Here is a 70,097-nt window from a genome sequence, read left to right as displayed (position 1 = left end):
CAGATTATATTAGTCTGCTGGAAATTACATGCAAGAAATTACTCACGGCTGATAGTCGCAAAGGTTAGATTGGGGATGACTGGTGAGAAGTTCCAGCGCAAAGCAAATTTAGCAGTTTGACTGTGAAATTGATCAGACTGGAAGAACCAGCAGCGGCTGAAAGGTTTTACTGGGTTCATTTAATGGATGGACATGAAAAGTGTCGCAAACAGAAACTAGTTCCAAGCAGTCTTTTAGAGATGTCGTTAGCTGGCCTAGAAGAGTCAGGTGTGCAGCGCAGGTGTCAAGCTTTCCAGAACTGGACCCAGCGCGGGTCTTTAGGCAGGTGAGTAAATTTAAACTGGTCAGAAAACGCTTTTAATAAAGTAATGTTTTACTTCACGTTTCCAGATAATCTCCTGTACGGCTCACCGGGTTTATAATAATTATAATCTGTGTGGCTAACATAATATTTAATCAACTATAACAGTTTTTGGTATTTTTACCAAATAGTTACACAGTCGTGACGCGTAATAGTTCATCCCGTCCTAAAACTCTCCGTGAAATCGTCCTCCTGCAGACACTCTGTGTTTATTTATATTTAAAACTGAGTTTTGTGTCGGCTGCTGCTGTTTAATGGACTATCATGTCTTTTTTTGTGCTTATCATGGTTCTTATTCGACCCTGTAGATTTGAAATTTAAACCCTGTTAAAACAGCGTTTAGAGTGATGAAGTTTGTCGTTGCTTAAATTGTCATCATCTCACTAAAAAGTATAATAAAATAACCTTTAAGGAACGGTTATAGACTCTCAGCAGCGCGCTCAGGTTAACAGATGCTGATGGAGGCTCGAAGCATGTCAGGTTTGGGATTTGATTTCCAGCTTTTTCTGAAGAGTCCACAGAATCTCCTTTAAAACAGTCCAACCCAGCATTTCCATCCAGCTTCAGGGTGACGCTCCTCTGGGCAACACCATGGATTAAATCCGCATAGACTTAATTAAAAAGAGCTTGTTTGTGTTGATAGTACATCTATAATTGTTGTTCTCACATTTTCACTCTGGATTTGAACTTTGTTCTCTGTGTGAGTCTATCGGTCTGTCTCATCACTGCCGAGCAGTTTTGGTCCACTCTCGGTAACAGCGTTGCTTCAGTTCATCGAGGTTTGCACCATTCGTTCATGCACAGCTCTCTGGACTCTGCACCACTGCAGCAGCTTGATTCTTTTCTTTTTCAGCCATGCATCTTCATGGAGCTCTTGGGTTTGAGCTCAGGGTGAATTTGCTGGTATGTCTGCTCCTGGGGAGATTGTGGCATTGAGTGTGTTAACATATACACCTGTATATAGAAGTGGTCCCTCGGGTCATTAATCGGTTAATGAAGGGCATTTGATTGGCTGATACTTACCCTCCGCTTCACGTGGAAGCAGTGAGAGAGGACTGTCTTTTTCACACGTATGGACTTTGAGGAATAAACGCTCTAACAGTCTTTAAAAGGCAGAGTTTAAAACTGTGAAACTAATAATTCTAGTTTTAGTATTTTAAGCTTCTAGTACAGACTAAAAACTTACTGAGAAACTTGCACAGATGAGCTTCACTAAGAGTTTCTAAGAGGTTCGTACTCTTCATACTAGATTAAAAGTTGAAACCACTGAACGATGTTTCAAACAGGCTGAGGATGCTCAGAAAGCTCTGGAATACATATATGTATGCAGAAAAAATGTAAAAATGGTTGAAATAGTTGCATTTAGTAAAACCCAAGATTGTAACTTGTTGGTAATCTTGTATATTCAGGTATGTTGCAGTGCATTGTGGGTCGCTCACTCCGAGGTTGAAACTGAATCTGCAGCTGAATGTGACACCATGCTGACGTTCTCCTCTGAGATCACCAGCTTGACTGAAGGAAACGGGGACATCCACAGCAGATCTCTGTCTCCGTGGAACTGGACGTGAGTAAACTCATGAATGAATTTGTGAATAAATGACTGAATGAGTAAAAACAGAAGCAACTCTGATAAATGTCTAATTTCACTTGTTGCTGTGTTTGTTGACTCAGGCCAAACACGGACAGAAACCGAATCCCCAGGACGCTCTGGGAGGCCGAGTGCAGTACCAGCTTTTGTTCCAGTCCCATCCCAGGACAGAAGGACCAACACAACCTGAACTCAGTCCCCGTCTACCAGGACATTCTGGTCCTGACCTCACACAATGGACGGCGCTGCTACAAAGCATCGTTCCGCTCTGTGGCGGTCGGCTGCACCTGTGTTCGAGCCGAGACCGATCAGAAGTGAAGCCCAGGAAACAGAAATGTTTCGAAATAAAAGGAGCTAAAAAATAAGTTAATTGAAACCTGGTCATTTCATTCTTGCTGTTGTATTTATTTAAAAACTGCACAGTGCGTGTTAACATCAGATGTGCCAGATTTGAATCAGCTCTTCATTTTTATCTATAATCTCTGTGCAGGTAACATAAAAAACACACAAACAAATAAAAACTACGTGGAGTAAAAAATGATGACAAGTCTGGTTTGCTTGAGATCAGCTTTCATTGTATGTGCAGCGTCGATCTGAGAAGTGCCAAAATAGTTACTCCCCTTTACTGACCTCACATTTTACTCACATTTGGTTCGCCTATCAGGCCCCTCGCTGTCTACTCTAGCAGCAGCTCTAACACCAATCCCCCTAATAAATCAACTGAAAGTATTGGGGAAAGTCTATATAAAACTTTATACATAAAACTGCCATGTTTTTTAAATGATCGAAGCTTAAGAGATTGCCTTTATCGATTTTTTTCCCGGAAATGGCCTGATGTGCTTAGATTTGTGTAAATTAAATTTTAAATTGTTGTTGAAATTTTCAGTCATACTGTTACACCCGAGCCCAAAGTGAGTCAAAGTTAACTGAACTTGTTTACAGCGTCATTAGTTGTTTCATAAACATCACACTGTAACGTCGGGTTGTGTTTAGTGGTTGAGAGGAAGGGGCAAAACACTTAGCAGGATAGTCGAAAGAATACACACTCACGCTGGCTTTGGGAATTCCACAGCATGTTCTTTAATACACGTTCCCTTCGTCAACCATATAAGCCCGGTTGAACGGCTGCAGCTTAACAAACAGAGTAGTGGCGCATACGGATGACAACATTAACCCTCGACTTGGGTTGTCTTAAAGAGACACCACACCATTGTGACTGTTACAACACGGATGATCTGATATCGTCGTGTTGGTGTTGTTCCCAGATCATCATGAAAATGTTGTTCCAGGTTCAACACTGCAAGTGACCAATCACATTGTTGTGACGTTATTCTTTTGCGCGCCAAGCCATACGTGCATTTATGAAATTCCAATGTTGCAAGGACAATATCAGTTCTGCTTACCGTTTATTAAAGGGTTAGGGTTAGTGTTAGGGTCAGGGTCCGTTGATCGGCGGACAGAGGCGGTTTCTCGCAGCTTAAGTACAGTTTTTTGTTTTTTTCCCGAAGTCGCAAAAGTATGACATCACAACATTCTGATTGGTCACTTGCAATGTTGATCCTGGAACAACATTTAGTATGATGATCTGGGAACAACACCAACACGACGATATCAGATCGTGCGTTACAACACACTGTTCAATAATTAGTCAAATTAATGATTTTGAAGTCACTCTTGAACCTGAGTCAGTGCCTCTGTAAGACATAAGAATGTGTGATTTTGAGCGTGTCATTGTGTGAAGACTACTGCATCATCTGCGTACATTGGAATATTAATATTTAGATACATGTTAATATGAAGTGCAAAGAAAAGTAGTCCGAGCAAAGAGCCTTGTGGAATCCCTGCAGAGTGAATATATGCACATTGCGTTCTCTGTGATAGAGAAATCCACAGAACAGCTTCAGTTCAGATAAAACTCGGTGTTTGATTGTGTGAAATGCTGTTTTCAAGTCTGGGTTTGGATGATTACTCGTTTTTGTTCAAGCACAAAATAACATTTTAATGTATTTTGTACAGTGAAAGACATGACTTCATTTGACAGTAACATTACAGGAACAGTCTTGATCTCTGAATGATGGCGTGTGAATATAACCAAACAAATCAAACACAAAACAAATTAAACATGTAGTTGTGGACTTGCAGTTCTCTCACCATCCACCAGTGGGCGTAGCAGAACTGCTTTTCTCCTCTTTTTAAAACATAATTCTTCTACAAAGCTTGTTACCTTTTACAGTTTTGTTTTGGCCAACATTCTTAAATATTTTATCATCTTACATTTTTATTATTTTAGAAGAGAATAAAATAGAATAGAATAGTTTTCATTTAGAATTTGGAAATATACCGGTAACTAAAATAACAAGAGAAAAACAAAACTTGAAGTTTACAGTTTTGCTTTGCTTTGTCTCTTTATTTTTTTTTTGTTGAATTAGTCTCCAAATTTACCATCATGTGCACTGGACGAATTAGAAAAGTTCCTAATCTTTCCTTTTATTAATCTGACGTATTTAGAGAATAAATGTGACGTTACTGTGTAGAGGATTTGGTGGTGTATTGGCATGCACGCTGCAGCGAAGTGTGCATTACTGCTGAGTCTCATGATGTCTGAAATCCTCTGCAGAGAAAAACTTGTTCAGACTGAAATCAGCTCTAATTAGCTGAAAACAAGAACACATTGTGGAGTGTGTGTGTGTGTGTGTGTGTGTGTGTGTGTGTGTGTGTGTGTGTGTGTGTGTGTGTGTGTGTGTGTGTGTGTGTATGTATGTGTGTGTGTGTGTGTGTGTGTGATTTGAACACTGACAGCAGGCCCAAAGACCCGAACAGAAAACAATAGAGGTGAGTAGAAAATAAGTTGTGGAGCGTAGCAGCGAGCAGCTCACATCCAGGAGACGCTCAGGTAGGTTTGATTTCCTTCTTGTCCTTCAGATTCTGTGACCTCTGACCTTTGTACAGAGATGATTGAAGCTTAAGTGTTTCCAAAGAAAAAAGGCATTTGAAGCATCTTTAAGCCAAAGTTTGTTGAAGCTGAACAAGCTTCAATCAAAGCTGTTGGACTGCTTTTAACTCAATCTATTTGCCACCTATCTGTACATTTATTTCCCTCTCATGCACAGCGGGGTAAAATAAGTACTGAATACCAATACCAATACCAATTCTCAAAGTAAATAAATTTTTAAGCTGCTATTGATGTGAAACAATGCAGTACACAGATGCAAAGAATTCAAACTTTCTAATGGTGTATTAATTAGAAAAACATAGGGAAAAAGTATTGAACACGTTTACTGAAATGTATTTAATACTTCGTGCAAAAGCCTGTATTGGTGATGACAGCTTCAAAACAACTCCTGCACAGAGAAACTAGTCTCACGCATTGCTCAGGTGTGATTTTGGTCCATTGTTCCACACAAACAGTCTTCAAATCCTGAAGGTTCTGTCGACCCCGTTATGAACTTTAGATCTCTCCATAGGTTTTCATTTGGATTCAGGTCAGCTGATTGGCTGGTTCATTCTAACAGGTTTATTTTCTTTCTCTGAAAGCAGCTGAGAGAATCCTTGGCTGTGGGATCATCCTGGCAGATGGCAGCAGATTTTTATCCTGAATGTCTCTGTACATCTTTCCATTCATCCTTCCTTCATTTATATGAAGTACCGTATTTACTGCACTATAAGGCGCACTTAAAATCCTTCAATTTTCTCAAAAATCAACAGTGCACCTTATAATCCGGTGCACCTTATGTATGAACTGGTTGTGCTTATTGACCTCAAACTGATTTTATGTGCTACACGGCGCTCAAAAATCTGTCAAAAAATGATTTAGTGCGACTTTGTTAAGCTACGAAGCTGCTAAGCTTAATGGATTGTTGGAGCATTACGGTACTGTAGTCAGGAGCCTCGCGGAGTAATCGGGGTCCAAAACTCCGTCCACTTCAGGTACCAAAGTCAAACGAACACTGAGAGTTAAAAACGGTCTAAATTCTTTCTTCTTTAATAAAATGATCAGTGTTGCTGCTTTACCAGGTGTAACAATTAAGTTTAACATCCAGGCATCCATAAAAACAGGATTTATTAAATGTAACGGAGTTAGTTAGGAGTTAGCAGGAAGTTAGCTCGCTAGCTTCCACCTAAACTTGATATAGCATGTTCTGACTGAGAGATTTCTGAAACAATTCAAACGTACAGCTCTGCTATCACTTCCAACATAAATGAAAACAGAAAACTAAACAGCAGTGATGTTTGTAGGGTTACTGAAGTTGGGCTAGCTGGTATATAATGATGTGCTACATGATTGCTAGCGACACAGCTATGTTAGCATAACATAAACGCAGTGAAGCTGGAGGATGAACGCTAATTTTTTTCCACCTGATAAAAATTAACGTGAGGGTTCCCGATGGTTAGGGACAAATGCCAAACTTCAGTCAGGAGAACAACTGAGATAATCCATCCACAATACGAGGTTAGTCATTAATATACTGCAACAACATGGGAATAGAGCAGCTGTGAGAGAATTCAACATTAATGAATCAATGTTACGGAAGTGGAGGAAGCAAGAAGAATGAGTTGAGTAAAGTTTGACTTAGTTTTGTTTGGATTAATGTGCTTTGTGCTCCAAAAAATATATTATGCTGAAAAACAGCCCTGCGCCACAATGTTTCCACTTCCAGACTTGACTGTTGGTGTTTTTGGGGTGATATGCTGTGCTTATTGTTCTCCAAACATGGTGTTTTGATGTATTTTGGCATCCAAAGAGTTCCATTTCGGTCTCAGCTAATCAGACTATATTCTCCCTCTGTTTCACAGGCTTGTCTAAATGTTGTTCAGCAACCCTTAAACGCTCTTCAACACGCTTTTTCTTTAGCAATGGACTCTTGCATGGTGAACGTCCATACAGGCCATGGTAGTTAAGTGCATAACTTGTTTTCTTTGAAACAACTGAACTTGTTGATTCCAGGTCTTTCTGTAGCTCTCCACAAGTGCCAAGTATCCAATGCCATCAGTATGTTTTACAAAAATACGGTTGTGAAAGTGTTGAGAGAGCTCACTGGTTTTATCCATCACGAGATGTTTACTTGTGTGACACCTAGGTGATGAGACACCATTTTTATAGGCCATCAGTTGGGACTGAACCAGCTGATATTAATTTGCAGTAATTACTGATTTTCTGAAGCTGATGCCATTTCCATGCCTTTTTGAACCTCCTTTTCTTCATGTGTTCAATACTTTTTCCCTGGGCGATCGTGGCTCAAGAGTTGGGAGTTCGCCTTGTAATCGGAAGGTTGCCGGTTCGAGCCCCGGCTTGGACAGTCTCGGTCGTTGTGTCCTTGGGCACTTCACCCGTTGCCTACTGGTGGCGCCAGTGTCCGGCAGCCTTGCCTCTGTCAGTGCGCCCCAGGGCGGCTGTGGCTACAATGTAGCTGCCATCACCAATGGGTGGACGACTGGATATGTAAAGCGCTTTGGGGTCCTTAGGGACTAGTAAAGCGCTTTACAAATACAGGCCATTTTGCATTATTACACATAAATTAGTTTATGGACATCTGTGGTTTGATTTATTTGTATGTGTGCATTGGATGGGTTGTTACCTACATCTGGTGTGAATTTCATGTTAACATCACCTTTAGAAATGTATTTATTTAGAAAATTAGAGTTTTAAAATAAATTACTTCAGAGCATTTTACTGGTATATTCATGGTAGAAATTTGTTTGATAAAGTACAAATATTTGACATTTTAATAACAAATATCTCTGCTGAATTACAGTCATTTCCCAGCATTAAACTTTTATTTTACATTTTATAATCTGGAATTCCCAACAGATAAAAGCATAACAAGGATATAAGCTTTACAGCTAATACTCTCAGCTTTTTGGCTTCCAAATAAATTTATAATTTAATTTACTGAAGTGTGATTTTCATTTTGTAGGGGTAATCAAATCAAACAGAACAGAATCTTCTTATCATTTCCTCCTCATCCAGCTGGGTCATCTCCCATCATGCCTCAGGTGTCGTTTGCCCATCCCTCGCTCTGTCTTAACTTCCTCCCTCTACTGCACCGCCTCCTCCCATCCAACCCCCCTACCGTCCGAGACGTGGATGTTCCCCCTCTGTTTCGGGAGCGCTTCATCCTGACGGGGTACCGTCCCACGGGCATGTCGTGGCGGTGTTACGCCCTCAGCCTGTTCCAGATCCACAATGAGACGCTGAATGTGTGGAGCCACCTGCTGGCTGCCGCCTTCGTGGTGCTCAGGTTCATGGTGTTCGCCATCATGCGAGGAGGGGTAGGATATTTACAGATGCTCTGATCTTCTGCTGCATGATGACATTCTGTTTGACTTCCTGTTGTCTGACCTTTGACCTATTAAGGGAATCCTGGGTTTCCGACTGCAGGGTCCTGAAGGTGAAGGTTTTTCTGTGGATGCCTCCTCTCTACCTCTGGTCCTCTATGTTCTTTCTGCAGTCACATACCTCAGCTGCAGGTGAGTGATTCATTCTTTAGTCACCAACGATAACAAAGTCTTCCTATATATTTGATTTGGGAATGATGTTTGAAGTTTAATGTAAACATTTTAAATATTGCAGCTTTAACTAACATCGTGTTACCTCCTGCAGTGCTGCCGCTCACCTGCTGCAGTCCCACTCAGAGCAGGCGCATTACTCACTATTCTTCCTGGACTATGTGGGCGTGGCCGTCTATCAGTATGGCTGCGCTCTGGCTCTCTGCCTGTACAGCTCCAACACTGCCTGGAGACAAAGCATGCTGGGACAGGTTTGTTTACAGATATTGAACTATGGTAATATTTGATGGCTGATTGTTGGACGTCTGCAATGTTGGTTGATTTTTTGGACGGCCTGGTAGTTTTCTGGTAAGGTAGTGGAAATTTAGTCTTGACTGACTGACTGGATGGAGGCAGGAGGTTGGACAGTTGGATGTTACATGTTGGATAGTCTGACAGTGTTATGTTTGGGTATTTTCACTGAATGATAGATGGCTGGATTCTGTGATGGTTGGGTGGTTGCGTGAGTGTCTGCTGTTTTGATGTGTTTCTCCATGCTGGCTCTGGTTCTCCAGTATCTGCCCATGAGGGCAGAGGCTCATTTCCACATGCATCATCCAGCAGTGATCCATCAGTGGCAATCAGCAGGCTGGCATTTAAGACCAGCTCACCCTTTGTCTCATTGCCAGTCCGTCAGCTACGGCTGTAACTTGGCTCTTCCATCTCTTGTTATTTGCCTCGTTGAATTCTAACTGCTGTTTCCTTGTGTGTCCAGTTTGTTTTTGCCGTTCCTGGAACTAAACTCCGCTGCAGCTTTCTTTACTTGTCACTTTCTTCAACCGTTAACAAGACAATTGGAAGATTTTTGCACAACTTTCGGAGCCAACTGGAAACTTTCATGGACTGAATATACTTATAACTCACTTCTCTCTTCTGCTATAGGTCTCTTGCCTTTTGAAGCCTCTCTAGGGTACCAACCCCCTCTTTTTCTACAGATGGAGCCTGATCTTGCGGTGCCCTCAGTTTGCTCCAGTCCACTGTGCCCGTCTGCTAGTAACTGCTAGTCTATTGTCCCTTGAGTCTGCTTTCATGTCCACTTCCACATATCAGCCTTTCACCCCCTGACAGTTAGATGACTGTATTGTATATGGATAGTTGGATGGTTTGATAGTATAACCATTGGATGTTTGGATACTGTGATTGTTGGACAGTTGGATTGTTGTATTTTGGATAGATGGATTGTAGGACAGTGTAATACCTTAATGGTCTGAAAGCTGGATGTTTGGATATTGATATGGTTGTATTTTTGGGGAGCAGGCTGACTGGCTAGTTGGATACATGGACTGCAAGATGGTGTGATGGTCAAACAGTTAGACGAGTTGATACTAGGTAGTTGGATGTTGAATACTGGTATGTTTGTATGGTTGGAGAACTTGATGGTTGGATAGTTGGGTAGTTAGAATTTTAATAGTGTGAAAGTTGCACAGTTTAGTGATTCGATGTTGGATGACTGGATGGTTGGATAGTTTAATAAATGGAGTCCTGGACGGTTTAATGGTTGGGAATTTGGTTCATTTGATTGTTGGATGTTGCATTATTGAATCACTGGATATTGTTATGGCTGTATATCCAGTGATGCAACTGGATATACCTCCCAACTGGAGCTAGGAGGTTGAATAGTTTGACTCATGGACTGTTAAATAGTGTGATGAGTGGACAGTTTAGTGACTGGGTGTTGGATGACTGGATGGTTTGTAAATGATATTGGTAAACAATTTGATAATTGGATATTGGATTGTTGGACGGGTATAGCTGTATGGTTGGAGATCTGGGTGGTTGGACAGTTTAATGATTGGATGTTGGACAGCTGAATACTGTGACTGTTGGATATTGGAAAGTGGGGTGATTAGATGACTGAATAGTGTGAATGTTGGACTGATGAACCCAGTGCAGGCTGGACAGGTTTGTTCATGGATGGACAATTTGGATGTTTTGTAGTTGGCTTATTTAATGGTTTGATGATTACTTTGTGGACAGTTGGATTTCTTATTGCAATGATGCCTGGATGTTCAGATGGAAGGGAAAACATGGTTAGAAAGGTTTGTGTTTGAGTCTTCCGTCCCATCGGTATGTTCAGATGTCCTGATCAGGTTTTTGGATTTCAGGTCTTCCTCCCAGCAGCTGCCCTCCTTGCGTGGCTCTCGTGCACCGCCTGCTGCTATGCAAAACTTCGTTTCCGCCGTCCATACCCCCTTCACAGGAAGCTCTGCCAGCTGATCCCAATGGGTGTGGCCTACCTAGTGGACATCAGCCCTGTTGCCCACCGTCTTGCCACCCACAGCTGGACAGGCAGCCCTGCACTACCATTGCACTTCTTGCAGGTAGTTCCTTTTACTTATTTCTTTAGTCATGGATTTATTAGACCTAACAGTTATATTTATTACTAGTTAGTAATTTTGGGTAAAAATATTGCACAAATTGTTCTTATTTGTATATTTTTGTGCTACTGTCAAAAAGCTTTCTGTCATTTTTCCACCAGGTGGTGCTGTTTATGCTGTCCGCCTTCTTCTTCTCTTGCCCCGTTCCTGAGCGCTTCTACCCCGGCCGCTTTGACATCGTCGGCCACGGACACCAGCTCTTCCACATCTTGCTGTCACTCTGCACACTGGCCCAGCAGGAAGCGCTGTTCCACGACTTCCTATGGCGGCGGCCGGCGATGGTCAGAGAGTTTGGAGAGGAGCGCCTCCTGCTGGCTTGCGCCTCCTTTCCCTGCCTGACGTTGTGTTGCGCCTTGACAGCCCTCGCCATGAGGAGGCAGGCTCAGGCACAGCTGATGAAAGAGCAACAATAGAAGAGGAAAAAGTTTGTGTACAGGAAGTCTCTTCTTCTTCTGAGGGACTGACTCTGCAGTGGAAGCATTTCTTTACTTTTGTTGGTTTGGGTTGTTTGTTAGCATCAGATGATAGTGATGCAGACCATCATATTCCTACACCGAACTTCTGGTTCTTCTGGTTTCTCTTTTTTACATTTTACTAAACAACGACTAAAATCAAGTGACCATTTAACATTATGGGACCAGTTTTTAATTTCTGTTTGCATATTCAATAAAGTAATATTGTCTATAGTTTGTACGTTTATCTGTTAGCTGAACACTGTTGCCTCACTGAGCTCCAGGTTGGGGCCTTGATTGAAAATAAATCTAAAACCTGTATTTAATAAGATAAGATAACCTTTATTAGTCCCACATGTGGGAAATTTGTTTTGTTACAGCAGAAAGTAATAATAATAATGGATTGCATTTATGTAGCGCTTTTCGGGACCCCTCAAAGCGCTTTACAATTCCACTATTCATTCACTCTCACACACTAGTGGAAGCTATAGTTGTAGCCACAGCTGCCCTGGGGCAGACTGACAGAGGCGAGGCTGCCATATCGCGCCATCGGCCCCTCTGGCCATCACCAGTAGGCGGTAGGGAAGTGTGTTGCCCGAGGACACAACGACCGAGGCTGAGCCGGGGCTCGAACCGGCAACCTTCCGATTACAAGACGAACTCCCAAATCTTGAGCCACGATCGCCCTTCAAAGTGGACAGTGCAAAGTTATATAGCAAAAATTAGAAACACTGGAATAGAATAAGAATAAGATACTATATACAATAGATTAAAATAATAAGATAATAAAATACTAAGATAACCGTTGACTGTTCTTCCTTTAACAACAGTCTGTAAGCATTTGGGAACCAAGGGTTTACATTTCTGTAGTTTTGTTGTAGTTTTTGCCAAAGGATTCTCATTCTTGCTTGTTTTAGGACTTGAGCCACATGTTTTTAGTGGTTGATGGTCTGGAGAACTTTCAGTTTAGCAGGCAGATTTTTTTTTCCTGCATACCCGTGCAGTTTGTGTCGGCGTAAAGGACGGTGATAGGTTTGTAGCATAAACCTATTTGCTGGAACGTTAAGGACAATTTAATTACACAGCAAAGCAAGACACGAGTAGGCAAAGTTCTTTATGGTTCTCATGCACGGGAGAGAACTGGACAAACGCCGTTCCTTCGCTTGACCCCAGGTGCTCTCATCCGCTCCCCCGTAACACTGCTCTTTTATTGAGGTTACATGAATATACATAGGTTCATTAACATATGACGTCTACATACACACAAAGAGTACCTTACCTGTGCGTTGTGTAAGTGTGTGTGTGGTCAGAGTGTGACCCCATAAATGACTTCCCTAACCCTGCTGGTTTGGAAGTCCAACAGTTCGTCTAAACAAAAGGCACTTAGCCTAAAACAGATATAGACATGTTTATCCTTCCATAAAACAATAAGAGAAGGTACGACCTCTCCCATGCTCCCAGGATGTGGGTGTGAATGCCAGAACACTCTGGAATGCACACCAAGCCTTTGCAGACTATTAAGGATCACACATCCTATCACTACACAATCGATTATGCACCTCTAAGCATATATAGTTAAAAATTTCTAAGCATAAATGACAATAAACAATACAAATCTTAACAGACGGTTTCTGTAGTACCTCTAAAATTTACAGCCTGTCGATTTGTATGAACAATCATTGAACAACCTACAACCAACTTGTAGGTTGGTTTTTAATATATCTGTTATTAAAAACCAACCTACCAACACCCCATATTTTACTAAAGCTGATTCTCCCTTTATCTATCAAAATGAAATTTTAGCTGACATTTTACAGTAACTACAGGGTTTCTATGGACTTTAACACCACAATGCACGTATGACAACATCCAGACAGGAAGCTGAATGCAGACTGCGATAGAGAAAAAATAATGTGAATTCACTTTATGTGTCCTTTAACAGCAAGGCTGCTGTTATCTGCCTCTCACAGTCCTCAAAGGGCCTCACTCTGCCAGTCAAGCAGAAAGTGTCAGTTGCACAGTTCGGGTGGAGCTGCTCTTGGTGCTCCAGTTTCAGTTTGATCTCGGCTTTATGGAGCTTATCAGTCGCAGCTGCCTGTGGTTAGAAAGACGCCATAAAATGTAAAACACACCCCCCGTTCAGCTATCAGGAGAGAATATCATTCTCGGTTTGAACACTAAAATTATGAAACAAAGCCACTTCTGAAAGCATTTGTGGCTGTATTATTGACAGCACAGAGTAAATGTTCAACACAGTGATTATAACAGATGTGTGAGGAACCACATGGACAGGTGAGGAACATCCTGTTCACATACACTTGTACCGTAGAGCAGGTCAAAGTTCATCAGTAAATCAGCAGTGAAACAGCAAATACGCAGAGGGTGTTAAAAATAAAAAAGCAGAGATATGAAAACATTAAAGCAGAAAAAGAGGCAGCAAGTGAGCTGCTAGCCTGTAGCTCTGTGAAAATAGAGGTTTCAAACAGGTTGATTTGCTTTACAGCAAATCTTTAACAAGACAGTCTGTGATGCCACGTTCCAGTTTTAGTTACTCACAGTGATCTCTGATGGGTCTAAAATGTGTCAGAGCCTCATTATTAATGTGGACTAATGTTTTTGACATAAATCCCCATGACTGTCAGCACTCTGCCTAAAATTAATATACACACAGTAGGTTTAGTGCCCATTAAACTATGATCATGCTGAAGCCTCTGTTGGATATTAGAGGAACTGCAGTCTTTCTGCACATTTCTGAATAATTACCGATTTTTGTTAGCATTAATAATCACACATTTTTAGATTTAAGCAAAGACTGCAACATTTTGAATATGTGCACATGCAGTCTTTGTGCTTAGCTAAGCTAAGCAGGTCTCAGTTCCTGTGGGGGAATCCGGAGTCCTGTGCAGTGTTTGTGCAGTGTGTCTTTAAGCAGCTCTCACAGCAGAGTGTTTGTTCAGTCTGTCAATGAGTAAACGTGCAGCAGGAACAAACCCTCATAGCACCACTGAACCTGAACACACAGCTGTCTGCACACAGGTACGTCCACACTGCTTCTTAAACTTTAGCGCTCATACATTAAGAAAGTAAACTGAACTGTTGGAACACTCAGAGCTGCACTCGTACTCTGGAGCTGCCTGCAGTTATTCAACTGACATGAATGTAGATGAGAAAGTTGATGTGTTTTAATTCACAGACATACAGTCATAATGTCAGTTGTAAAGGAAATTAATGTGCAAACACTAATTATCCTAATATTAATGTGTCAAGAGATATCATAAAGTAACTATTTTACCAAGTTTCACATCTGAGGTTCTGTTATCTGTTACTTTTCTGAGCTGTCTTATGTGATAGCAGCAGCATCAGTGTGTTCTTGATTTTCACGTTTGACGTGAAAAATATTCTCATAGTAGCACTTTTAAGACCAGGAAACAGGTTAAAAGACAGACTGGCATCGTTTGGTATTCACACCAGAAAACCAGAGACAGATGATGAGGCAGCGGGCCCCCAGCTGCAGACCCCACCCTGTTCTATGAGTTACAGGCTGAAACAAAGGGCTGTAATTTGGGGTAATTTGAGGCCAACTGTTGTGACTTCATTGTCTTTTATCAATACAATGTTGCTGTTTTGCACTTTGTCAGAACTATTTAGAGTCTCTTTATGGACTCTTAATGTCTCTTTTACTTGTTTTACGCCTCTTCGTGGCTTTTTTTTCTTTTTTGACTTGTTTGGCATTTTTCTGGGACCTCACCGTGCTCGTGCATACAAAGATGGAGCGGGTGGAGCGACAGCACCACCTCCTCGTACAGAACAGAGGAGGCTTCGCTGGAAGGCAAAGGGGCTTGCAAATGTGCAGAAACTGTGGCCCGGCAGGATAAAGCAGCTTAAATTGCTCACCCATCAGGATGTGGACAAGGGTGTTGCCTGAGCCATCAGGTGATGTGGGCTGACCTTGAGATCAGGTGACCTGCTGGGACTGCGGCTCGCTTTTGTGGACGCTATAGGCTCGCTTTCTTTGCAAAAACAAAAAGAAAATAAACAGAAAGGCAGTCGTCTCCTTCATACGTGGAACTCCGTCTCCAAACAACTGAGAAAAGAGAAGAAATCTTAAAAAGAGCAGCCCCGCCCAAACCTTTCACCGCAGCTCTGATCATCATCGCACATGGTGATGATGTTTCCTGTTTTCATTCATTTATTCTAATCTCTTCATGGTTCGCCTGCTCTGTGGCCTTACTTCACTTTAAGTTCAGTCTCAAGTTCGATGGACTACGATGTGTCTGCGTATTTGAGTCGCAGCTCTGGAGACAGGCATTGGAGACAACAGGAAGTTCCCCCTGCGCAGAATAAAAAACAGCCCCAGCTGTTGAAACATTTAACTGATGTTTTGTCACTGCAACATTTAACAGAAGAGATGTGGCGTGATAATCAGTGAGGTGGATACGTGTTAGCTTGGCTGTTTGCGCCTCGTTTCCTTTATTACAGTGAAATAACTGCGCTAAATGCAGTTTTTTCTAATCTGAACATGGCGTTCTCGCACCGCGACCCACCTCCGGCATCTGCTTCACTGTTTGTGTAACAGGAGTTGGTCAGGATGATTCAATCGCCGCTGAGCTGAAAGAACGAGTACACACCCGACGACAGACCGGCCTTAAAGCACACACAGGGTCACGTTTGATCCACGAGTGTGTTGCTTTGTGCGTTCATGACTCAGGGCTTTAGCACACAATGATATCAGTAAATTTGAGCTCATATTTGCTCAGTTATGTTTGAAGAGCGCATTTAAAGCATTCCTTTGATATGAAAACAGATCAGGTGGAATTTATGTTTCAGAATAGGTCAGAATAAAGTTTCTGACCTTTGACCTCTGCTGATTGTTAGACCTGTTAATGATCAGAGAAACTGAGGATAATTTACATCTGATGCTAATTAAAGTTCTTTACAAAACACTAAAATGCAAAGTGAGTTTCTTGGAGGTCATAAAGTCTCCAGGTCGTCCTCACTCATCTGCGTTTTCTCTCCTCTCAGGGATCATGGCAACCGGACCAGACGCCATCGAGCTGTGGCTCCTGCCATCAGGAGTGGTTAGCTTCTTCATCCTCCTCCTCATCCTCTCCATCTTCCTCACGGGTCTCTGCAGCGACTGCGGCAGGTCAGCAGTCTTTCTACATCACAGAATGATGAAATGAATGAAAATGAAAAGTTTAACGTGATTATCAGAGTCAATCTTAAACAATCCAGTAACATCTGAAATGATCAGTGAATCATTAAAACCTGATCTGACGCTGTTGTTTGTTGTTTTTCAGACATTCGTTTGAGCTTCAGGATCTGGAGGTGAACAGAACCCCGTCAACGCTCATCAGCGTGGTAAGAGACGAGTTTAACGACCTAAAACCTCTGATGGGACGGGGCGTGGCTTAACTTGTAGTCTAAGGAGCTTGAGAAAGGAAAGCTTCTGGACTTCTTTAAGTTGCTTGAAGACGTTTCACATCTCATCCAAGAAGCTTCTTCAGTTCTAGGGTCAAATGGTGGAGAGTCCCAGGCTACGTCCACACTGGCCCGGATAGATTTGAAAACGGCATTTTTGTCTGAAAACGCTCCGCGTCCACACTAGCGTTTTCAGTCATTTTCACAGAGTTGTGCGTCCACATTGAAACAGCCGAAAACACTTACGTTCTAGTCCTGTGCATGTGTGAAACGCAAGAAGATTCGACCTGCCTCATTTCTGTCTGCTGCTTATTTACTTTCCGGCTCTTTGAAACGTTGCGGCAAAATGTCGAGGAAAAGCAGCGAGTTTTTAAAATGGACTAACAATGAGGTGGAGTTGTTGCTGCGAGTAACACAAAAGTACAAAGTTGCAAAAGCGAGAGAGAATTACAGAATTTGAAGAAAAGCTCTCTGGAGGATGTGCAGACTGATATTAATCTTTAATAGGGCCGTCAAACAAAACAACTGCTGCATAATGCCCTCCGCTATCTTAGTATAATTGGTCACATGACTGCATCATATGACTAACATGCGTCATCGTTTTAGAAAGTCTCTGTTTTCGCCGTCCACACTGCCACGCCCAAGCACCATTTTGAAATGTATGTGTTTTTGAGAGCGTTTTGAAAACGCTGTATTTGCCGAAACAGAGAGAAAACGATGCATTTTTAAACTAATATGCATTAGTGTGGACGTAGCCCCAGATTTAAGCCCTGTGGGAGTGTCCACCCCAGGAGGGACAATGGACCCCCTAATGGTCCTCTACCTAATCACACGAGCCATTGTGAAACCTGGCCCCACCCTATCATGTGATTTCCTGAGGTCAGATTGCCCAGGATGTGAGTGGGCGTTAAGGCGTCTGGGAAGCATCTCAAAACTGGATTATAGATGGCAGAGAGTTGGTGTCGTAAGCCCCGCCCTCTTTTCAAAGATGGCCATTCACAGTGGACATAGATGCTTCTTTCACTCCTCTTTCAAACCATCTGTCCTCTCTGTCCAAAATGTGAACATTGGCATCCTCGAACGGTTGACCTTTGACCTTTGGATGCAGATGGACAGCCGAGTCTTGTCCCGTGGAGGTGGCTCTTCTAGGTAGGGGATCATTAGGGGGTCTTTTGTCCCTCTTGGGGGGGGTCACTCCCACAGGGTTTAAATCTGGGACTCTCCACCATTTGACCTTAGAACTGAAGAAGCTTCTCGGATGAGAGGTGAAACGTCTTCAAGCAACTTAAAGAAGTCCAGACGCTTTTCTTTGCAAGCTCCTTGGACTACGATGACCTGGATGACTGAGAACCTTCACAGACATAGTTAACCTGTCGTGTTGATTGACAGGTGAAGCTGGAGGAAGTGAGAGAAAACCCAACGATCAACGAGATCCAGAACGACGAGAAACGTGAGCAGACTTTTCAGCTATACTAAATGAAGTTTTAATGAAGTAGTTTCATCACATTTTCAGGTTCGTGCGACAGAGTTTACTTCAGTTTTATATAAGCAGCACCAAACTGCATGTGGAATGAAGTCAGGGTGGAGGAAGAGCTCACAACACCTCCAGAAAATAAAAGTCTTTGCAGAAAAATGTCTTTTACGCGTGAGTGCACAGAGGTAGACGAGTAATGGCTCTGAACCTGAAGATCGGAGGTGAAATGAATACCTCCTGTGCTGGAAACGATGACCACCAAGGAAAAAATAAGTCAGAATTTACTGCGCTAACAGCTACTGACCGTCAGCGAGAGCCGATTCAGCTCCACAAAGATATCACATCTTTGTGGAGCTGACATGTCAGTTAACCCTGTTAGGGACCCTCCCTGGAGGAGCCACCTGGGGGCGCCACAGACTGAGCAAGGTCCCATCAAACACCAGGCAGACAGCAGACTTTAACTAAAGACATTTAAATTATACGATTCATGAGGTCAAATGAATGATGAGGCTGGGAAGACTGTTTTATAGTTTCAGAAAAAAAATATGAATGACTTCCTGTGTGCATTCCCACCTTTAACATAACTTTATTCTTCCAAAGGAAAAATAAAGAATCACAAAAAAGAAGCTTTCGACCTCGAGCTGAAGGATCTTTTAAATTTATTCTGCATTTAAAGGAGAGGCACGTTTCATCTGTAGTCTCATTTTTCGTGCGCAGAAGCAGGAAGGACGAGATGCTCCGTGATTATCAGCGGAGCTGATTTAACGTGAGGTCTGCAGAAATCATTTCATCAGTGTCCAAATGTAGGAGGAAACAGGAAGTATGACGTTGCACTGATCCCCTGGTGGCGTGGCAAATTTCAACGTGTCGCCATGAAGCACCAAGCTGCTGTAGATCAAATTGTCCAATCAGGGTTGAGCAGCAGCCAGCTGCAGACCCTAATTCGCTGGAGGTTTAATCCTGTTAAAAGGGAGTTTTTCCTTCCCACCGTCACCAAGAATGTCCCATGATGCCTGTGTTTGTGTGTTCAGAGTCACGTCCTGAAGAGGAAGTCTCAGTGCAGTTCACTCCCTGGAGGAGCCACCTGGGGGCGCCACAGAGCCAAGGTTTTATTCTCTGAAGGGAGAGAACGAAGAAACCACAGAAACTACTTTTATTGATCATCGTGATCTGATCATTAGTTCCTAACTGTCGTCTGTCTGTTCACAGATCAAAACGCTGAGCACATCTACCACGCCATCGGAGGACACGGCACCAACCCGGACATATCATCACCAGCAATGCCGGCCAATCACAAGCCAGCCAGAGCACATGACGCCGCTCTGGAGGATTTTAGCAACTACGACGGGGATTCGGTTTATGCTCAAGTCAGCAAGAAGCTGAGCTCCAGTGCTTCACCTCCACCTGTCCATACACCTGCGGAGATACCGGTACAGGAGGAGGAGGAGCCTTCACCTCCGCTGCCCGAGAGGACGGCAGAGATGGAGGGATGATGGATGAAGGACGAGAGACGGTGTGAAGAGACAGAGAACGAAGGACGCCAGGTCCTCCCGCACGCATCATTAACGCCAAAACCTGAAAACGACATCTGCCAATCAGAGTGCTGGAACCCTAACACTCATGACATCACAGCGTCAACATCTCAGCTTCAGCGTCTTGATGTGAGGTTGAATTTCTAATGAAAAGGAGACACGTGTCACACGTGGAGTGACATCAGCGACTCGCTGAATCTGAACACAAGTTCAGAGAAAAAAACACGGAGCACGATTCAGGAACAGCAAAGACGGAGGGAAGTTTCTCTTCCATGGAGGGAAAAATATTTTTCATCTTTATTGTGGTTCAGCAGAGTTTTCAAGCATTTTTATTTTTTATTTTTTCAGAATCAGAAATACTTTATTAATCCCGAAGGAAATGTCCTGATTTTTATGTCCCAATGAGCCTTAAATTTAGATAACTGGCCAAAAAAGTGCCAGAGGCTGTTTCAGAGTAGATGCTAAGTGGCGAGAGTTGTTTCTAGAAGGACTTTGGGGCAGATTCCACTACAAATATATATTTATGTATTTAATTCAAATTCAAATTTTTATTTGTCACGTACACAGTCATACAATTTATAATATACAAACAGTGTGACGGCCTGCAAGAAAACTGCAAAGAAAGCAAAAACACGTCTACATGAAAGGAAAGATGATGAAGGACGGAAACCTTAAATAAAGTTATAGAAAACAATTTTTGAAAGTCTTATGAATGAATTGTTGTTGAGTTGTTTTCAAAGTAGATCCATAAGGTGAAACCTTTACCTACATTAAGGTAGCGCCATTACCATTTTGCCCTTTTTGAGACAGAATTGATCATTTCTATGATCGTGGGGCGATCGTAGCTCAAGAGTTGGGAGTTCGCCTTGTAATCGGAAGGTTGCCGGTTCGAGCCCCGGCTTGGACAGTCTCGGTCGTTGTGTCCTTGGGCGAGACACTTCACCCGTTGCCTACTGGTGGTGGTCAGAGGGCCTGGTGGCGCCAGTGTCATTACAAATGCCCCAACAGCACAAACATGGTCCAGAGGTCCAGTTTAGGGTCAGGTGAAGCCTGGCTAGCAGCTACGGCCACCTGTGTCACCATCCACCTATCAGTCAAAGAGGCCACGCCCCTAATAATGCAAACTAAGCATTAATAAACTTTAAACAGCTGTGATGAGGCAAACCTGTAATTTGTGGCTGTGGCCGTCCAAGTCCACTGACAGGAAGTGTTCTCAGAGAGAGCCCGTCCTCCTCCAACCAGGCCAAACCTTCATGGGGTCTTTGTTTGCGCCACCACTCCCACTGAGCAGCGTTTGAGTGATCTTGCTGGAGTGTAACAGCTCTCAATTGTCTCAGTGAGGGAATAAACTGCAGCATGGCGGTGGGTCACATGACTTGCTGTTTGAGACACAGGAAAGGAACCAGAGTAGATCAGTTTACACGTCACATTTTGCTGCTTCCGTTTATTAAATCTTCCCTCAAAGCCGACATGTTTATGTCGGATTTCACTGCCTCGTGTCCAACATCGTGACATTGGTGTGAAACACTGAAGCTGAGCTTCTCTCACCATGTGCTGTTTGTATATTCCTGTAATCAAACCGTGGCCCCATCCTCGTGGTGACAGGAGGTGATTTCTTCTGAGCTTTATCATCTGACTGTAAGTGAAGTTACAGCATTTAGAAAGTCACGCAGAGTCACAGCGAAACCAGGAGAGGATGCAGTGGCGTCCAAATGACAGCTGAGGCTTTGTTTGGACATGTCTTCGCTTCTGAGACGCTTCTGCTCTGTGATGACGATCTGTCCGGTCCTCGTAAAGACACAATCAGGTCTGAGACTTCACACAAACACAAACACAAAGCTTCTGTGGAAGAACAGGGAACTTTATCAGGAAGTTTTAAATGAAAGAGGAAGTGAGGACAGTTTTGTAAGGAGGGAGGGAATTTCTGAAGCTTTGGGACATTTTTGTAAGGTGGAGATGCCCTGCAGAGCTTTTGTAGGACTTGTCTGACAGAGTTGCACAGATGTCCCACAATTATCACAGATGACACATCACCCTCAGCTTAAGCTGACGACTCCATGGCAAAGCCTGTAGCTGTGTGATGTGAGACGGCTGTGCCTCAGTCAGGGACAGAACTTTAAAGGTTTGAGGTCCAGATCCAGGTTCAGGGATCTGTGAGAGTGCCGAATCAGTGACAGACAAACAGGGTAAACATGTGTGTGTGTGTGTGTGTGTGTGTGTGTGTGTGTGTGTGTGTGTGTGTGTGTGTGTGTGTGTGTGTGTGTGCGTGTGTGCGTCAGATCCTGTCATCGTGTGAGTCAGAGTTAATCAGAAGAGTTCAGCTGATGACTAAAAACAGTGAAACTATCAGCAGGCACGTTTACCACGTCCATCAGCTGCCAGTGGACGTATCCGTGGAAACGAGGAGTCTTCTTCACACACAGACGTTGGTATTGCAACCACAGAGGTGAAGAAAAGAAACGCACCTCCTGACTGACATCATGTTACGCACAGCAGTTATGAATGAGGTGATTTTGGGGTGGGGTTCGGCTATGACTATTTTCTGGAGAACAGAGTCCTGTTTTCTGTCTTCGCTGAGTTTAACATGTCACAGCGGCGGACACTGTTTACATCATACATGCTTCTCTTTGGTAAAATTATTAGCAAACACATTTTTTTTCATTGCTATGGAGATAATAACCTGTCATATTCGACTATTTTTATAGCACCAACTCACCTCGAGGCGCTTTATATAAGAAGGTAAAGTTATTTAAATCACAAATACACGATATTGTGAGAAGTATTCACTCACCCATCCAAACCATTGAATTCGGGTGTTCCAGTCACTTCCACAGGTGTATAAAATCAAGCACCTCAGCATGCACACGGCTTCTACAAACCGTGACAGTTTGCACCTGTGCAACAAGTCCAAATATTTCCTCACTACTAAACCTTTCACGTTCCGCTGTGAGTGGGATTATATCAAAGTGGAAGCGATTGGGAGTAACAATAACCCCGCCATGAAGTGCTAGGCCACGTAAAATCACGGTGTGGGGTCAGCGGATGCTGAGGAGCATAGTGCACAGAGGTCGCAGACTTTCTGCATCCAAACTTCACGTGGCCTTCAGATTAGCTCAAGAGCAGCGCGTAGAGAACTTCATGGGATGGGTTTCCATGGCGACCAGCTACATCCAAGCCTTACATCACCAAGCACATTGTAAATGTGGGATGCAGTGGTGTAAACATGCCGCCACTGGACTCTAGCGCAGCGGAGATCTGTGACCAATCACACTTCTCCATCTGGTGGTGCACGTGTCTGAATCTGGCGGTTGCCAGGACAACGGTACTTGTCTATCCTCATTGTGCCGAGTGTTTTGGTGGAGTGGGGTTATGGGTTGTTTCTCAGGAGTTAGTTCCAGAGAAGGGAACTCCTAATTCAGAATTTATGGTCGAGCGGAGCGAGCGCCTCTGCTGTGGGCTCCACTCCTGCCCGTCGCCTGCAGTGAGCTCTGCTGTCAGATGGAGGCGGTGTACAAAGTATGTGCTGCAACCAGTCTGTGGGCCCCTCTTGCTCATGTTGTTGTTGGTCCGTAAGCCAGCTGCCAAGGAGAGTGAAGTTCTAACACACCGGGCATTAAAAATAATGAAAAGTGTCACTGCAGCCACTCTCTTTATTTTTTTATTTTGCAGTTTTTTCCCGTTTCTCCCTGCTGAACTCTGCTATCGCTCCCTGTTCTATTCCTGCCCACCTATCAACCAGCCAACATTCAGCAGTCACATACGTGGACCGCACGACAGCAAATGTTCCCCCCCTCGGTCCGACCTAGAAAACATTTATGGGATTAATACCCTGTTAATAATTCAGCATACCAAGACTGTTTCATGTTCCCAACTTTGTGGGAACAGTTTGGAGATGACCCCTTCCTGTTCCAACACAATTGCACACAAGGTAGGTTCAAAAAGACGTGAATGAGCCAGTTTGGTGTAGAACAGGGCTGCCCAATCCCAGTCCTCGAGAGCTACTATCTTGCAGCTTTTAGATGCATCCCTACTCCAACACAGCTGAATCAAATGGTTTGATTACCTCTTCAGCATGCCATCGTGTTTGGCAAAGGCCTGATAACAAGCCATTCATTTGATTCGGGTGTGTGGGAACAAGGATGCATCTAAAAGCTGTAGGACGGTAGCTCTCGAGGACCGGGATTGGGCACCCCTGGTGTAGAAGAACTTGACCGGCCTGAACAGAGTCTTGACCTCAAACTGACAGAACACCTTTTCATCCCACCTTGGGATTAATTGGAGATTGTCAGGCCTTCTCGTCCAACATCAGTGTGACCTCCCAAATGTGCTCCTGTAAGAACGGTCAACGATTCCCATAAACGCTCCTAAACCCTGGGAAAGCCTTCCAGTTATAGCTGCAAAGGGTGGGCTGACATTAAATTATGGATATTAAACTATGGATTAATAGTGGGAGTTACAAGTTATTATACATCTGAATGCAGATGTCCAAAATGCTGGGCATCCTCTGCACACGGCCATAAACAACCAGAAGAGTCTGTTCAGTGACAGGTTGCTTCTCCCAAAGACAAGAACTAACAGACTTAAAAACTCCTTTGTCCCACACGCCATCAGACTGTTTAACTCCTCTCTGGAGGGGAGAGGGAGGGGAAACAGGAGGACAAAGGAGGGGGGAACAACTAAGCTGTAGTGCCTCTGCACCTCACTGTACAATACCTTGTGCAATACTTTTTGTAAATAGTCAACAGTGCAATAGACTCAATACTTGAAATGTGCAATTCACTTGTATTTTTATTTTTATTCCTATTTATTCTATTTATCCCCTTCGTATATTTTATTTATATTGTCTCTGTATTTATATATATGTGTGTGTGTGTGTGTGTGTGTGTGTGTGTGTGTGTGTGTGTGTGTGTGTGTGTGTGTGTGTGTGTATATATATATATATATATATAACAATTCTGTAACTGTAACTTTGGTCGTTGCTGTGCTTTTTTTGGAAATCGAATTTCCCAGAGGAACCCACCCGAGGGATTAATAAAGTTCTATCTTATCTTATCTCTTATCTTAAAAGCTTATTGCAATACAGTGAATGTTTTTAAACATAAAGGCTGGATGAACCTAATATTCTTCCTCTAAGTTCAGACAAACTGATGTTATTATATTTGACTTATAAACCTTAGAAACAGGATTTCTAATCACACTGACTCGGACAGCATTAAATAAACTCGGCCATTTTAACATCTTTCTATTCACATACAAAGCCTTGAATAACCATCGTATCATCGCAGCAGAGCACAATCTTTGCTCTCGCTCTCTCATAGTTTCAGTTTTCTTCTCCTCCCTCTTCACTTTCTCCAGTAGGGCTGAGAATCGTCACTGATTTCTAGAATCGATTCGATTCAGACTCACAAGGTCCCGAATCGATTTGAATCGGGGAAATTTTGCCTCAGACAGTCAGAAATATTATAATTCAGATCATGCATCAGTACATTTCCATATTTTTATATCTATAAAAAGGAAGCTGACACTTGTGAGACTTTATCAAAGGTGTGAGCATCACAGTGAGGCTAGCTGCGGATAAAACACAGAAAAACATGAAGGTGATTTTCCTGGCCTGGATTTTATAAAAATATTCTGCAGTAGATCAAAAATGAAAGAAAACCATTAATCAACTTATGAACATTAGCTGATGCTGCTGACGTGAAGCAGAGCAAAGTTACAGACGTTTGATTACAGACACAGCGTTTCGCAATTTTGCATAATTTTAAAAAGTTTAAATTTGTTCAGTATTGAACGGCAGAAATGAGGCTTTCTTGTCAGAAGTAAGTAAAAGGAAACAAACAGCGGCCGACAGCCTGTAAACTACGGTAGACTTGTGCGTAACAAGCAAGCGATTAATGCAGAAAACAGATTTTTAGACGGGAAACTGTTGTTGAAGTACAGAGAGAGAGAGAGAGAGAGAGAGAGAGCTGTGCATGAAGTGTGATTTTATCCTGGTGGAAGCAAAACAGTAAAAGTCAGAGTGAATTCATGACGATGTTTATGTGAAGCGTAGTTTGGATCTTCTTTTGCTGCTGGTTCAGTCAATATTGTTGGGAGAGAGATCAAACCTGCAGCTTCAGAATCAGTGCAAAAAGGGCGTGAACACAAAGCGCGGACCCGCCGAAACATCAGAATCAGCGAGCTGTCGGCTTTCAGCCCCGACCGTGTCCGTGCCGTCAGGTGAGAAAGTCACATCTCACTGATCCTGATGCGTCGGCGGGTCCGAGCTTTGTGTTTACGTCTCTGTGCAGAATCCGTGTTCCTGCTCTCATTTACTGTTTCAGCTGTTTGGTGGTTGTTGAAATTTTGTGAGGTTTAACCTGAGATTCTGGCGTTTCAGGCAAAATAAATTTATATTAAAAAATCGATTCAGGATTTTAATGAATCGATATCACGTTATCCAAGCCAGAATCGATTTTAATCGATATATCGATAATCAAAACACAGCCCTATTCTCCAGCCTGTCACAGCAGATCGCTGCCCCTCCCTTCACATAGTTCTGTTGGGGGTTTCTTCCTGTTAAAAGGGAGTTCTTCCTTTCCGTCCACACGTTTAGAGTCTGAATGTCTAAAACTGATGAGAGAATCAGACTGAGAGTTATTCACCGAGTCATCTGACTGCTTCGGGTCTATCACGCCAGAGTGATGTCATCATCAGCTGATTAAACAACTCTGCATCCTGATGATGAATAGACCTTAAAAATAAGCTCTGCTATGCCCCAGGCATACACAGAAATGTGGCTCCTCAGGATAAAGAGGAGGCCACGTGTGCTGATAATGATGATGATAACTATTGGTTATAAATTTTTGAATATCGAGCCATGTTCAGGTTAACGCCTTTCAGATAAAAGAAAGCAGGGGAACGGGACTAACCCATGAACAGCTGAACTTTGTCAAATAAACAAACTAGTCTCAGGATGGAAAAAGTCTTTACCAGAATCACTCAGACACTTCCTGTTTATTTAATGATGACGAGGGAAGTATTTCAGTATTTCTGTTGCCTTGGCTGGACTGCATCTTCAGATCGCTCCGCGGCTGGTTTCAGGGCTGAATTTCTTCACCGATTTCCTTTCTGTCTTTTTTTTCTTACTTGTTGAATCACCCAACTTCCCCAAAGCTCCGGGTCATGGACTGCTGCCCTCACATCCTGCTGTGAGATTGCTTCACACAGTGCTGAATTCCTTCTTCCATTGCGAGAGTCTGAAATAGCAGAACAGACCCAAACCATGACGCTACCACCGCCATGCTTCACAACTATCAAATCTAGCTCACGGCGTCTGATCCAAAACGCTACGATGGCGACAGCCAAAATATCCTTTGACTCTGCACGACAGCATCTGTACATCGTTGATATACAGTCTATGCGTCACTGAGGATGAACTGGTCCAGTGTCAGACAAAGAAGGATTATTTTCAACTGTGAATCAGGCAAAGCTGCTCTGATAAAATCACTAGGTTTACAGTATACACCCAGGTGCTCTGCAGGGCTCCCCACACTTCCAGGCTTTAAACTATATGCCTCACTGGTGCATATTTATGTGTGTTTGCTTATTTTAGATATTTTCTACTCTGTTGTCCTCGATGAAGCCTCGAGCTGAAACGTGTTGGTCACGTAATGAAGTCTTTCATTACAAGCGTTGCTGTAGCTTTGGCCTCTTCAGGTTTTCTCCTCTTCTTCTACGAGCACTTTTGAAGGAGGCGAGGTTGAACGCTCAGCTCTGTGCCTCGCAGCCACAGTGAGCTTTGATAGGCCGCAGCGACACCTCCTCCTGCCCTGTCCGCCCTGAAAGCCAGCTCTTTGCAGCACGGGTGGATAAGCAGTGGAGAAAATGGATGCATGTTGCACTCCTGGTGTTTTCTGCGCAGGTCTGAAACTCGTAAGTAGATCTTAAACCGAGTAAAACTGAATTTCCTCCATTTGTAGCCATCTTATTTACTTGATCTGCTGAAGGTGAAGCACTTGCTTGTTTATTGGTTGGATGATAATGTCTCCTTATTACTGTCACGTAGTCATCGCACTGATGCTGAAGCAGCAGAAACAGATGTATTAATGTGATCCTTTTGAGGCCTTTATAGGTTGTTTTCAGTGTCTTAGTTCACTAAGTAGTTGTCTAAGTAATATATGTGCACCCAGAAACACGCCATAACTGGGCGTTGTGGAAACACACAGAGCTGCACTCCTCTCCTTTGCAGCGCAGCTCCATGCAGCACTGACACACTGCCACAGATTCCTGCATGCATGTAAATCACAGTGATTAGATGATTCCCAGAGAAGCCGTCTCAGGACACGTGTGACAGACAGCTTTGAAACACGCCTGATCTTAAAAAGCAGGTGACACGGGTACGTTCATCAGATCGCCTCCCGCAGAAAGCCTGAAACGGCCTCAGAGTCTGAAAGCAGACACACACAGAGGAGTGAATCACGTCTGTGTGTGTGTGCTGACTCAGCAGGAGTAAGATTACAGAGAACGGTGTTTAAAAGCACCACAGAGAGCCTTTTGGCTTTACTATTCTTTATATTCTAGGATTTGCTGAATCTGATTTCTGTTTTCCTAAAACAAATAAAAATAAAAAAGAACAGCATTTCCATCTTAAAATGATAAAAACAAAGAGCAAAAATTCCAGAAATTCAGGGAATTATCAGTTTGATGCTGAAAATATCCTGATGTGGGCACCAGGACTTCATGTTTGGCCACCTCGCCTTCACTTCTCCTGCAAATCTGTCCATAAATTCCTGAGCAGCTGCTGAAAACTATCTGAAACAGTCACACGACGCTCTTCATAGAGCTGATAATAAATATCAGGAGGCCTTTAAACAGTTTTGAGTCAGACTGAGAAAATAATTCATTCCTGATTAAAATCTCTCCGCATCTTGTGTCCTGCTGATGTTTTTCTGGCTGTTATTTTTGCTGTGAACTGTCACACAGTGGGAGCTGCGAGCGCAGAGAAAGTGGGTCAAACTGTCGGCGTGACTCATTAACACGGAGCACAAAATAGAGGCGGAATGTTCCTTTAACGGCGGCTCTGCGGGGCCTGCACGTAGCTCACGCAAGCAGCGCAGCGTGTGTGTGTGCGTGTGTGTGTGTGCTACGTGCAGCTCTGTACCCCTGCACACACGCTCCGCCCACAGCCGTCTCTTTGTTATCTCTGCAGGATCACACCGCTGAAACTCCGCAGATGTTCCTGCGCAGTAATCGAGCCTTAGCGCGAAATGCGCAGGCGCAGCAGATGCGTACGCGGTGCTGGTGTGTGTGTCCTGCAGCTTTGCCACAGACGGTCGGTCCGCTCCTGCTCACAATAAACAACAGTCCTCGGTGGGGTGTGTGCCTGCGCTCCAGACCTCCGCCAATCAGAGCTCAGCTCCTCCCCCACGTGGTGAGCTTGTTTACTACGGGGCTCGAGCGGCACCGCGGGTGCTGATGGGAAAACCCGGCGCGGATCGGGGAGCACCAGAGTTCAGAGTTCATGTTTGTTAGTCTTCGATCCTCCGGACTGTGTCACATGACGTTCTATGACGTCATAAACTCAAGGAAAGCGGGTTTTGGAGGCTCGTGCTTCTCTGGTGTACGTGACTCTCACTGGGGATTGTTATCCTTCAGCAGGAACATAGCTGTGGTTTCTTTCATCTCATCGATATCTCTAAAATTAGAATCCACCTGTCTGAGAGTGAAACACTCGTTCATGCATTTATTACTTCCAGGCTGGACGACTGTAACTCATTATTATCAGGATGTCCAAAAAACTCCCTGAAAAGCCTTCAGCTGATCCAAAATGCTGCAGCAAGAGTCCTGACAGGGACCAGAAAGAGAAAGCAGATTTCTCCTGTTTTGGCTTCCTGTTAAATCCAGAATTCAAAATCCTGCTCCTCACATGCAAGGTCTTAAATAATCAGGCCCCATCTTATCTTAATGACCTTGTAGTACCATATCACCCTATTAGAGCACTTCGCTCTCGCTCTGCAGGCCTACTTGTTGTTCCTAGAGTATTTAAAAGTAGAATGGGAGGCAGAGCCTTCAGTTTTCAGGCCCCTCTTCTGTGGAACCAGCTTCCAGTTTGGATTCAGGAGACAGACACTATCTCTACTTTCAAGATTAGGCTTCAAACTTTCCTTTTTGCTAAAGCATATAGTTAGGGCTGGACCAGGTGACCCTGAATCCTCCCTTAGTCATGCTGCAATAGACATACACTGAGACCTCCTGTCTACCCCCCTCCCTGATTCTGGCTCTGTTGGAGGTCTCTTCCTGTGCAAAGCGGGTTCTTCCTTCTCACTGTCACCGTGTGCTGCCCACAGCGGATTGTATGATTTGGAGGGTTTTCTGTAAAGCACCTTGTTGTTTCCTGACACAGTGAGAGCATAGAAAAATGTTCAGAAAGACCAAACAGTATCTGAACCTCTGTGTCTGTGATAATAACAGTGTGAGTGTATTAACTGTAAGAATTGTCAAACTGAACATCAAATTTCAACTTTGAAGCCAAAGTTTGTCACCCAGCAGGACTCAGAGTACGTCTACCTCAGAGCCTCATCAACACTGAGCTTATTATTCCCTCTATTTAAAATCATCTTTATTTGGAGGAATGTGTCATCTCACGTCTGTTTCCCTTCATGCTTGTGCTTTCACTCTGGTATGTGTTTTGTCCTGAGGGGCCACTCTAGTCCAAACTGGTGATTCACCGTTTAGTGGCACAAAGAAAGAAAAAGAAATCCTCCGACATCTGCGAGTCACGACGGTAAAGTTTGTGACTGACTGCATAAAAAAACACAAATAACATAAAGGTGGAGGCAGCAGGTATTCTTCTCACCTCAAATTTAGGATGACGGATTCTTTATCCAAAAAACTCAGAAGATTCCCCTTACAGCAGCAAACACAAACATACAGCAGCTTCATAAATGATATGAGTAAAAAGCTCCGTCTGCGTTTCAGGTTCAAAGTTTGGCTCCACTTCTGAAAACAAATCTGAACTTTTTAAATAACCCTGTAAGCAAACTGAAGCGATCACATGACCGCGCTGACAATAGAAAACTGCGTTTCAATAACAGCAATGTCTGAGTTTATGTATTTCACTTTTACTTAACCAGGAGGAAAAATGCTCTAGAGAGCAAAAACCTCTATTCCAGTCGCATCATCACAGCTGTGATCAGCAGACGTTTAGCCAAAAACAACAAAGAGCATATCAAGTCAGCTGCTTTGTCCTGACTAAATGCTGGCAGGTCGTGTTTGAAGGCCAAGAAAAACCATGAACAGGATTCATCCAGCATGAGCTCCAGCAACAGACAGACCGAAGGAGAGAACTTCCTCCACCTTTTTACAGGATGTAGGTCAGTCAGTGAGAACAGAGCGAGAAAGGTCAAAGGTCGAGCCTGTGGAAGGACAGACAAGCCAAGATAATCTAAATCAGTAAGTTTGCCACATAACATGACACAAAAAAGCTCCATAAAAGTTACAAAATCAGAGTAGCATAGAATAAAATCCAGAAAATAACCCAGTAGAAGAGCTCTGCTCAGTAGAAACCACATAAAATAGAATAAAAAGATTTCGTGACCTCGAAGGTGAGAGTTTCTTTCCAGCTTCACAGAAAAACCGAACCTGAACCAAGTCCTGTCCACGGCCTCTCTAATTAAACTCACTGTGGAGGTGGTGGGTGGGGGCTCTGCGCTGACCCCTGTGTGACCCGCTCAGCTGCCCCTCTGTTATTTTGAGTCTTCACTTGTGGCTTTTACAGAAAGCAGGGTCAGGGTCCCCGGACCTGCAGGGGAAAATGTGCCGGTTTGAATATCAGCCCTGCCTCCACCCTGCCTGCACCACCTCCCTGTCAGCTGAAAGATGCTGAGTGATGCCCTCCTCCCCCCATCCGCCCCTCCTTCGGTTTGGGTGGAAAGTTCCTACAGCAGCTGCTTTGCCTGCGTGCAGCTCTGAGGGTTTCAGGAGCTCCCGTCCAGCCGGATCCAGTCCGGGTCTTGCAGGTCTCTTGTCCCGCACTGAAGGTGTTGAACTGCAGCCACACACACTCTCCCTCACACACACTCTGAGCTCTCATTGAACGGCAGCAGACACACACTCAGGAATCCTCCGAGTCTTGTTTTTGGTGCTTTTCTCAGTCTGCAGGTAGGTGACAGCTGCTCGCTTTAAAGCACTTTTACTGCTCTCAGAGTTTTACTGCTGAAGCATGCGCAGTGCGCGTGTGTTTTTATTTATTTATTTGTTTGTTTGTTTGTTGTGTGTAGACTGTGTGTAATGCTGTGAGGATGGGGCTGCTGGGAGTTACAGCGTCGGGCTGACTGCTTCTCTTTTTCTCACTTCTTCTGTTTGATAATCATTTTTTTAATGAAGGATTTTTTAGTTTTTTGTGAAAAGGTTCATATTTTTGTGTCCTCCTCCTCTGCGTCGTCCTTCCGATCAAACACAGCGTGAGGAGTTGGAGGAGCCTCACTTTGTGTTTCAGGAGTTAATGATCAGCTGCAGAGTTGCTATTTTCCTGTTCATGCTGGGCTCTTATTGTGGAGGGACGAAGGAATCCGATTGGTTATGTGTGCGTGGGTGTGTCGGTGTGTGCGCACTAACAGTCTGAAGTGCTTTATGTTGAAAAGCAAGGATCCTACAGGAGTGATTCCCAAAGTGGGCTCCGTGAGGCTGATTTTAGGAGTTGTTTGCACTTCCTGTTAATTCCATTTTACAGAAACTGGCTGCAGTTCAGCCAGAGGAGAAACAGAGCACGCTCTCACGGTAAAACTCGGTGAATATAGGCAGACAACTTCTAATATGATCAGTAACTCTATGGAGACGCAGGACAGAAATCGAAATACCACATTCATGAGTGGCGTGTTTCTGAGACCGATAAAAATTTACTGATTTAAACTAGAACTAGAAAAAATTGCATTTCCTGCGAAAATGCTGTGTGGATGCCTTAACGCGTAAGATGTCTGCTGAAAAAAGCTGAAAAAGTTAAAAAAATTGCAAAACGTTGTATGGCAGTGAAGAAACTGAAAATTTTGCAGAAAACAGGTGAAGAAGCAGAAATTGTTTGCTGAAATGTGGTGAAAAAAAAAATGTTGTCCTGAGCAGGATTTGAACCTGACCCTCCTGGTCTCAAGGCAGCCACTTGTCTCACTGAGCCAAACTCATTCTGACAAAGAGCATGTGGAGAGACTGACAATTTTGCTGAAATGAGCAGAAGCTGCTGAGAATTGTGCTGATATGAGGTGAAAAGGCTGAAATTTTTGCAGAAAAGAGGTTCAATCAGCAGAATTTCTGCTGAAAACAGGTGAAGAAGAAGAAAGTTGCGCTGAAAAGAGATGAATAACCAGAATTTCTGCTCAAGAGTTTTTTTTCTGAAAACAGCTGAGATTTGTGCTGATAAGAGGTGAAAAGGCTGAAAATTTTGCAGAAGAGGTGAATAAGCAGAATTTGGGCTGAAAAGAGTTTTTTTCTGAAAACAGCAGGAAAAACTGAAAATTCTGCTGAAAATGGGTGAAAAAGCTGAAATTTGTGTTGAAAAGAGTTAAAAAAGTTTTACTGTTAACTGAAAGAAATTTTGCCATAAGCGGGATTTGAACCCCGGCCTCCCAGTCTGAGAACGGATGCTCATCTCACTGAGCTAAAACACAGGTCAACCCGGCAAGGAAAATCAGTGAGGCCACTGATAATATGGCAGAAATGGGCAAAAAATATTGCAAAAAAAAATTCAATATCTCAAAAAGTATAGAAGTTATGAGCACCAAAAGTCATAGCACGCATTAGCAGAAAGAGCAGAATTTTTTAAAGAAGAATAATTTGAGGGCATCCACACAATAAAATAGAATAGCCCTTTATTGTGATTGCACATGTAGATAACCTCCAGCTGGGTGTTAGTGACGCTCCTGACCTCTGCTGGAGACATTGTTTGGAAACAGCTGACGTCCTGTCCCAAGTCATTAAAGGTACTTCATGTGAAACAGCCGTGCAGCCGAAACCACTTTCAAACCTTCTAAAGTCAGTGAAACGTGTGTTTGTGCTGCAGAGAGGTCGCCTGAAGCTAAAACACGGGCGGACTGCGCTCTCGTGTAATACCACTGTGAGCCACAAGGTGTGTAAGACAAGAACACGCCAACAATATTTAACCGCGTGTTAGCGCAATATGTGTGTGTGATTCGTATTTCCACTAGGGCTGAACGATTATGGAAAATAATCTAATTGCGATTTTTTGCCCCAATATTGCGATTGCGATGCGATATGCGATTATTTTTTAAGGTATTTGTCTTCTGTATTATTAATAAACAAAGACAAGCAATACATCATATAGTATGGCCAATACTATATTACATTAATTTTAAACTGTTCTTTCCTGGAAGACAGACCTCTGTTATGATGACATGAGGTGATGCATGAATTGATGACTGACATTTTTATTTAACTTCTTCAATCACAACAGTATATTTGAACATACACAATAGTTTATTTTTAGCTTACAAACATCTGAGCATAAAGTGCTGACAAGGAACCCTGGTGTAAACATTAAAATGAAAGTCAGTACAATGTGCAGATTGCAGAAATATACATAAAAAAAATCAGTGGCTTTACCACACTCAGTTTTTCGACATCTGTGAACTACTAGACTGTCATTCAATTAAAAAATAATATTAAATAAATAAAACTAATAAATAAAAAATACACACATCTTACTGATCTCTGCAGTCAGTAACATTACACATAAAGTGCAAACATAATAGCAATTGTATAAACACACACACACACACGCCTTTAAAGTTTAAAGGCGTGAAATTGGACGGTCTAGTTCTGATTAGCGTCACCGCTGTCTCGGTGGAGTTTAATAAACTCGGCCGTCTGCTTCTTGCTATCTAAAATATAACCAGACACTGGTGTAAATTCTCGACTGTCTCATACTTCTGTTTAATAAGTTTTCTGTTTGACGTTTAGTCAGCTGTGTGAAAACCAAGGAGGAACCCACCCGGGGGATTAATAAAGTTTTATTTTATCTAATCTAATAACTTTAATCTCAGCCAAACCGATTTACTCACGAACAAACAAAACACTGAAAAAAGCCCAACAATAACATTTTTAGGTTGTCTAAGTGACTTATATATTACGTTTAACCCGAGCAGCGAAACTCCGCGGTGATCTGAAAATGATGTGCCGGGAGTTGTGCTGTTCTCGGCCGCATCAGTAACCCTCGAGCTCCCGGCTAGCTGTCGAGCTGGTGGGTAGCAGACGCCTCTGAAAACGTCGAAGCACTTTTGCAAATATGGGATATCTTGATAAACCGAGCAGATATTTGATGTTTACACAACTACTTTCTCGCCTGAAAATATGTTAAAAGTTTATTTTGTGACCCAGAAAGATTAGTATGAGTAATTTTAAAACTTAGTAGCGGCCGCCATTGCTGGAAACTGGAGTTTGGCTGGGCCGCGCTATGAATTCTGGGATATGGTAGTAATTTGGACAGCCTTCGGCGCGTCGCTGTGACGTAATCGGTCTACAAATGCGGCCTCAGGAGGATGCAGCCCATGAATTGTATAATATAATCGCAGTATAATCGCAGCCTTTGCGGTTAGAAAATTGCACTTGATCATGTCGCGATATTATCGCAAATGCAATATATCGTTCAGCCCTAATTTCCACCACGCTTGATCTCCGTGTTTGACCGCTGCACTGAAACATTGTTGCAAAGAGCTGCAGCGTTCTGGGGAAAGTTTTCATTGGAGAGTTTTTACAAAAAGCGTCTTTAATACTATAATACTGTGTAGATGTGTGTGTGTGTGTGTTTGAACTTTAAGGGACACTCTGGTGCTTTGGTCACTGACATCACCAAATAGGACACCATTTAAAGAAGTCAGCATCAGAAAAGTGTGCAGGGAAGAGTTCAGGATTGCCTTAAACTCCAACATCTGAAAGCCTGAAGTGAAGCTAAAGTATGTGGACGCCACCCCTGACAGCGCTTCCCTGACTGCTCGCTCTGAATGACGGGAAATGGAGAAATTGTTTATGCTGCAGCTTGTAATGATCATCAGCCATGGCCTTCCAGCTTTCTACCAGCTGTTTTTCTCTGCTCATTCAAGATGACAATCACCCCCCACCTCCACCCCACCCCACCCGAGGAAAGAAATACACAGAGGAACATGTCCACATACTTTTGGTCACACATGTTAACAGATGTAAACTGATAAAAAGAGGCTGATGGACAGTTACACCCATTTGCTCTCTTCATGTTAATCCTCTACGCTGTTAGTGACAGTGATAGTGAGCTGGTAATGACACACACACACACACACACACACACACACACACACACACACACACACACACACACACACACACACAGCCTGACTGTAAATGACTCTGCAGCCTGTGACTCACTCAGATTTTAATCCACAGCCAACGTTTTCCCAGCAGAATGATTCAGATCCTCCAGTAAACTAAAAAACAACAACGATAAAAGTACACAACGTGTTTGTGTACTCGGAGTGGATATCTGCAGACTCACAGTTAGATAGGTAGTCCACTGGTGCCCAACCTGTGGGATGGGCCTCTCAGAGGGTCAGCAGATAAATCTTAGCCGTGAGTTTGTGCACAGATGCACTGTTTACACAAAGGCGGAGGTGTGGCGTTGGTCCTAATCCAACACGGCGTGGGCGGGGCATGCACGGTCCCTTCAGGTTTTCTTATCTGAATCATTAAACACCGTTTATAAATTTCTCCTCTGCTAATATCTGTGACCGAAGCAGACAGTGATGTCCTGCTGACGAGCTGCTGGTGGAGGTCCTGGTTCTGCAGCGGTTCCTCTCCTGGACAGAACCAGTACCTCCAGCCACAGCCCTGCAGGTGTTTTTCTTCCAGCCACATGGTGGTTTCCTTCACCTGCAGCTTCCTGGCTGTGCTTACAGAGACTCCTTTGTTTCTTGCAGACATGATACCAAAGGCTCGTCTGGGGAAGCGTTCTCCTCTTGGGGCACTTGTGACCTCTACCTGTCTGGGGGTCAACCTGGAGACTGGTGAGACTGTGGTGACGATGGTGGCAGCGGGACAGCAAGCGACAAGCAGAGCAGACGGCCATCTTGGATTAAAGGTGAGTGCTGGTCCTGGATGTTGAGCTGAGCAATAATGTGGGGAAAACGCAGCGTCTGTCCAAATTAAGAGTATTTCTGTTCGTGGAGGTTTGTGTTGACTGGCAGCTTTCTGAGCCAATCACAGTGAGCCGTGTCTGTCTGATCTTAGATGTATTTCCAGTGTGGAGGAGCAGGTGAATCTTCAGTCGACAGCTCGCCTTCATCCTGCAGCAGATCCGTGTCCTCCAGCATCGATGTCCCGAAAAGGTCAGACGCGTCCCGCCTCTGGTGTTTATTTATCGTTTACTCTGTGTTTACCTGTAAACGTGTTTAAACGCCGCTTCCTGTCGTCCTGCAGTCAGAGGAGTCCTCATGAGGTGGACATGAACGAGCTGATGGCAGCGATGGTTCTCAGCAGTTTGTCCTGCAGCCCGCTGCTGCACAGCCCCGCCCAGCCTGACCTCGCAGGTACACAACATCAAACAAACAAACAAGCAACATGTTTTTCCTCCACGAAGCGAGGCTGGAGGTGTTTCTCCCTCTGATGGTTTTTGTTGTTTTTGCTGTTTCAGCAGCTTCGATGGAATGTGGCGGCGGCGAGCTCTCCGACAGCGGCTACTGGAGCGTCGGCCACGCTCACCGAAGCCCGGCTCCTTCCCCGCCAATCAAAGAGTCCGATGCCAGCCCGGCCACGCCTCCTGATGAGGGTGTTGACATGGAGCTGGACCAGGTGCTGTTTGATGAGCCAGCACCACGGAAACGCAGGGTAAGTGGCGGTTTACAGCAGTCACGGAAAAACGATTTATTGATTGTCGAAGTGTCGAAGACCACGAAAGCTGCCGGTGGTGATGATGCGTTTCCTCCTGCAGAACTCGGTGAAGGTGGCGTACAGGTGTCTGTGGCCGAGCTGCGGTAAAGTGCTGACGTCTGTGGTGGGAATTAAACGCCATATCAGGACGACACACCTGTGGTAAGCCTCACCGGACGGCGGCTCCATTCTCTGGCGTTGCTCAGCCTCAGGACGAGCTAAATATGGAAGCTCGTTACTGCCAGAAACATTTGAAAACTTCAGATTTATATCTTTACATTTTTATATCAAGTCTGACCGCAGCTGCTCCCACACAGATATGCAATGTGTTCATATTTACATTTATTTTTTAAATCCTGAAATTTCAGCATTTTAATGAAATTTCTGACATCAATGGGCTTCCATATATTTTTAAAAACTGTATTTATATAAAATTGTTCTTCAGAAAGTTTTTCTGACAGTAAGGAAGGAATTTGTTTAATAATAACCTCTGACCTCTGACCTCTTACAGCCGTGGTGGCGAACATGAGCGCTGTTCCCGCAGTGAGGAGGATTTTTACTACACTGAGATCAACCAATGGGAGCATCCGCAGCAACGGTCTCCTCCCCATTCTGGACACAGCGGCTCCTCCCCCGCCTCACCGGCTTCCTCCCCGTCCTCGCCTTCCAGCCCACCAACACCGTCTCCACCGTCTCCCTCCTCTCCCTCCTGTGCCGCCCTGAGTTGCTCCGCCCCCTCGTCTTCTGGCAGCTTCTGGCAGGTCCAATCAGAGCACTCCTACCAGGTGTGTTGATGTTTTTTCGGCTGTAAAATATTAGTGATTACTTTTATTGTTATAGCTAACTCGTATTTTTTTGTTTTTAGGCTCCTCCTCCGAGTCAACACGTGGTGTCAGCGGCAGCAGCCACACCATCCTGCCGTTGGACAGCCCCGCCCACCACCTGCCACAAACAGGTAAATCTTCAGAGCAACTAAGATCTGTATTTATAGGAACCTGAGAGAACTCGTTATTAACGGGTCGCTCCCGCACATCTGGGATCTCCATGTTTGATTTGATGTGGTTTCCACGTTTTTACGCCATCACGGGTACATTTATCCGGGCTTATGATGCCGCGAGGAGCACGCTAACTTGCGATCAGGGATCTGAACCTTTGTTATCTGTGAAAACATAAACACAGAAGTATCTAAATAGTCTCTGCTGCAGGCTCAGCACGCCCACAGAGGATAAACAGCGGAGCTCAGCAGGCGTGGGTGCTGCCCGTCTGCAGGCTCAGCTGATATCGCCCCCAACACGACGCGGATACCTGGATGTAAAGTCAGAGCAGTTGTTGATAAGCTGAGTTAATAATAGAACTTTGGCTGTTTTTAATCACACGGCTCTGCAGTAGGTGTCTGTGTCGCTGTAGTTGAAGCAGGATGCAGCTGCTGCTGGGGGAGGTGTGAGCTTAAAGGTCGAAAAACAAAAAACAGTTCGATCAGAAAGTTTCCCCAAAATTCAGACTTCAGTTTTTTAATAATCAGGTTTTATTGTGAAGGTGTGCTGAGCTCACACTTTGTGTCCTCGAAGCTACCGAGGAGCAGCGTGGACAGTTAGACACTACAGCTGCGTCGAATGGGCTAAAAAAAACAGTATCCGGTTACCATGACGTCTGGCACGAGATGTATCCTTCAGTGAGACCCACAGTGTAATTGGTTGGGTCCACGATGAGACCAGCTCACCTGTCCCCCCCCCCCCCCCCCCCAATTCAGAAAAAGGATCGTGAAGCAAACTTCTGTTTCATCCCTTTAATCCGACAGAATGAGTCAGACTCATCATTACTGCACCACAGAAGTTGTTGCTTCCCTGCTGGAGCGTTCGTAGGTATTTCAGGATCCATCAGAGAAAAAAGCTTCAATTAAAGCAGGAAAAGTTTGCTGCTGCTACCATGGCGGCACCCGGACACCGAACGTCTCTCAGTCTGAGGTGGAACCGACATAAAAACTAAAAGCGTCCCGCAGCAGGGTGTCAGAGGTGTAAGGTGAAATTTTGGCTCACTTGTGCTTTGGGCACAAAAACTCGGCGTGACAGAGCTCTGACGAAGCTGCTGCCCTCGGCCGGGTCTTTACGGCGGAAAGTCCACAATTAACCCAAAGTTATCCTTAAAGAAGAGTGAAGGTTGTGTCCTAACAGTGTTTGTGTGTGTGTGTGTGCACAGTGAGGCTCTGTCTTCATTAAAAACAGACTTTTCTGTCCCCGATCTGCAGAGGAAGCAGCACGGAGGACTTTCCCTGAGAATTTTAGGTTCTATCCAAGTTTTTAAAGCTAATTACGGTGCATCCCCCCCACAGCCGGCTCTCTGCCCTCACTTCTCCAATTCGGTGTTTTCTCGGTGAGTGTGCACAGCAGCCGATTGTTTGCTTCCTGCCACCGAAGCCTGTTCAAACTGGTTTCATTCTGGAGAAAGGAGGGTGCGTACTCCTCCCTCATGGTTTCATTCAGGCAGGAAAATCCCCTCACATCATTTGTGATTAATTCTCCATGAGCTGTGCGCTGCAGAGCAGCGCTGCCACCTGCAGGCCGGCAGAGGACACTGCTCAGCGGTGACGGCTGTAAACAGCTGCTTCATGCACGACTGCACGACTGAAAACAGGCAGCTGGGCCTGAAAATAAAAACAAAACACCTCCTGACAACGAGCCAGACACACAATAACATGAACGTGTGGAGGCGTCTTGTCTTTTTCATCCTTCTGTGGCGATTTTATCTCATGTCTTCGATTCTTTGTCTCTGCTTTGGTCATTTTATGTTTGTTTTTTGAATTATCGTGCTTCTCTTTGACTTTCCAACGTGGAATATGAACACTTTAATCAAGGCTCCGTCCCCGAGAACGGGTCACGGCGCCCTGCTTCTGTTTTTTTTGTTCGTGCTTCAGAAAGCAACAGAGAAACAATGAAAAGCTCCAATCTGACCTCCTCTTCCTCTCTCTTCTTCAGAGTCTGTCATTCCGGGTGCGTTCGGTCAGTGTGGGAGAGCAGTGGCTGCAGCATCAGAGCGCCCCCTCCAGGTCAGTGCTTCTCTTTTGTTGAACAAAGACTGTATATATGAGATGGCTGTAGTCTATGAGATCCTCCCATTCAGCTGATCGCTGAGCTCAGTGCACACGTCCCTGATAACGAAGCCACGGGAGGAAAACTCGATGACACAGTGGCGTCTGATTGGCCAGCTGCTGTCCTATGTTGGCTCGAGCTTACAGCTTCCTTTCATGTGCGTGAAGCTTTAATCTTGAAGTCATTCGCTGACCCTTTTGTCTCCGTGTTTTTTCAGAAGGATTCGCGGCGAGGCCAAAAAGTGTCGTAAGGTTTACGGCATCGAGCACAGAGACCAGTGGTGCACAGCCTGCCGCTGGAAGAAAGCCTGCCAGCGCTTCCTCGACTGAGGCGATGGGAAGAGGCAGGAAGACTGGGAGGAAGAACAGAGGCTGGACTTTACTGGTGGATGTTTCTTTTAATGTTTTTACATCTGGAACCAGAAACGGTCCCAAACCTGTGCGATGAACATTTGGCAGCTCTGAAGCAGCTTTACACGTCCGCGTCACTTCCAGCTGAGCGCTCTGCGACTAAAGGAGCATTTCACGGTTTCTGCCGCTCACAGCAGCTGCTCTTATCTCTCTGTAAACACTTTGACTCTACTGATCTGAAGTAACTACACTCGGAGGTCAGTTTATTAGGAACACAGCAGCAAATCTGCCATCATAGAGGTTTCAACACGTCGGAGCTGCTTCACACGTATCCTGCTCAGCGATGTCGACCAAATAACAGAAACGGACGGCTGAAGTGAAGCAAAGGTTGAAGGTTACGTTTTTAATGAGTCAGATTTACAGACTGTCCAAGTCTGGTTTGGTGCTAAAAATCCAAATTTAAAAGAAAAGCAGCACACGTGAGATCCTGGAAGTCAGATTTTAGTTTGAAATCTCAAGCTCAGCGTCTCGCTGTGAGAGGGTGAAGAGAATATTTACAGGCAGTTTCTACAGTTTTTTCTTTTTTAACAAAAATTTTAAGCAGAAAATTCAGTGCTGCTTCCATTTTTTAAACTTGCTGCTCCTAATAAACTGGTGACAGAGTACGTAACATTTGCGTGCATATATACAAATAGAGCTATAATGAAAGAGTTCCTCTTGGAGCTAACACCTGGCACCTATTTTTTTGTTTCTTTTTGATATGTTGTATAAAGAGCAGAACTGACCGTCAGCAGCTTCTGATCGCTGAGACGTCGGCGAGTTTCTGAGAGGCTGAAAACACTTAAAACGAGACTTTTCTCGAGCAGGTTCTGCTGAAACGCGGCCGCTAACGTCCCGTTTCTCAACATCTCGTCTGGATTAAGTCTTTTTTTTTGTAATGTTTGGAAGCTGAAGCCATTTCCGTCTCTGTGCAGTATTGATCCGTTTACACAGAGTTATAATATCTATATTTTATATCTGCTCTTTTCTGAGATGTACATACAGATGATGTATTATGGGTCCAAATATGACGTCAATAATCAGTCTCACCGCAGCGAATACGAGACAAAGATGTGTTGATATTCTGCTTGTTTATGAAGCAAACGAGGAAGCTGAGGAGCGAAATCGTGTCATTTTTACCGTGATTTCTTTTCTACATGATGTCAGTCCTGATGTTGTAGTAAATAAAGCAGAAAAAACTCTGGAAACGTCTTCGGTCCTTTTATAATCTGAACAAATCGCTGTTTAAGACTCATTTAATTTTGTGTTTCTCACAATCTTATTTTCACAGATCCGAAGCTTTTTATGAATCTCAGTTTTTGTCTCTTGGTTTAAGGTTTTTAATTCTCGCAAATCTGAAATTTTTTCTTGTAAATTTTAGCTTTTTCTCACAAATTTGAGGGGGGGGATTTGTTTTTCTTTTGAATTTAAAGCTCAGAATATCAACCCCCACCCCACCTCTTTTTTAAAAACCTTTGTCCGTCATGATACCTGATGGAACAGAAGAGCTCGAATGCTCAGAGGTTCTTTGTGTTTTAAATAAAGTTTTTATTCATGACTCAGTAATCACAACAAACTGAACAAAAACTTCCGTAAACAATAAAAAACAAAGCAAACTGCCGCACACACCCACACAGGTGACCGCTGTAATAAATTATATGTACAGTCCAGGTCCATCCGGGACTTTGTCCCACAGAGGAACTCCCAGAGAGCCGGCCGCCCAAATCTAAAGAGAAGAAAAGACGACATTAACGACGAATAACACCGGCACAGAAGAAGAAAATGTGAGAATCTGCTGGAGCAACTTTATGTTGACTGCATCTTTATGCTGTGGTATCAGCATCTACTTTCACAAATCAGATCTTAAAGCCTTTTTTACTTATTAAACAGCATATTTATCTGTGGATTTTATTGTGAAAGGTCAAGGTAGGAAGTAGCTGCACTTCTGCATGTGTGTAAATGAAGAGACAGCAAAGTGTTTTTGAACGTTAAAACACGCACGCTGAGATAAAGGATTATTCTGAACAATCATGCAAAGCTCCTCTCAGAGTCCAAGCATTAAAAAAAGGAATAAAGCTGAAGCACAGAAACACAGCAGAACGTCTGCCGCAGAGCACGAGGAGCTCGTCCCTGCTGCTGCGTCGTGTCGGCAGAAAATGTTTTAATGAACAAAAACGATTTTGGTACAATTGATTTTTAAGAGCTGCACTCAAATAAAGTAAACAAGGAGGGCCGATTCTGATGGACATGCGCACGTGTGTGTGTGTGTTGTACTTGCCATTTATCAGTTTTGTTGTGGGTCGACTCGCTCTTTCCATCACAGGCGACAATCTTGACCTTGTCGACCTTCACGAGCTCGGTGACCTCTCTGAACTCAACGTCATTCAGAACGAACGTCCACACGTTGTCGCAGAACCTGTATGTGTTCAGAGATCCCTGAGAGGTGGAGACAGAGACAGAGGCAGGGTTGGATGATTTTTTTTTTAGGAGGCGGAGCTTGAGAAAATACAGATGGACTCACCCTGAAATTGACCCTGTTGCGGACTCGGTTGGCGAGCGCTGTGTTGATGGCTTTATCGAACTGGAGGAGGACCTGAAGAGCGAGCTGAGGAGTTATCTGCTGAGTCTGAACACACACACACACATTTATTAGTTTAAATTTAAGATTTTTAAATAATAAACAGCTCAAAGAAATGGTGGGAACACGCGATCATTGTAGTAAAACACAAAGTCAGGTGAACATTCGAAGAAGAAACCACTGAATCTATTTCACCTGCACAGGTGCAAATGAAATGAGATGAACTCGAGGGCAACAACAAGACAACACTCACAAACAGGAATGTTGTAACAGCTGATGGCACACGGAACAAAAACAGAGAATTACTTTTGTTTGTGTAGTTACTCTCCTAATTTTATACCCAGTTCCTAAAATTATAGCCCAGCAGACCGGTGGGTGTGCTGCCACCATCTGGTAGAACTCGGTACAACAGTGAAGTGCAGCCATTCAAACTTGTGTTGGCATCTTTGCCAACACGAATTGTTTTTGAACTAAAGTCTTAACGCTTTGTTAGTTCTAAAAGGTTTAAGACTTTTTTGAAACAAGACTTTACAGAAAAATCAGAAGCACAATTTACATTTTCAAGACAATTTTTTTCTGAAGTGATTTAAACAGATGTGCTGTACTCAGGTCATCTGCCACTTTGCACTAAAGTGGTTTGGTCTTTGAGCACACAGGACTTTCCTCTGCCTCTGGAGGGAGCACTGATTGGTCTACGTGTAGTTAAAGAGTCAGATGTTTCCTCGTATTTCTCACCACCTGAAGAACAAACTATACTCTCCCACAGTGCGGCACACCTGAGAGGGCGAGTGTCAGAGCATGATGTGAGGTTCAGACGTGAAAAAGAAGCGTCAACTCGTTTAATTAAAAGGCTTTCTCACCCTTGAACCAGGTAAACAGAACCTTCATCACTGTTACAGAACAGTAACTTGTACGTCTGTGAACTTTGACCTCCCCGCTTTTATTCATCCCCTACAGCTCACACCTGCAAAATTGTAACCCCTCTCTGGTAAAAACTTGATTTTTTTGCTTGTTTTCTGGAGTCTGAAACATGGTACAGCTAGCAGGCTACTGTTAGCTCATCCGGCTAACAGGCTAGCGGGGAGCTGAATGCCACCAACTGGCAGCACTGGCTCCGTGTCCGCGGGCAGTGTTACCTGTATAAGCTCGTCCAGACTCTCCTGCAGGCTGTTTCCCAGCGTCGTGTTCCTGTACAGCTGATACGCCATTATGGAAACTCCGAATGAGCGAAAACCAGCAGCGAACTATCCTCCAAACACAGGACGAGCAAACGGAGCTAACTGCTTCCCTCCACAACAACAGCCTGAAGGACCACAAGCTAAAAAGCTAACAACACACTTCCGCTAAGATTTTTCGAAATAATTGTCATTCTGACTACGTAAAATAATTTATGCTTTTAAAATATCAAGTTGTTAGTCGTTGACATTTTAATTTAATATTTTAAATTCATTTTATTAATTTAGTTCAAAAGGTATTTTGAATATGTCAACAAATTTACTTTTATTAGTTTATAATCAATAAAATATTTCCTTTATGATTTTGTTAAAAGTTATGTATATAATTTAAGTAATTTTTATTATTTGTTTAAATATTTTATTAAACATTTTCATCTATTTTTAATATTTTAAGAGATTGTGTTACTTTATTCGCCTTTTTAAAAAAATAATTTCATGTTATTATGTTACAGTATTTTCAGGACTTCCGACGAGTGGATGTGATGATGTTGTGTTTTTGTCAACACTCATGTTTGCTCAGAAAGGATTTTTTATTTTGGAGTTTTATTTTGGAGGTGGCCTCTTCCTAGTGTGTATTGCTTACTTGATGCAGAAAAAGTCTGTCTTTTTCCTTCGAGTTTTCGTCCTTTTAAAAAATGATTTCATCCACGTTCGATTTCTACTTTGTTTGTACCAGTTTTATAGGGTTTCTAGTTATTTTTCAGTTTTTTGCTCGTCTTGTTTTTAAAGTGAAGCTGATGAGATATCACAGCTGTGATTGTAATAGGAAGCACTAGATGGCAGCAAAGCTTCAAACTGTAGAAACACTAACCTTCCTCTGCAGCTCCTTCATTTATGACAGCGGTTCCCAAACTGTTTTTGCTAGGCCCCCCTTTGTTTTACAAGAAAAATGTTGTCCCCCACCCCCCGGGCGCGCGCGCACGCACGCACAAACACATCCTCCAACCACACGCGCCCATTTTTTGCTCCATTGCGGTTTATTTCACAGCTCAAACATTTAGTAAACAATTAAGCAAATACAAGTAATCTGCAATAAATCACAGGTAGTAATAAAATAAACTACTAACTCTTTCACGCTGCGTCCGCACCTACACGGGTATTTGTGAACACGCAGCTGTTTCGTCCACGTAAACGGCGAATCACCGAAAACGGAGATTTTTTTAAAACTCCTTTTTGCATTTATGTGTGGACGAGGAATACAGAGTTCTTCATGCAAGTCAAAGGTATGTGCCTTTTTCACGTCACGCTGTGCGCCACATTATTGTTTACATGAGATGAATCGCAGATGGAGACAAACTAGTGTTAATCTGACTGTCTGCAGGTTTTACACGCAGTTACTGTCCCTCCATTTAGAAAGGCAGAGGCGTCACGCTGTGATTATTTTATGTGTAGTTGGTTTTTTCCTGTGTAATAATATTCAACATTGCATCAATACATTTTTCAAAAAAAATGCCTCTCTGTGCAAAATGGGTTTAAAAACATAAACAGCTGTGGGATCCTGTTTGTCCGTGATTTGAACAACCCAGCGCTGCTCCTGATGCAGGGAAAACCAATCCTGCAGGGAGACCTACCTCTGTACCTGTGCAGGTGAAGCCAAAGGGAAGATTTGCTTCACCATATTTTCTAGTCTTTGGCTTAGAATGAAGTTGGTTTGGAAACGTATTCAGCGATGCTTCATCTCCTGCTTTGCGTTTGTGTGGGCGCCCCAAAGCGTTTTGTTTTTTTTTTTCCCCTTTTCACACCGCCCCCCTGCAATGGCTGTTCGCCCCCCCAGGGGGCGGGCCCCAGACTTTGGGAAGCTTTGATTTATGAGTTTCTCTGTTATGTTGCCCTGAGACACTGGCCCCACCCATCAATGCCAGTGGAGGTGCTGGAGCCTATTCCAGCTGCCACAGAGTGAGAGGCGGCGTGTATCCTGGACAGGTCACAGGTCTGCAGCCTCTTGGTGTCAAATTGCAACCAAAGTAAAAAACTTTGTGAAAAGTGTGGAAAAAGCAGTGTGGCTTACCCCATCACTGCCCCTCCTGCCTCCGAGAGAGGAGGCACACAGCAGGGGCGGAGCGGGGGGGTGGCTTACGGGGCTTAAGCCCGGGTTGTTTTGTCAGAAGCCCGGGGTATTTTGGAGTGTAATTTTTTCATAGTTAGATGCCTGGCTGACAACTGTATAAAACAAAAAGTACACACAATATTCGAAGCACATAGTGCACACTGTGGGAATTTACGACTGTGCGTGAATCCCCCCCTGATATTGGTATGATCCAAGCTCAGGCACTAAGCGACTGAGCGAGGGGGCGGGGCAGCTGCTGCCCGTGAGTGCGCTGTTGGAGAGACGGAGCCAGCCATACTAAGGAGAGCTTAAGTTTGACCAGGTACCAAAGCAAATCATTCGTACCGTACAAATAATGTAAATATGACGGTGCATCACGAAAGATTGATATGAAACTGATCACTTGACCCATATTACCTTACTTGCTCTTCAAGTGAATCAACAAATGGCGAAATGAAAAGCCGAACAAATGCTATTTTTTTTAGAGTCTTAGCTTACGTGTGTTTATTTCATATTTTCAGTTCTTACCCTCCCCGACTAAATCGGTTTCAGTTATGTACTGAAATATAAGAATGGACATTCGAGGGTTCTTTCAAAGAAAAAACTCAGGTAAATGTTATTTTATATATTATGCTTTGTATGTTGTTCAGTATATTTCTATGCAAAACAAGAGGGATTTCAGTACACAGCAGGATATTCACATTTGTAACCAGATATTTACATACACTTTAGGGAGAAAACATAAAACATTTTTACTGTACAACATCAATTTAGAGTAAATTTTTGTTTTAGATAAATATTGAAATATATTTTGAATTAGTTAAATTTCAGAATAAAGAGAGACAGAGCTATTTTTATCACTTTCATCAAATTTAGGAGTACATATACACTAAGTTTATTGTTAATTAATAAGAAAACTCCAGACGATTCCATTCTGAGCTGAAGAAGCTTCTGATAGGTTAGTAGAGTCCATGTGAGTAAACTGGTGGCACAGCTGTGGATGCATATAAGGCAAAACACAGAGCCTGTTTCTTTGACATGGGAAAATCAAGAGATATCAACCAAAACACCAGGAAAAGAACTGTGGAGCTCCATAAATGTGGCTCAAGTTTGAATACAATTTGGTGCCATTTGCAATTAAGAAATACAGATAGTTTCTCTCTTTACTCTTAAAGTTAACAAATATGTTTTTATATTTATCAATCTAAAAAAATAAACATTTAGTCTGATTTGATGTTACAATTAAAAAAGTGTTTTTATCTGAAGAGTAAATATCTGGTTTCAACTGTATATTTGATGATTGTCAGCACAAAGAGGGAGAGAGAGGAGAATGAGGACAGAACAGATGAACAAGAGCAGGTGAGACACACATGTTAGTCAAATGGTTGTTTACCAAAAGTATCACCGTATCATAGGTCCTCATGTATCTCGTACCTAGTGTTTCTTTTTAGGTTTGTTATTTTTCAAATTCTGTATTTATTAAGTTCTGCAGGCTTGTTTGCACAACAAGGCTAAATAATTATATAAACTTTTCTCAATCTAAATAGTGGACTTTGGTAGAATTAAAAAATAAGTGTAGTGCAGGTCTATGATGATTTTTAGTGCTATCATCTAGTTCTGATTCTGGTTCTGTCTTGGTTAAGTCCTCAGTCCTCCTGATTTTGAACTGTTGTAGTCCTGTTTTAATTCTGGATCAGTTCTGGGTCTGGTTGAATTGGGGTTTAGTCCTCGTGTCTTGATACAGCCCTGACCTTGTTCTGCCTTGCTGCTTAATTAAAAAACTAGTTTAAGGTGTCCTGCACATGTGATATATATTTTTCCCTATATGAAGTCATTCTTTTTTGAACAGAGCCTATTAATCTTTCAGTCATTTCTACACCCCCCCAAAAAAAAAAAAAAAAAAAATCCCACATGCATACTACTCTTTGGGCTAAGCCCCGGGTGTTTCAAATGTCTGGCTCCGCCTCTGGCACACAGCACTGCTGCAGTGCATCATGGGACCAACACCAAAGAGTGTGTGATCTGGAGACAGTGCATCAAACTGTTCTGAAATAATTTCTCACAGATGCCTCAGCAGTGTCGAATTATGACCTTTATTTACTTTTGTTCCTTTCCAGCGACTGCAGAGGCGTCTCGTATCTCCTTTAGCTCGCTCTTCATGTGGTCCAATCACGGCTGAGGACACCAGTGTGAGCGACGCCCACATTTAACCTGCAGGTGGAGGCCATCGTCGGCCTCAGCTGCTGTCACAGAGGAGGTTATGATGGGATGTCATCACTGAACAGATCTGTTTGGCCAGCCGTTCTAGTGACCTCTGACCTTGCTGCAGGTAAATGATAAAAAATGGCGTGTTAATCTGGAGCCGTCTGTCGCTGCTCCAGATGATAACACATCAGGTTTCACGTACCCCTCACTGAGCATGCCCAGTGACTCCCACCCAGAACAGCTGAGTAGGCTGGTCTCAGAGAAGGTAACGACCAAGATAAACAAGTTAGAGGAAGTACCTGATGATGTCAGCACAGGTGAGAGCTGCAAACAGCCACTGATGTCCGAGTCTGAGCCATCCCTTACCTCGCACTTCAAACAAATATGTAGAACTGATTTTTGTCATCCGATTAATTAAATCATTAAAACGTCTCAGTGATGCTGAACAACTACTTCATGCTTTATTACTTCTGGACCACAGTAATACATCATCAGCCTGTTCACTCTATACATATACATATTTTAATAATGATCTCGTCTGTGTGTGTTTATTTTGTAATGTTTATATTTTTCTTTAGTTTTTATTTTAATACTTTTGTGGTTTATTTTTCAGTATTTTGACAAATTTTATTTGAATCGCAGATATGAATTTTTTAGTGTAATTTAGGTAGTATTGTAGGAACCTCTTAATATCATTTAGCATATTTTTGGTCTTATTGTAATTTTGCATTTTATTTATTTTTATTTATTTATTTATTTTGCATACTCCTCCCATACTGACTTCTCTTCACTGGCTTCCTGTTAAATCCACAATTAAAGTTCAAAATCTTTCTCCTCACATACAAAGTCCTGAATGATCAGCTTCCACGTTCTCCTAAAACACCTGAACTGAAGGCAGCAGGACTCCTTCCTGGTTCCTGAAGATGCTCCACCTCTCACTCAGGTGTTCAGTTTTAAAAAGACTCAGGTGTTTTCTCTTAGGTGTAAAACCTGGGACCGATTGGTGAATGTGAAACATCTTCACAAACCAAAATCCCTTCGTTGTTGGGATGTTCTCTGTGACGTCACAGTCGTCTTACACAGCACTCGTGTGAGCAGCAATAAAACTGAAGTCAGTCACAGGATAGGAGACTCTTCCACAGAGGAAACGAGTCTGATCGTAGTCACTGCTTTGTCTCAATTGTTTCCATTACAGCAATGATTCCCATTGGGTCCCCCTAGTGGGCCACAGAGGTACTGCAGGTTGAAATCCTGTACAAGTATGTACAGATCCATTTTCATATAAATAGGAGATGGTTAGTTTGATATATATTAGATATTGCTCATTACTCTTGTGTACCAGTGGCAGATGGGTCGCACACTGACTTTAACAGCAGTAGTAGTTATTTAAAGCCAACAGCCTGTTTGGTTTATGTTTAAAGGAAATCTCTTCCTGTTCTGTTTCAGTTAGGGTGAAGATTTCAGATGCGTGGACCCCTGTGGGATTTTCTGGTCTTTAAGTTGTCCACAGTGCTCTTGACTTTGGAAATCTGTTCTCTATATTTGCTCTATCAACTTTAGGACAACAGAGAACTGTAGCACTTTGTAAAACTCTAATCTGGTAGAAAAATACAATAACAATAATGTATGATAGAGTGTCTGTTTGTTCATTTAATCCTTTGAGCTCGTGTTGTGTGTTTGTCATAGTTTCTGTCTCCTCCGTGTTGTCGCCTTCACTGAAGCGAATCAGCCTTCGCTCTCTGTCTGACCACACATGCGTCACATGGACGGAGACTTGACAGATGGTTCAGGTGGAGATTTAACAGCTGATAGTTTAATTGTGGAGCGTTTGCTGTGGGTGCGAGGAGGTTAAACAGCTGATTAATGCGAGGCTAACAGCGAGCGGCTCCTGCAGTGGCTCCTCCGTCTCTCGCCGCTGTGATAATGAGCTCATTCGATATGCAGATTCGATCCCCAGAGGCCTCGTACAATTAATTGTTCTCGTTGACTCGAGTAATTGTTTGTTTGCAGGTTTAATTTGGAGATTTAGAAAGCGTCACATGACGAGCGCGAGCCGAGCTTGATGTAATGAGCGGCAGCTGATCTGTGACGTCATGTTATGGCCCAAATGATGGCCAGCGCGGTTCAGTTACAGCCTCAGCTGAGCTTTGGATCACATGTGTCACAAAGCAGGGGTGTGTCTACAAGGGGGGCAGTGGTGGCACCAGCCAAGCCATCAGACTCGGGTACTGTTAATCTTACAAAGTAGCTGAGTACATTTACTCAAGTACTTCTCTTAGGTTTAATGTTCTTGTACTTCAAGTATTTCTATGCTGCGTTCTGCTTTTATATACACCAGGTAATGAGGGAGAGGAAACAGGTGGGGGCACAGCTGGAACTAATGACAGAAGAGGGGCTGTTGTGATTTGGCACTTGATGAGACAAGGGAAGCAGAAATGAGAGACCAGAGACCATCAAAATAAAACAGGAAATGACTAACAGATATGACTAAATCTCATATCCCGATATAAAACATCTATCGTCCGATAACGATATAAATCACAAAAATGTAACATTTTCTGTAAATTCTGTGAATCTCGGGCAGCTGAAGTGTTTCCAGCTGGGCGTCGTGTATCTGGAGTCGAGTGTTTTACCGATGCATGAAACTACACATTTTTAGACGTTTTCTTTGCGGCGTGCTGCAGGGAACAGCCTGTTCTAACGTTTGAGTCTAAGGTTTATTTTTTAGCACCTGACGCCTCTTTTTTGCTTCTCATCGGTAAATAGTCTGCATACTATTTCACATGATTCAGTTTATTTTGAAAAGTCTCAACAGGATCTTGAGCTTTATTGTGAAAGGTTTATGTGGAAAATAAACAAGCAGACACGCGATGGTTTTACCATTGTTGTTGCTAACGACAACACATAAAAACAGGTGTTTGTCCGTCCATAGTGTGGTTGTGTGTGTGTGTGTGTGTGATCTGCTTTGCTAATAGTTTATTTGAAGGAAAGGCTGAATATCAGACATGGGAGAATCTGATGAATTGTAAATATGAAAATCATGAATACGTATATTTCTTCAGGAAAACAAAATAAACTAGTGATAAAAAATATTTTCACTTGATATTTATTGTTAAAAGTTTAAAGAAATGTAACTAAATAATAAAATAAATAAAATGTGCTAAATCCACAAAAATAAACAGTAACAAATGATAATTATATTAATTGATGTTAAGTATATTAAAATGGGTTTTAAAAAACTGCACTTTGTACTTGTTTTTGTTGCAAACTTCTGAAAGTACATTTACACTACAACAACATAACCTGAAAAGTAAATCCTGCCCAGAGACCGAGAGGTGCGCTGGCGGAGGCTCGACCCTCTGAGTGCGTCTTGTTCTCAGACCTGATTGGTCAGTAGGCGGTGATTTCATACCTGCCCTCTTATCTGGAAGATAACCCTGAACAGGAGGAAATACCACAGCATCTCCAGGCTCCACATGCTCAGTGTGAACCTGTGAAAAGGACAGGGCACCATGATTGGTCCTGCCAGATCAGGTGTTCTCAGGTGAATGCTAGTTAAGCTGCATGGCACTGGTCTGTGAGCACAGGTCCTATTAAAGGTCATCAAGCCCCAGTGCTACTCTCGTGAAGTCCCTGATAGCTCGATCAGACACATGCAGTGCTTCTCCTCTTCCTCCTCGCACAGATACCTGTCCTGCTAACAGCCCCTCTCCTGGTATCTCCTCCACACTGAGCCTGTGCTTGGAATCACAGCAACCTTACTGTGACGGCACATACAGATGTTTCATCCTGCATGAGCTGGACTACCTGTGACACAGTTACACACTGCCAGCTGCGAGGACACCAGCAAAAAGCAAAAGTAGAAGATCCATCAGGGCGATCGGAGTCGATGTCTCTCCGGTGCACCTGTGGTCACTTCAGTTTCCACTAAAGCAGGTGAAACGTTCTCAACGGAAGTGCATCCAAAACAACTCTGACTCCGAATTAAAAGAAAAAAACTTCTGAGTTTAAAATCAGATCATGAACACAGACAGTATCGATAGATTTTTAACAACTTTTCTAGAACAAAAATGTGTGGCGATCAAATAAAGATTTGCAGGTTAATAAGGATCCACATAAAGAGCTCTCACTTCAAAGGGAAGCTGGTTGTTGCTAAATCTGATTATGAATGTAATGTTCAGTATCCCAGGGCGTGTGTGTGTGTGTGTGTTAGTGGTCCAATATTTCCTCAGACAAAGGCAAACACTTTGTGGTCTGTGTCATTTTGGTGGCTTACTCCTTTAATCAGGCGGCGCTCTGATCTGGCAGAGCAAACATGGCTGCTCTAATTAACAGCATTAGTATTAATTAGCTCCCGGTAATCTGAAGTCAAACACACTGAACTGTGTCTGTGTTTGGTTTGTTCATGAGATTCATCCACACGCTGATTTCATTCACATAATATTTAATGACGAGTAAACGCCGCGATAGAGCGATTTACGTCAGGAAAATCAGAACAGACCACGAGCAGCGAACGCATCAGAAATTCTTCGACTCTTCCAGAGCAGCTTTGCATGATTCACAGTTCAAAATAAGCTTTCTTTATCTGACACTGGGTCACTCAGTTCATCTCTGTCTGAAACAAGCTGTTGTCTCTCGTGTCTTTAAGGTCATCCCCCCTTTAAAGCCTGATTGGCTGGTTTCCAGAAGCAGAAAACCAATCGACCAAACTGACCAATCAGCACGCGTTAACTGAAAATCAGCTTCACTTCCGACATGTTACTGATGTTTGACTGAACTAAAACAAAATGTGAAGACCTGACAATTTACCTCTTTGTGCAAAGTGAGGAAGTTTTTGTGCGTTCCTCACACGGACGGGGTCTCACGGGGTCTGAGGGTTCAAGGCTGGAGGTCTCCATCGGCGATGGTCCCCAGAGAGATGGTAATACAAACACGTGTGTTTCCTGTGCCACAGCTGTCCCCAAAAAATTAATTACTGTGATCCAACTCTTTATAAAACGTGTCGCTTAATAAGAGCTGAGACATAATTAAATTTGCAGTCGAGTGACCTTGAGAGTTAAAACATAAAAACATGATGGATGGGTAGACCACACACACACACACACACACACACACACACACACACACACACACACACACACACACACAGAGAGAGAGAAAATATAGTATGAAATTATAAAAATGTCAAAATTAAAATATCTCCTTTATATTTATATTCTGACTGAGCGGCCCATGTAAAAACAGACACAGTGGAGAGGTCAAAGGTCACAGATGCTGAAAGTAAAATTTTGAAATTTTACTTCCTTCAAAAACCAAAAGAACAAATGTTACAGTTTAATAGGAGAGAAGCTTCCTGTTGAAGCATCAGAACTTGAATATGGTCATAAAATGACGATGAAGACTTTCAGTGAAATGCTGCTTCAGGTTGTTTTGGGACTTTTTTTTACCTTTTTAAAGGTTTCATCTTCACCTTTTTTTTGCTTTGCTCTGAGGTTTAAACCCATTTTCTAACTGGAATCGTGCGTTTTTCTTTGAAAAACAGTGCTTTCAGCATTCTGACATGATGAAATACCCTTTAACTATCCCTCAGTGTCTTCTTTGAGTTTGGTCGCCTAACAAACCGCAGCAAATTACATATTAACTTTCTTTTCCGCTGCTCTCTGGCTTTGTCTCATCGACTCGGCCGCTGTAAGTCATCTCTTCATACATGACGCGACCGACCTCCTCTCGGGGACTGTGTGAATGTAATCGGACCCATCGATCACAGTGAGACAGTGCGTTTGGAGTTAAATGGTCCTAAAGACTAATGACAGAGTGGGTCGAGTGTTCCTCCTAAAGTTGGATGAATTAATCTCCTCTGTCACTGCTCAGTCAGAGTTCAGCAGATAGAGCCATTATTCAGCTAAAATTCAATCACAGTTTTCCCGTGAAGTTCCCAGGCTGAGGGCAGCGACTTCTCCAGTTTAAACAGGAAATCCACACAGGAAGGAAGCTTAGATTTAAGGTTCACAGTCTGTTAGTTCAAATATTAACTGGTCTCTTCCTGTTAAAAGGGAATTCTTCCTCCACACCATCACCGAATGCTGTTCACAGCAATCTCTCTGTCTTCGAGACAGAAAGCAAAACAAATTGAACAACCAAACCGAAGCTGCTGCTTTTCCTTCTTCAGGTGACATGTTTCGTATCTCCTGAATACAGCTGCCTGCTACCTGCTCTACAGTTCTTGAACCTTTCTCTCCTGGTCTTACCTTCAACAGGTAACGTGCGGTCTACCTTCATGGCCCCGGGTCGTAGCATACAGTGCATATTGATGGATGATGATGCTCAGGGGTTTTTGAGGCCAGTGGCCAAGAGTATGAAGCTTTCTGGAGGTCAGTACATCTGTCAGGCGTGTCTGTCCGGTTCTTCAGTACTACGTCATTGGTTACTCGCTCTTTTCTCTACAGCAACAGATGGCAGCAAATGAGTTCTGCTGGTTCTTTGTGCACTGATTCAAAGGTTTCCTTTGCATAGGTCAGGAGTCCCCAACCCCCGGACTCCGGTCCAGAGCCGGAAACCATTTTCTCTTTCACTGTGTAGTTTGATATTTTATTCCTTCCAGCTGCCGTGGTTGACTTTTGAACAGGCGCGAGGGGGAGTTATGTGGGTCAGTAACTTTCTGGTCCACACTCCAAGCCAGCTAGTGGCAGTATTGCACCACCAACCACCATAAAAACAGCAAAGAAGAAGAAACTATGCGGGCCTTTCAACGGCTGTATCCCAATTCAGGGTCTGCAGCCTTAAAGGCCGCATTTTAAGGCCGATTACATCACAGCGACGCGACGAAGGCTGTCCCAATTCGAAGGCTGCTCGAAATGCGGCCCTCAAATGCGTCCTTCATTTCCCTGAATTTTAAGGATGTGGCGGTGTAGACTTCGTGGCCCAACATATCCCACAATTCATAGCGCGGCGGTGGGTGTGGATAATTTTGCTGCAGACGGCAGAAGCGGAGCGGCGAAGAGTAAACTGTGAAAAGTAAGGACTGAATATTATGTCACTTATTTATGTGCAAATGTTTAATAACGAAGAACATTAAACATTCCTGTTGGCCACATGTCGGCAAAGTCATGTGACATTAGTGACGTTTGTGCTAACTTGGTTTTAAAGCCTTTACTTTAAAATATACGCCGTTCAATAGCTGAGCTTAATCTTACAGAGAATGATCAAAGCTCATGTAGAAACAAACAAATGAACACAAGATTTTCTCCTTCATTTCTGTCAAACACAGCTGTATGACACGTTTCCAGCTGTTAGTATCATGGTTGCTAGGCAACCTGGGCAGCGCGACGGACGCTAGACCGTCCCATTTCATAAGCCTCGCACTTCCGGCCTCAGCGGTCTTTGAGTACGCGGCCCTTGAGGACCGTTAAGGCTGCAGACCCTGAATTGGGATACAGCCAGCGTGGGTCGCTAAGTTACTAGCTTGGGACCTTTGCACTGGGAGGTCTGCACTTTGGACCACTGCAGCAGCTCCATTCTTGTTTTTCCAGCCATTCTTTTGGAGATTTGTTGCTGTTGTCCTGCTGAGGACCCAGTTTGGTCCAATTCAATTCAATTTTATTTATATAGCGCCAAATCACAACAAAAGTCACCTCAAGGCACTTTATATTGGACAGTAGATACAGAGAAAAACCCAACAATCATATGACCCCCTATGAGCAATATCTCACCCTGGGTCAACACACCTGAATCAAATGATTAGTTCATTACCAGGCTTCTGGAGAACTTCAAGACATGTTGAGGAGGTCATTTAGCCATTTAAATCACCTGTGTTGGACCAAGGACACATCTAAACCTGCAGGACACCGGCCCTCGAGGCCTGGAGTTGGACACCTGTGCTGTAGAGTCTGAGTTTGAGCTGTTGGCTTTTTTGTTGTGTCTCAGCGTCTTCCAAAACACCGTCCAAAAACCAGGGGGTGGTTATGTCGCTTTAAAATCTAATATATGGTGATGCGCCTTGACAAGCTGTCAGAAGCTGGCCAATCTAAAGAGAGCGGACTTTTAGTGAGGAGGATATTAAAGCGATTAACGGCTTGTTTCAGATATAGCCAACCATTTTAGGGTAAATAGGGATTATTTTGAAGTGCGATTCATACAAAGCTACTCTAATGAAGTCTGAGATAAAAAGAGCTGTCTGTTAAAGAGCACAGAGATCCGTTTAAATCTGTGAGATGGTAACTCAAACCTTCTGCTCACATTCTTTAAATGTTTTTCTGACTACTCTAAGAATCGCTCTTCCTGTCAAACAGTTGGAGACGTCTGGTTTTAGCTCTGACCTGTATTCAAACGGCTCTCAGGTAAATATCATCGGCAGTCAGGTTGTGATGATGGCAGAGACGGCCGCCTCGGTCACGCCTGTCGCGTTGAACGAGTGCTTTCATTGAACTGCAGCAGACGTGTGATCAGCTGGAGACGATCTGTCTCTATGTGAGGCTCGGCTCATCGTTCAGCAGACTGAAGGAAAACCCCGAGAGGAGCAGCTCGGATCCAGGAGGACTCGGCTTCAGCAGAGGCAGGAGAAACGTCTGAGCAGTCTGAGAAACATCCCTGAAGACTGAAGCAATCAGCTTCAGTGAGATTAAAGTCTTTGTAAAGGAGTAAGACAAGAAAGGAGGTGGGTCCAGATATCAATAAATATATGTATGAAGAGATTTTAAAATTCACAAGTTTGGGGGTCCTGCGCAGTATTATGTTTTTACCATGAAGACTGACCCCTGCAGCTGCTCTGCAACATATTAAAAATCCAACAAAAACAGAAGCAGCACAACATCTTTTATAAAGTTTAGATGTTTCTTTTGGGTTTTCCTTGTCCAAGGTGTGCAGTAGGAAACGCACTTTCTCCACATCTTTGAAAGGTTTGTTCCTGCCAGGCTGCACTGAGGGCTCAGCTTAGCGCCGGGCAGTTCATTGAAAACAAACTGACGTAATCTTACCTGCGTCAGTTCATTTCTTTGTTACTGAGTTCTGTTAATACTTCCCCTTCATATCGTCCCTTCAAACAAAGAACAGTTTGTGTCACGTGACTTGTTCCCGTGCAGCCAGTAACATGCACGTTTCTGTTGTTTGGACACATCTTTGGATTTAGTAGCGACGATGTCAAACAAAAAGATAAAAACAGAAAACTAAGAAAGGTGGACCAGTCTGTTGCAACACAGTACAAAGCTGCTGAACTGTGAGGCCAAGCAGCTAAATATGGCATGTGCTGATTGTTAATGAAATCAAACTAATAATTTCACTGTGTCATACAATCATACAAACACAAACAGCTAATCTTAAATCATAACTGCCTCTGATTTGTTTCAGTTGAAGCTTTTTAGTTTTTCTGTCTTGTTATTTTGCTGAATTTCCCCCTGAATCTTTTTAAAGATTAGTTTCCCCATTACTATAAAAAAGAATATCCTGTGAAATTTTTCCTCATTTAGACAAACAGCTCGTTGAAATATGTTTTTATTTCAAACTCAAATGTATCACTTTATTGTCCTTTTTTAGCCAAAAACTGTGATGACGGCTGATAATGTGGCGATATTGTGCAAAGTCTAAGGCGTGTCTTTAGCCACTGTTTCATTGCTGCAGACAACCCCACCTCCAAGAGGGTTAGAAAAGGTCAGAGGTCATCACTCACTGACGTGCAGTTAGGACACTTTCTGTCTGAGCTGCCATGTTTAACACTGCGAACTTAAAGATCAGCAGACCGATCAGGTTCCTCGAGTACATCAATCTGAAAAATCCACAGACATTGGCACAGATCCGTGTGTGCTGAGACATGTGTGCTGGTCTCACTGCTGATGTGGGGACAGAAGTGTGTTTAAACACTCTCATTGTGGGGACTGGACATAGGCATGCAGTCCTTTGAATAAATAGTCATTAAATTTTTCTTGGTGTAAGATTATTCTGCAGCAAGTGAGTGTGATGTCCTCTGAAGAGGTGGAAACATGACTCTGTGTGTGTGTGTGTGTGTGTGTGTGTGTGTGTGTGTGTGTGTGTGTGTGTGTGTGTGTGTGTGTGTGTGTGTGTGTGTGTGAGACAGATGGCGGGTTAATGAAGGCCTCGTGTGGCTGACATTTCAGTCGATACAGTATTGACGTCCCAGTTAAGCCGACAAACGAGCAGATTATTGTGTCGACTCCTGTTAGTGAACCGATCAATCAGCTCACTGTCTGTCCATTTATCAACACACACTCACGCACACACACACGCACGCACGCACGCACGCACGCACGCACACACACACCTGACTGTCACCGTGTCTTGTTAGGCTGCTCTCATTACATCTGCTGCTTTAACCTGTCATTAATGAGCTAAATACACAGCTGTATGCCTCTAGTGGTGTTCTGTGGAACTGCAAGAAAAACTGCTACAGGACTGAAAGGTGAAGCTGAAAGCTGCAGTTCCTGTGACGTCCAGCAGGGGGTTCCAGCAGCGAGTTAGTCCCCATAGACTCCCATGATAAAACTTTACAGCAGAAATAAACATGTTTACAGCCTGATACACAAACTGTGTTGGTCTATATGGATAATTTCCCCCTTTATGAAGACCGTATGGAAAGTTGGAGGGATGGTTAATGTCTTTGTAGGGGCGTGGCCTCTTTGATTAACAGGTGGATGGCGACACGGGTGGCTGCTGGGCTTCACCTCAGCCAACTGGAGTCCCTGAACTGGACCTCTGGACCACGTTTGATTGTTTTAATGACATCATGTGACCAATAATATGGCTGCTGGGAGGTTACTGTCCTAACAGACCGTCCAGGACGACTGAGCTGCAGTTCTGGTGCAGGGTGAAATTCTGGGTATGTGATAAAGTTGGCCAATTAGGAGGAAGTACATATTACAAGGTATCTGCTTTTTAAATGAGGTAATTGGCTCCACAAAACCAACTAAATGGCGTGGCCAAAATCCCAATGTTCGAAATGTAAATGTAATTTCATATTATTTAACATAGTAACATAATATATATCTTTAAAAGGCAAAGGGGAAACTGAATATACTCGAAGAAAAGTGTGTGTCGTCCTCTTCACATTAATGTTGACTTAAATCATGGTAACTCCTGCCAGAACGTGCCGAGGGCCAAATTAGTCTCCGGGGGCCAGAGGCAGCAGAGTAATGGAGGACTTCCTCCCTGGCTCTATTTAATAACCACCGCTGCTCCTAGGTCCCACGGTCCCTGAACACATCAGAGCCGTAATGTTGGCAGATCGTCTCCTAACAGGTCAGGACCATTTGGATGCTCCGACCCCCCCACACCTTGTTAAATCCCACTTTGTTTGCGTCCCTCGTCCTCTGACAGTTAAAGAAGTGACGGATGGCCATTATTATGGAAAGAAGGTTACTTTTATACACGGCTCGTGGTGCCGGATGAGGGGGGTGCCGCCGGCCGCTCCATCACTGTCAGGGAAACTAATGATAAGATATCATAAGACACAGGACGGCCATGTTAAGATGGAGTGGCCTCCCAGCGAGTTTTCATCAGCCGGCGTCTGTCTGAGCTCAGCATTCATCTTGATTCTGCATCCACTTGCACTTATTTTGCTTTACACCTGCAAAACTGCTTCAAACACCCAGAGCTGCATGGATTTATAAACGGACAAATCTGCAAATGAATAATGATGATGAAAGCAGCTTTATTTCTGCACGATGCCACTGTTCTGTAAATGAGGAGTCTACTGCTGCCTGTTTGGGTATCAGGCGCTGACACGCTGACAGGAACAACAAATAAAGTTCAATCAAACAGTCTCAACACAGAATAAATACAAAGACAGCAAATAAATCTCACCAATTTTGGGTCAAAATAAACCATTAATTTGTTTTAATTATAGATAAATGGACTGAGCATCTGGCCACCACCCTGAGGACCCTCCTCCTGATATATATCCAACACACAGACATGTCTGCACACACTCTCCAGCTACTCCCAGAGTGACAGTGCAACACAAAGCACAAATGGTGGCCAATCTGCTTCAAAATAAAGGTTCCACCTTTTCAAAAATGTTGGCTCAAACTGAGTCTTTTACTTTGAAGGCAAACAGTCATCATTTCTGTTTTTCTACGTTATTTTTCAGTTTTTGGGCGAGTGACAGCCAGAAACGTCCTAAAAGCGCTCACCGACGACTGGTGGAGTCGCAGCCGGAGGTTGTATCACGTCCAATATGGTGACAACTCTTGATCAATGTGAGAAACCTCTATTTGGGGCTTTGCGTTGTGCTCATTGTGGCTACTCGAGCTTTACAGCAAGTTAAAAAGACGACTGCCTTAATGAACTCGGCGCTCGGACCAGGAAGCAGGGTTGATATTTCATGACTTAATAAGCAGATAACTGAAGCTGAAAGGGCGCCATCCTTTGAACGTCCGCTCTTTGGAGCCAACAGAGAATCAGGAAACGAAATGAGCATCGAACAACCATCATTACACATATACAGCGTTAAAGCATTGCTAGAGCCCAAGGTTTAAAATAAGGTGATACACGCTAGACCAGGGGGTGGGCAACTCCAGGCCTCGAGGGCCGGTATCCTGCAGGTTGTAGTTGTGTCTTTGATCCAACAAAGCTGATTTAAATGGCTAAATTAGCTCCTCAACATGTCCTGATGTTCTCCAGAGGCCTGGTAACGAACTAATCATGTGATTCAGGTGTGTTGACCCAGGGTGAGATCTAAAACCTGCAGGACACCAGCACTCGAGGCCTGGAGTTGCCCACCCCTGCGCTAGACTAATAAATTTCTTTATTCATTTTTAATTATAATAAATCCCAAAAGGTTGATTCTGTTCATCTAGACGTGACGTTTTCAGTAGGATCATGGAACTGACCTCCCAGCCCAGTGTTCCTTCAGTGGTGCTGGTTTCAGTCATTGTGCAAATGTCCTGTTTATAAGGTTGGAAACCTGCAGTCAGCTGAGACTGAAGACGTCACCTGGATGACGATGAAATGTTTCTCCCACTGAAAACGTCCAGATGAACAGAATCAACTATTTGGGAAAAAACATGAAATCCACCAAAGTGTGGGACATGATTTAATGTTACAGACAGAAATCTCACATTTTTAAATATACTTTCACCTCACTACAGCATCAGCACAGAGAACCGCCGGATTTTTAGTGTTTTCAGACCCACAATGCATCCGACAACCATGGTCCTGCAGCTCCTGCGACACCAGAAGAAGAAGAAGACGAAGACGAGTGTAAGTTTTAATGAGTGGATCGTCTCGGACTCTCGCCTCTGATGGACGGATTAGAGGCTCAGATTGTTTTCCTGCTGCAGTTTCATTGAAGTTTCCTGTGAATTAATTGAAAGCGTGTGCTGCCTAAGCCCTGGAAAAACATGCAGTTTTCACCGGTCGGTTCCCAAATCTGCCCGCGATGTGTTTGAGGAGGATTTTGATTTAATTTACCGCACACATCCAGGAGCGGGGCGGCGCTGTGCTGCTCTTAATTTACAACAAAATCACACACTAATCTTCTGATAATTAAATCTTTATTTATTAGACAGCTTTTGTTTAATCGTCAGCGAGGGGAGATGAAGTTCTGCAGCAAATATATGCACAGACAGGCAAAATAAAACCTCCGATCGCACCGCTGTGAACAAAGTGAACTGTTAACAGAAACTATACGAGGGGAGAGAATTCATTTTTATCATCGTCGTTGCTTACAAGACGATCGGGGACGTGAATGTACCGGGAGTATTTGAGCAACACATCTTCTTCCTTTGGGTTTAAGATTTGGGACTTTTAATGTGAAATAAAGTAAAAGGGACAAAATATGGGACAAAGGCAGAAAGACTAAAATCAGTTATCAGTCCCGCGCAGCTTTCTGCTCTGATTGAGATGGAGAGACGACCGTGCTGGCAAAAACAAAAATCGTTTTCTGGAGGTTTCCTAAATGCCTGGAACGTCAGTGGCCAGGTTATTCCTTAAAAACCCTACATAGGTTTGATCGACTTCACATCCTCGAAAGGGCAGAACAACAGAAAAGTGCTGTGGAGGCTTTGATGTAGTGTTTTGAATGTTGGTGTTGGGCCAAAGTTCTCCAGCTTTCTGAAGGTGTTTCAAAGTTTTTCTGATTTTTCACCCATTTTCAATCCAGTCCTGGTACCTGAACAATTTCACAGGAATGTTTTTGTCTGTTAATACCAGTCTATGGATTATTCAGGAAGAAAAAAAGCTCCTAATTCAAGAGATGAGACAACCTGGCAAATAACCCTTATTAAATTAAATCGGGCATAGCAGGTTGTCACGAAACGCTTAATTTGGTCTCTTGACTCGTGTGATTAGGTAGAGGATCAACAGGGGGTCCATGACCCTCTTGTGGGACACTCCCCTAGGACTTAAATCTGGGACTCTCCACCGTTTGACCTTAGAACTGAAGAAGCTTCTTGGATGAGAGGTGAAACATCTTCAAGCAACTTAACCCTTTAAGACCTACCATAGAACCAAGTCCGCCAGAGCTGATATCATATTTTTACATGCTGTGGAGCCATTTTTGGGAACATTTCAAGTTGCTATACATCAATACAACCATTATAGCCCAAATTTTAATAATATGTATGCATTAAGTGCATAGTAATTACATAAATTGCAAAAAAGTGCAATTCACTACAAAAAAATTGAAAATCGTTTTTGTTTTTTTAACATAAATTTCTAGTTAGAGAAATTTAAGAGGCTTATCCCTGAAAACTGTAAATACAAAAAAGTTGCACAAAATAGTTTCCCACCACAGGAAATTTATTTTGAGTGTCTTCATAGTTTTATTTTTGAAATACACCAATTTTTATATACTGCAGGAAAAACGAAAATAAATATTATAATGCAAATTTGCAAAAAAGCAGCATCTGCATCAAAATAAACTATTTCCAGCAGTGCAATATGAGTCCTAAGCATCCCAGAAACGACACAGAAAGTCATAAAGTCAAAGATAACTTTTAAAAACACCAGTATAGGCTCATGAGGCCCTGATGGTAAAAAACTAAATTTCCACGAAAATGACGTCACTTCCGGTTTCGGGCAGGTAATGGTGGACATGCGAAAGTTCGCTCTGACGTCTATTCCAATGTAGGAAGTGTTATGAACAGCTGATCGGATCGGCAAAGCGTGTTTCTGGATTATTGTGTTTTTGTTGCTGCAAGCACTTTTTATGCAGTTTTTGCAAAGCTATATGTGGAAGGAAACCGTGACCGAGGACAAGCTGATGGCATCAGATGTAAGTACAACTCCTCTGGTTTCATGTGCAAAAAAATTATTGCGCTAGCTTAGGCGGTTGCAGTGCTACCGGGATTTAAAAATAGTTACGCAAAACAGAGCGTGCTGCTCCGATCGGTTTTAAAGGGTTAAAGAAGTCCAGACGCTTTTCTTTCCAAACTCCTTAGACTACCATGATCTGGATGACTGAGAACCTTCACAGACATCATTTGGTCCAGTTTCATTAGTTAAATAAAGAAGCTTTTATTCACTATGTTCACTGAAACCTCATCAGAAATAGTCTCAGTGGAAGGGCGGCTGTCAGGAAGCCATTCTTTAAGAAGGGAAACAGGAGAAAATGAAAATGATACAAGAAGATCAGAGGAGCAGATCTGATGGAGCGATGGATCCAGATCATGGTCAGTATGTACGAGGAGGTCCAACAGTGACAGTCTGCAGCCATCTGTGAGGCTCTGTCATGGTTTCAGCTGCACGTCAGCCAGTGGTGTTTATAATCTGTGTTAAAAATGATGAATTATGATTTCTCTAAAAAGAAGCCAGGCAGTATTTTTCCATCTATTAACTCATTGTGTGATAAATGCAAAGCAATGGAAAGAACCCTAGGCCACCTTTTCTGGTGCTGCCCTACACTCAGGAGTTTCTGGGAAGAGATATTTAATATATATAACCAGATTTATGACTTAAAATTAAAGTCAGATGGAACTTGGAACATCACTGGAACTTCGGTGTCCTCTTCAGAAAGCCTTAATGTTTGTCATGATTGAAGGTAAAACACTTATTCTTAGAGCCTGGAAAGCACCACCTCCTCCCTCGTTTAGGGTTTGGCTACGTGAGCTGATCGCATGTTTCTATATTGAAGAGGTTTGTCATCGTCTGGCTGGCACATTTGTCGAAATCTGGACCCTTTTCTCAATCACATTAACGGGGATTCAAGATCATCTTTAACCCATTTGACTGCGCTTTGTGTTTATGTGAAACCACACTTCTGTCACGATCCCGGGTCTCTGACCAGCGTTTTCAGTTTACGTTTTGAGTTCTTCAATTATCCCTTTAAATATGTTGAGTAACAGGATTATCATTTGGTTGTCTTAAGTTTAGTCTAGTTATGTTTCACTTCTGTGTTAGTCTGTCATGTTTCTTGTCTTCTTGTTCATGTTGTCAAGCTACTTGCTGTTTCCTGTTTTATTTTGAAAGTCTGTGTCTTATTTCAGTGCTTTGCTTGCTTTGTCTCGTGTCAGATTAGCCTCAGCCGTTTCCCCGTGTGTTTCCACTTCCCCTGATCACCTCATGTGTGTATTTAGTCTGTGTGTTTTCTTCATTCGTCGTCAGGTCGTCCGTTATTTCTCGCCATGTTTCATGTCCAGGTTTCTGTCAAGGCTCTTTTTATCAGCCTTATTAAACGGCTCGCCTTTGTTCATATCAAGTTTTGTTCCACCTTCTTTTGTGTCTGCATTTGGGTCTATTAACAATTCATACAGGCTGCTTCGGCACACTGTGACAACTTCTGCTGGACCCTGATTCCTTCCTGGACGTGTTCCGAACATCTATTGGACTCGGTGAACTCTCTGCTGCCCTGTCTAACTTTACACGGAAGATCATCTTCTTCGGACTCCAGCATTTGTCTCAAACTTTTGATTTGAACTGACTAACTTGGTTTTGTTGTTTTTTTGGTGGCACGGTGGTTAGCACTGTTGCTGCACAGCAAGAGTTCAATTCCACCATCAGGCTGGGTCTCTCTGTGTGGAGTTTGCATGTTCCCCTTGTTTGCGTGGGTTCCCTCCGGGGACTCCGGCTTTCTCCCACCATCCAAAGTCTTGCAGTTAGGTTCACTGATTAATCTAAACTGCCCATTGGTGTGAATGTGAGAGCGAATGGTCCCTGTGTGTTGGCCCTGCGACAAACTGGCGACCTGTCCAGGGTGTACCCCGCCTCTTGCCCATGACAGCCAGTGTTGGTCAAGTTACTTGAAAAAAGTAATCAGTAACTAATTACTGATTACTTCCCCCAAAAAGTAATCCCGTTACTTTACTGATTACTTATTTTCAAAAGTAATTAGTTACTTAGTTACCTTTTTAAAAACACGATTTACAACCTGAATAGGTGATAAAGCGATAGATCTTTCAGCCCAATTCTACTTTTTCTGCATAATCCATCATACAAAATGTAATCAAATGGAAAAGTCTCTTTTTAAAACTTGTTTTATTAGTTTTAATCTTTTAACTTTATGCATCAAGCAAACATTTAATTATATGCAACATTCTCTGACTGGAAGAAATTAGTTTAACATTTAAACCTATTTTCTGCACATTCCAGCTCATAAAATAAAATATTTTCTGTGTTTACACTCAGTCTTTCAAATAGATGCAAGTAAAACACAGCAGAAAATAAATAAAGTCAAAGACTCAGTGGTCCTGTTGCTCTATTTTCACCTGTAAAGCAGGAGTGGGGGTAGGCGGAGGTTTACCCTGGTGCAGGTGTGCCGCGGTCAGTTGAACAGTCCGCAAGTTTCTCTGTGAGTTTCCCATTACGTCGTAGCTACTCGGTGCTTGTTTGGAAGTTTAGGGTTTTTTTCGCTGTAAAAAGTTTTCTTCCCACGCACAGCGGACACTAATGTTTTTGTCACTTTTTATGGAATCAAACTCAAAGTAAGGTCAGTACTTCCACGCTTTAAACGCTGCACGCTCATACTCTCTCTGCACTCGATATGTGATCCATTGTTGATCTGCACGCAGCTGCTGTCACTAACGTCGCACTCGCTTACGTCACTGTCATGAGACATTCTCGCAAAAAATCACGGTTTTAGTAACGCAGTAACGCAGCGTTCCTACGTGAAAGTAACAGTAATCTAATTACCATTTTCGCAATAGTAATCCCTTACTTTACTCGTTACTTGAAAAAAATAATCAGATTACAGTAACGCGTTACTGCCCATCTCTGATGACAGCTGGGATAGGCTCCAGCACCCCCCGTGACCCAGAAAAGGAGAAGTGGAAGTGGATGGATGACCTGTGGGGGTTTTTTTTCTTCTTTTTTTGCTGTTTTGTTTTCTCTTCTCTGTGCTTGGATGTTTTTGTTTTTTAATTTTTTTTCCTTTGTCTGGAGTGATTTTAATGTAATTTTGAACTTGAAATCTTATAAATTAAAAAAAAAAGATGAATTATGAACCGAGAAAAGTTTGAGCCATTACGCAGTAACATCTGGAAACATCTGATTAACAGCAACTTCATTTTTCAGCATATAGTGATCCTAAAGTCACTGTGAGTGCAGTAAAAGCATGGCTGGATAGAAACATGCGCAATGAGCCACAGAGCTGTGGTTAGGCTAACAGTTCCCGTGCTTTGGGAAAGTCAAACGCTGTCATGGCAGGAAGAAGGCGGCAGACCAGGTTAATCGTTAATGTATTGATAGCTTGATATGACAGCTTTGCTGGCCCAGAGTGATTCTTCCACTTGTACCTATTTGGTGTGACGCCACCACGAGGCCACGGGCTGCAGCTACATCACGAGATTTTAAGCACGTTTGGAGCGTGTCATAAATGTCTTCCTCCCATTTCTTGTGTCTCTTTAGTTACAAAGTATTCACATATTTCTAATTCAAAGTTCCCGCAGATACGCTGAACTCATGTGTCTCTAAGTCGAGACGTTTCTGTGTGAATGACAGAAATGAAAGACCTGCAAAACAATAATAATAGCTTTTTCAAAAAAGGGTTTGTGTCTGTGTTTGTGCTGTGGACCGCTCCTCAGTAAAATGTTTCCTCCTCAGAGAGGCCGGGCTGAAGGCTTCTAAGCCTCACAGGTTAACGAGTGTTTCTGCTCCGTGCCGCCGCCGATCCTCAGTTCGCAGCTGAGCCACCTTTACATTTACCTCCACTGATCTCCAGAGCTTTTACTCTGAAAAACAGGCTGTGGGCTCTGTCAGATCGTATATCAACACGTGTCTTTCTCCCCGTGTTCTCGCCGCCTCCTCGGGCGCCATCAGGAGAAAACAGATTGGAGAATCAGTGGATTAAACCCACAGATCACCTGCAGGAAATCCCCGCCGCCCGCCGCTCTTTCAGAGCTTTACAGAGTTGTCTGAAAGAAAAATGAAATAACGGGCTTCTTTAAGGTCAAGATTTGCTGTGGCGGGCTCAGCTCAGGCGTAAACGCTCAGTAACACCGGCTCGGCTGATTGCTTTGCTCTCTAGACGATGTCAATTTTTGGCCGAGGAGCGCTCGGTATTAAGGTGGCGGCGCATCGAGGGCCCTTGTTGGCGGCAGGTGAGTCCTGAAGCTCCGCTCTATTATCGGCTGAGCCCAGAGGAATATCTCACAGAGTAATAGCACATTACATTCTTAATGCGTCTAAAACACGAGGCGCTCCTCACACAATCCCCCCGCCATCTCTGCACAACCTTTTTGTTTTTGTCCTGTTGTTGTTTTTGTCACTTTGCTCCGGTCTCCCAGCGGCGTTTTGGCTCACGCTCGCTGGGCCGCGGAGCATCCATCAAACCGGAACTACGTGCCGAGGGAGCGTTGGCCAACAAGGAAGTCATTAGAGAGGATGAATCTGTTGTATTTACTCCTCTGTTATGCAATAATAAAGACAGAGTGCAGCGCAGGACAAAAGGAAATGATGGTCTTTACACAGCGCTGGTTGGAGCCGCTGTGAGGGGAGCAAACTGCGTCTCTAAGATCAGGAAGAGGCTCCGATGTAAATGCACCGCGCTGGACCCTCCAGCTTTACCAGCACCTGTCTGTACAAATGAGAGCATTACCTAAAACCATTAGGACGTATGAGCAGCTTAATACGCCGGGCAAAGACTCACAAAGTGCTGAAATACATTCACATCCATGATTGTTAGTAAATGTGACGGATGGCTTTAAAATGAGCTTGAAAACAAGAAATTTCAACTTCCTGGTGTTCATCTGGTGCACAAACACATCAGTAAATGGTAAATGGCCTGTATTTGTATAGCGCTTTACGCACCAGTCATCCACACATTCACACACTGGTGATGGCAGCTACATTGTAGCCACACCCACCCTGGGGCGCACTGACAGAGGCGCCACCGGCCCTCTGACCACCACCAGTAGGCAACGGGTGAAGTGTCTTGCCCAAGGACACAACGACCGGGACTGTTCAAGCCGGGGCTCGAACCTTGGACACTTCATACGTTCTAAGAACACACGACTTGGTTAAGCTGAGGCAGGATTAAGCGCCTCTCGTTTGGGCCCATTTATCTGAACAATACTCGCTCCAAACACAAAATATACTTACGTACGCAGCCATCGAGAAAAGCAAGTGACAGACTGTCAGTAATCCACGAGAGTTTAATGACAACGTTTAAAACTCAAGCTGTGCTCTCTGCTATTTAAGTTATGTTTTGAAAAAGCTCCAACCTGCTGATAGTCTTTTAGGAAGTCCAGGAAAGACGCGTAGCAGTGATCCCGTCGACTGGAGAATATCTATAGTTTAATTCCAGGATTAAAACGTCAGCTTTTGACCTCGTGACCTCTCGTGCAGAGATAAAAGATGTCACGTCCTCTTTTCCTTCGTCTCTCTGTATGTTTTGGGTTTGTTTTTTGGCCTCCTGTGATCTGCCAGTCATTAAAGCCTCTGGTTCGACCCAATTGTTGAGGAAACGGCCTGTTTTAAGCCTTTAGAGTCAACACAGACGCCTCCTCGGGGAGAAACAAGCGGCAGTTTAAGTGATTTCTCTCT

General features: G+C 43.4%; 5 protein-coding genes across 9 annotated transcripts in view; 4 read left to right on the top strand and 1 right to left on the bottom strand.

Annotated features, from left to right (window-relative positions):
- il17a/f2 (interleukin 17a/f2) overlaps nucleotides 1-2,453 on the top strand; it is a 2,607-nt gene extending 154 nt beyond the window's left edge. Inside the window, exons 2-3 of the mRNA XM_080885543.1 lie at nucleotides 1,771-1,925; nucleotides 2,033-2,453. Coding sequence (XP_080741669.1) covers nucleotides 1,771-1,925; nucleotides 2,033-2,267 — 390 coding nt within the window. The 3' untranslated portion in view covers nucleotides 2,268-2,453. The remainder of the gene's footprint in view (nucleotides 1-1,770; nucleotides 1,926-2,032) is intronic.
- Nucleotides 2,454-7,928: 5,475 nt separating this feature from the next.
- LOC308398905 (membrane progestin receptor beta-like) lies at nucleotides 7,929-11,286 on the top strand (the record flags this gene model as incomplete). Its single annotated transcript, XM_080885772.1, has 5 exons — nucleotides 7,929-8,219; nucleotides 8,305-8,417; nucleotides 8,551-8,707; nucleotides 10,601-10,816; nucleotides 10,975-11,286. The coding sequence occupies exons 1-5, from the start codon at nucleotides 7,935-7,937 to the stop codon at nucleotides 11,284-11,286; spliced, it is 1,083 nt and encodes a 360-aa protein (XP_080741898.1). The 5' UTR covers nucleotides 7,929-7,934.
- A 2,950-nt stretch (nucleotides 11,287-14,236) lies between these two features.
- LOC308397909 (uncharacterized protein) lies at nucleotides 14,237-24,649 on the top strand. Of its 3 annotated transcripts, none has more exons than XM_080884164.1 (6): nucleotides 14,237-14,361; nucleotides 16,348-16,471; nucleotides 16,626-16,686; nucleotides 18,136-18,196; nucleotides 19,252-19,326; nucleotides 19,430-24,649. In XM_080884164.1, the coding sequence occupies exons 2-6, from the start codon at nucleotides 16,353-16,355 to the stop codon at nucleotides 19,711-19,713; spliced, it is 600 nt and encodes a 199-aa protein (XP_080740290.1). In that variant the 5' UTR covers nucleotides 14,237-14,361; nucleotides 16,348-16,352; the 3' UTR covers nucleotides 19,714-24,649. The 3 variants fall into 3 exon arrangements, with proteins under 3 accessions (XP_080740290.1, XP_080740292.1, XP_080740291.1); XM_080884165.1 differs by lacking the exon at nucleotides 14,237-14,361 and adding an exon at nucleotides 15,221-15,487; XM_080884166.1 differs by lacking the exon at nucleotides 19,252-19,326.
- A 7,095-nt stretch (nucleotides 24,650-31,744) lies between these two features.
- Nucleotides 31,745-42,332, top strand: znf395a (zinc finger protein 395a). Of its 3 annotated transcripts, none has more exons than XM_080884547.1 (10): nucleotides 31,745-31,893; nucleotides 36,687-36,847; nucleotides 37,009-37,094; nucleotides 37,186-37,295; nucleotides 37,400-37,593; nucleotides 37,697-37,797; nucleotides 38,147-38,420; nucleotides 38,501-38,590; nucleotides 40,608-40,678; nucleotides 40,939-42,332. In XM_080884547.1, the coding sequence occupies exons 2-10, from the start codon at nucleotides 36,689-36,691 to the stop codon at nucleotides 41,048-41,050; spliced, it is 1,197 nt and encodes a 398-aa protein (XP_080740673.1). In that variant the 5' UTR covers nucleotides 31,745-31,893; nucleotides 36,687-36,688; the 3' UTR covers nucleotides 41,051-42,332. The 3 variants fall into 3 exon arrangements, with proteins under 3 accessions (XP_080740673.1, XP_080740672.1, XP_080740671.1); XM_080884546.1 differs by having other exon boundaries at nucleotides 31,746-31,893; nucleotides 36,997-37,094; nucleotides 37,403-37,593; XM_080884545.1 differs by having other exon boundaries at nucleotides 31,747-31,893; nucleotides 36,997-37,094.
- Nucleotides 42,333-42,623: 291 nt separating this feature from the next.
- Nucleotides 42,624-45,010, bottom strand: gtf2a2 (general transcription factor IIA, 2). The gene is made up of 4 exons (XM_080884548.1): nucleotides 44,825-45,010; nucleotides 43,632-43,736; nucleotides 43,389-43,546; nucleotides 42,624-42,836 (listed from the first exon to the last, which is right to left on the bottom strand). Coding segments are annotated over exons 1-4 (336 nt in total). The 5' UTR covers nucleotides 44,897-45,010; the 3' UTR covers nucleotides 42,624-42,835.
- Nucleotides 45,011-70,097: the final 25,087 nt, after the last annotated feature.

Source organism: Rhamphochromis sp. 'chilingali', assembly GCF_963969265.1.
Source record: "Rhamphochromis sp. 'chilingali' genome assembly, chromosome: 6".
NCBI classification, from domain to species: domain Eukaryota; kingdom Metazoa; phylum Chordata; class Actinopteri; order Cichliformes; family Cichlidae; genus Rhamphochromis; species Rhamphochromis sp. 'chilingali'.
This window is presented reverse-complemented; position numbering and strand designations above follow the sequence as displayed.

Excerpts from the sequence above, each read along its gene's own strand:
- gtf2a2 (XM_080884548.1), bottom strand. The coding sequence starts at position 44,896 with ATGGCGTATCAGCTGTACAGGAACACGACGCTGGGAAACAGCCTGCAG. Across the intron at positions 43,737-44,824 it reads GTCTGGACGAGCTTATACAG|ACTCAGCAGATAACTCCTCA; the intron begins GTAACACTGCCC and ends GTGTGTGTTCAG. Across the intron at positions 43,547-43,631 it reads GCAACAGGGTCAATTTCAGG|GGATCTCTGAACACATACAG; the intron begins GTGAGTCCATCT and ends TCCACCTCTCAG.
- LOC308397909 (XM_080884164.1), top strand. The coding sequence starts at position 16,353 with ATGGCAACCGGACCAGACGCCATCGAGCTGTGGCTCCTGCCATCAGGA. Across the intron at positions 16,472-16,625 it reads CTCTGCAGCGACTGCGGCAG|ACATTCGTTTGAGCTTCAGG; the intron begins GTCAGCAGTCTT and ends GTTGTTTTTCAG. Across the intron at positions 19,327-19,429 it reads GGGGGCGCCACAGAGCCAAG|ATCAAAACGCTGAGCACATC; the intron begins GTTTTATTCTCT and ends GTCTGTTCACAG.
- znf395a (XM_080884545.1), top strand. The coding sequence starts at position 36,689 with ATGATACCAAAGGCTCGTCTGGGGAAGCGTTCTCCTCTTGGGGCACTT. Across the intron at positions 37,594-37,696 it reads CAGCACCACGGAAACGCAGG|AACTCGGTGAAGGTGGCGTA; the intron begins GTAAGTGGCGGT and ends TTCCTCCTGCAG. Across the intron at positions 40,679-40,938 it reads CATCAGAGCGCCCCCTCCAG|AAGGATTCGCGGCGAGGCCA; the intron begins GTCAGTGCTTCT and ends GTGTTTTTTCAG.